Source organism: Papaver somniferum, chromosome 2, assembly GCF_003573695.1.
Source record: "Papaver somniferum cultivar HN1 chromosome 2, ASM357369v1, whole genome shotgun sequence".
Classification (NCBI taxonomy): Eukaryota; Viridiplantae; Streptophyta; class Magnoliopsida; order Ranunculales; family Papaveraceae; genus Papaver; species Papaver somniferum.
Genome location: NC_039359.1, coordinates 144,821,703 through 144,880,716, shown reverse-complemented (window position 1 = coordinate 144,880,716; position 59,014 = coordinate 144,821,703). Strand labels below are relative to the sequence as shown.

Sequence of the window (59,014 nt, the reverse complement as noted above, 5' to 3'; positions counted from 1 at the left end):
AAAAGTTCTAGAAATTTGAACACAAGACACCAAGTAGATATATAAGAGATACTTTATTTCGTGTTGCACAACCTCAGTATTCTTGTTGTGCTGAAAAACTCTTGTATTTCGTTAAATCAATAGTGTTGATATGACAAGATAAAATATACGTTGCCCTAGAGTAGATGACTTGACCTGCTCGGTGCTCAGAATGAAGACGACCTTCAAAAATCTTGCTAGATTCGTATTTTCATATTTTAAGGGTTTGTGGTTCTCGATCTGATCTCACAAGCCTTTTCCTGAATAAATCAACATGACGTGCTCCATGCCGGTTTCATGTTTCATCAGGTTTGGACTTTTTCTTTTTTTTTTTATACGCGAAAGCCGGATCCAAGTCCCTATCCGAACCCAATCAGTTGGACTGGCCCCACTGTCAGACCCAACACCGCTAAATCCACTATACTACTAATCTACTACAAACCTTTACGGCGGCGGGGATTGAACTCCTGATTTCCTTTTTACTGAATTTGATGGGATACCACTGAGCTATGCTCTTGGACCCCATGTTTGGATTTTCTAATGACGTACGATACTTCTAGTTCAAGCTGCAACCCTTTTCATTGATCCTTTTTATGATAAAAATGAAAAGAAAAAAGTTGGGCAACTAGACCTGACTTGGCCAAGGGCGGACAAGGCCTTCAAATTATATTTAGGCACCCATTACTGAATTTGTTTCTCAAGTTGGAACTATGGAGAGGGATATCCCTTCCCTATCCTCTCCATCCCTCAAAATCCCAAAAACTCAAATACTATGGTCTCCTAAATCCCTACTCATGTAAGGATACTCACCTCTTTCTCTACTTGCCTGATCAGATCTGATCAGCCTTGTAGAGAAGGGAAATCACACGGGTACTCAGTACCCGTATTATTTTACGCTTTACGCGTACTGAGTACCCGTAAATCCGTTGATACGAGTACTCAGTACGCGTAGCTTTTTACACAGGTACTGAGTACGTGTTTCCGAAATTTTATTTGTTTGACCTTTTTTCGTTTACACCTCTCTCAATCCGATCCTAACCATCCATCATTAATAACGGCTATATTTTCTACACCGTCGGATCTCAACGGTCATTTTTTCAAAATCCTGTATAAATACCACTCTAATTCTCTACTCAAACCATACCAAATCAATTGATTTCTTATTTTCTCCTTCTTACAGCAATTGATTTCTTCTTGCTCTTCATCTTACTATACGTATTTGGTATTTAGATTTATAAAACCACCCATTTTTTTTTATCTTAGTAGCTTTCAAAATGGTACTTAATTTTGTCACACAAGAAGAGGTTGATCTTACTACTGCTTTTATTTATGTGAGTATGGACGAAATAGTGGGTTCGGCGCGAAAAACCGCTCTGTTTTGGAAACGTATTCTTGAAATTTTTGAGCAACCAGCCTTTAAACCAATAGGCGACCCTATAGGACGAGTTATTTCTCGTGAGGTTTTACAGAGAGATATACCCACAAAACCTATCTTTATTTAAATTCTTTACTCTTCATCTGATGATTCGAAGGCTGAATCTTCAAAGGGGGAAGGGTTATACTCTGAGAAACTGTTTTTCAAAATCACATAGCAGTTAAAAATCTAAAAGGTTTCCCTTCCTTGTTTTTGTAACTATCCATAGCAAATTTCTCCTACGACAAAAAAAAGCAATATCAATTTACAATTAAATTACTAAACAGTTCAGTACACATACACAAAAAAATGTTGGATAGGTAACCGGTAAAGTTTCTTACGATTTCAGCAGGTACTGCAGCCCTCCATAAATATAACGATCTCTGTGTCGATACATATACTTTCACGTCTGAAGTTATAACGTTTAACCTTGTTTTCAGATACTTAACCGTGCGTTCGTTCGGATTCCCGTTGTGTATAGTCAACTTTTGCAGCAAGTGCTCCAAAAGGATTTTGTTATTTAGTTGTTCATCTTGTTCTTCATTCTCTACATGAATTTCAACCCATAAACTAACTATCAATTCGTCTTCTTCCGGAATATAACCTACCATAATTAAGAAAGATAAATGTTGTGGATAATAACTTAGACAAAAATAAGTGTTTATTTTTGAAGACAGGGAACAAAATTCGTTTGAGACCATTAACCCCATTACTCCATCTCAGATCACAGCTCACTACTCTTCCTTGCTGCTCAATAACAGCTTCAGATCCCATGGAAGCACACAAACCCTGAACTGCAATCTGAATCCATTTCAGTTGACCTTCACAGTTCAATCCATCCAACCTCAGTTACCACACCTTCTTCCTAATTCAAACCCTTAATCCTAATACTGTAAAACACCAAGTCTTTATCAATTACAGCTTCTTCATCTGCAAATATAAGTTGCAGCTCAACATCTTCTTCTCAGATTCTCGACTTACTCGAACAGCAATCCTAACGTCTTCATCTATAGCAAAATCACCATTTTTGTCTAATTAACCACAGACATACCACCAGATTCAAAACCCTTCTTCTTGCTTTTGGTAATGAGATCTAAATCCCTAAAATTACCCATGATAGTCACCAACAAATTCCTTATTCTCGAATCATCACCATTAACAACATCAGCTGCTCCTTCCCATAAAACAAACACAAGCATAATTCATACTCAACCCATGTTGCTGCTGCCAGATTTAAGCTTAAACCCACAATTTCATTTCTCAATTCTCCATTGTTTCTTCATCCTCAATAACACCACAGATCCCAAGAGCGGCAACCTCTCTATGTTGATTTCTCGGCCAACAATACACCACAACGACCATTTATTCGATTCAATTGCAGCAGGACACACAAACCCCTTTGAATCTCCTTCATTTCTTCAATCAAAAATTACCCCTATCTCTTCTTACACAGCTCCGGCAGAAATGGAGAAAGAACTGATTTCTTCTCGACCTATCTAAGTCAAAATGAATTGGACTGCTATCAACACCCAAGGGTGCTTTTAGAAATTCTCACTAAACTCCAACAGTTGTCTCTTATCCTTGAGTGGGCTCTAGGTATCTCTCGCCTGTAATTGTATCAACTTGGCTAGTATCTCCTTCTTTTGCTCCAGATGACTCCAAAGCACCTAAAAGCTCAAAACAAACATAAGATACATATTTTACAAGAGAAATAGCAAAGAAAGCATAAATAATATATATAAAATTAAGGTGTTTTATACACCTATCACATACTACATACCCAACCAACCTAATATCAAGAATTTCATCAAAATTAAAAGTGGTAATACGCGTACTCACTAAATATATGTTTCAATAACGTTATTGAATTGCATACTACATACCCAACCAACCTAATATCAAGAATTCCATCAAAATTAAAATAAAAATCAAATTCATTTGAAACCCTAACATTAGAATCACTTACCTTTAGATGATTTTTTGGATAAAATTCGAAATTGAAGAATGGATTTGTTTCACCTTGTAGTAACCATCAAACCCTTTTAATCTAAGAAATCGAATCGCAATGAATCAACATGAAAACCGAAAGGGGGTGAGAGGGGTTTTGAGAGGATGAAGGAAGAGAAGAAGAAGAAATAGTCCCTGATCCAAGTTCTGTGTTCTTAAACCTATGAAACGTGTAATCAGTACTCGTTTTTTGGTCAAGTCAACGAGTTGACTTATACGGGTACTGAGTACGCGTTTGGCACTATTCATATGGGTACTGAGTACGCGTCTCGTGTAGGGAAGGGATGAGAGGACACCATAGCAAGATTTCCTTTCATGTGCCATCCCTTCCCTACATTTGAGGGATAGGGAAGGGATAGCTAGCACCATAGTGCTAGCTCTTATGCTCTATCCAACTAAAGACACTTCAGCACATTCTTTCTGTTTCTTGTTTCAATTATTGTTTGTTTGCCTGAAAACACATCATCCAGCTAGATAAGTACTGCTTATACAGTATGCGACACAGCCATAAGAAATAGGTTCAAGAGAAACTATTAACAAAATAGAGGATAGTTCCTAATTATAACACGAGTTTTTAAGATTTATTTGTGTGTACGTACACAAACCAACAAATGTAAAGGAGGAATAGTTGACCTACAAGCATAGAGGAGTTCTCCCTTCCAAAGCCGCCCCATGGGATAAACCAAACGTTCAAAAGCATAACATTGAAACTCGGATGGATTTGAACCATCAATCTCCCAAACCTTTTGCAGGCTTGGGTGCTCTACCATTTTGAGCTTATGAGTCCCTAAATTTAATACATGAAAAACTAATTATGTTGACATTAACAATTAACAAGTGTATAACTACGTACACATAAATAATCGGTATTATGTTTAACTATGTGCACCTAAATAATCAACATGTATACAACTATGTATACCCAAAACATGATTTCAACAATCTTAAAATCAAATAAACGTATAATAAATCATTAGAGAGCATACTTGTACACCTTTACATAAACCTAACAAAATTTAGCATCTATACCCAAGGGACATGTCATCCATATCAGAGAGATTACTAGTGTACAAATATGTACACCTCTACAAGAACTAACAAAATCTAGTTTCTATACCCACATGACAAGACATATATTCATCACAAAGTATTTCAGTATACAAAAACGTACACATCTACAGAAAAATAACAAAATCTAGCTAGCATACATACCCATAAACAGACCATGCATACATCGCAAGGAATACTGGTATACAAGTATGTACACATCAACATAGAAAATAACAAAATATAGCATTCATTTTTAAAAAACAACTCATACATTCATCACAGAGAATATCATAGTACAAATATGTGCACATCTACCAAATAGAGCATCGATTCAAACAAAAAAAACCCATACATTCATCATAAAGCATTTTAGTATACAAACATGTACACATCTACAGAAAAATAGCAAAATTTTAATATCCATACACACAAAACAGGCCATGCATTCATCACAGAGCGTACTAGTGTACAAGTATGTGCACCAGTTTGTACACGCTAATTATTTACGCAAGCATAAGTTTATGGAGTCATTTTCTTCACATGTGCACTAGTTTGTACACCTTAATTATAGCTTATGTAGTTATTCTTCTCTCACTTTATCACCATGAACCAAAAATACAGTGCACAATAAAGTGCAATTGAAAACCAAAAAAAAGGAAAAAATAATAAAATTAGTCGTCGATCATGTATACAGATACACAAAAATAGAAACAAAGAAGATCTAAAAAATCAACCAATACCATTCGCTAATCTTTAAATTAAACTTAAAATCAAAAATAAACAAGTTCCATCAATAACTAAAACCCAAAAATAACATAAAATATAATCAAAGATTAAAACTCGATCAAAGATAAAATAAAAATTAAATCAAATCGAGAAAAATAAAAGTTGAATCTTCAAAAAAATAGAGAGAAAAGTGATCTAAAAGATCAAACAAAAAGTGTTGAATCTTCGAAAAAAGAGAGATAAATTGATCTAAAAGATCAAAAAAAGCAAGTATCCATAAAAAAAAAATTTAAAAATCGAAGAAAAATCAATGTAAAAAAAAGATTAAATACTAACATGATTCACCAATGAAAATGAAGAACGGAAACCTTCAAAATTGAAATCTCCTCTCTCTCTGTCTCCTCGTTTCTCTCTCTTTCTTGATAATCTAGAATCTCAAAAATAAAGAAGTGACCCGTTATTTTTCGACTTTTATATAAAGGATTCTTTTATCTTCAGAAAAAGTGTGTTTGGACTGAATCGTTTATAAAAGGATCGACTCGTTCCTACATAGTGAAATTTGGACAACTAAGTATGTAAATTTGAAAGATAAGACTAGAAAGTCTAAACTACGGTGATTTTTGGACTAAACGTTCTTTTGTGAAGTTTCTTCTCTATGTAACACACAAGAATAACTAGCAGCCGTAAAACACCATATATATCACAACAATTCTAAATTTACCAGGAGGAGAATCTTGGAAAAAAAAATTGTGACTCACAGTCATGTGGGACCCACAGGTGGGTATCACCCCTACAAAACTTTTGAGTGGGCCCCCGAAATTGTGAGACTCGGGAAATCCCACGGGATAATATATGAGAAAAAATATTTATCACCTCGAAAATTAAAGTAAATAAAATTAAAGTAAACATTTATATGCACCTAGGCGACCGCACTGACTTATAATTTAACAACTTTTTGGCTATTTCAGTCATATTAATATTGTGTATGTAGGTTCGCCAATAAAGTTGAGGTCTAGAAAGTAAAGTTGTAAGCCTGTTGATTTTAGATTTGGAAAATTTCTTGTTTGATCCTAAGCCCATAAGTTTATTTATAGTAGGGTCCAACCGGAATTTTTTTTTATCTTGAGGTCCAAAATTAATTAAAACATGCAAATGACGATAATACCCATTGTTACCAAACGTGTGTGTTTACGCGTTCACTATATCGAGTACATATCTATTACACTGATTATAAATTCGAGTACATATCTGCTACACTTCTTATTAATTCGAGTACATATCTGCTACACTACTTATAAATCTGAGTACATATATGCCGCGCTGCTTACAAATAGAACACGTATCCGCTAAACTGCTTACAAATTCGAGTATATATTTGTTGCTTACAAATTCGAGTATGTATCTGCTACACTGCTTACAGGAAAAGTACATGTTTGTTAGAATCAATGATAAATAAATTAGAAAATGTTTTACATGACATATATTGTAGGATCATACCAATTAATCTCTAATATTTCTTTAATACAGTATTAAATCATAGGAAAAATAAAGGAAAACCTTTATATGCACTGTAAACACATAAAAACTTATACAAAATTAGCACATATTTCAGTATTTCACATACGTACTCATGGATCAAAGAAATAAAAAAGTGCAAAACTGAATAAAACAGAAATCAGAAGAAATTTCTATCAGTACACCATATACGTACTGCGTATTCATGAACTGAAAATCAACTGCATGTAAAGAAGAATTGATGAATTCATGAATATAACATAATCAAAGCACATATTTCAGTATTACACATACGTTCTCGTGGATCGAACCCAAAAACAATGGAAAAACTATGAATAAAACAAAATCAGAAGAAGTTTCTATCAGTGCGTCATATACGTATTGCGTATTCATGAACTAAAAAATCAAACCACATGTAAAGAATAAGTGATGAATCCATGAATATAACTGAATCAAAGAACATATTTCAGTATTACACATACGTACTCATGGATCGAACCTAAAAACAGTGGCAAAACTCTGAATATTACCGAATCAAAGAACATATTTCAGTATTACACATACATACTCATGGATCGAATCCAAAAACAATGACAAAACTATGAATATAACCGAATCAAAGAAGATATTTCAGTATTACACATACGTACTCATGGATCGAACCCAAAAACAATGACAAAACTCTGAATATAACCGAATCAAAGAAGATATTTCAGTATTACATATACATACTCATGGATCGAACCCAAATATCAATTAAAAACACGGTGCAACACAAATATACTCATGGATCGAATCCAAAAATAATGACAAACTCTGAATATAATCGAATCAAAGCAGGTATTTCAGTATTACACATACGTACTCATGGATCGAACCCAAAAACAATGACAAAACTCTGAATATAACCGAATCAAAGCAGATATTTCGGTATTACACATACGTACTCATGGATCGAACCCAAAAACAATGACAAAACTCTGAATATAACCGAATCAAAGTAGATATTTCAGTATTACAAATACGTACTCATGGATCGAACCCACAAATCAATTAAAAAACGCGGTGCAACACAAATACCCTCATGGATTGAATCCAAAAACAATGACAAAACTCTGAATATTACCAAATCAAAGCAGATATTTCAGTATTACACATACGTACTCATGGATCGAACCCAAAAACAGTGACAAAACTCTGAATATAACCGAATCAAAACAGATATTTCAGTATTACATATACGTACTCATGGATCGAACCCAAAAATCAGTTAAAAAACGTGGTGCAACACAAATACACTTAGAGATCATACCAAATCGACGAATGTAGACTCTTCCAGTTTACTATCAACATCACATCTAATACCTAAACATTAAATTTTGTTATAAACATGAAAATTTCTCTAATCCGAGGAAAAAAAAACTAAATTAAATAAGCTTTTGAAGAAGAAAGGAAATATAAAAACCTAAACTATACCAACAGTAAGGAAGTGAACCTACCGATTAATCTTAGTTTGAATTCACGAATTGATCAACACCTCATAAGATCTTCATAGCCGGAGTTGTTCACGGAACCACAGAGGAGAAAATGAACAAGAAGAAGAAGAATAGATCGAGAAAATGAAGAAGAAATGGATTTGGTTACTGCTTTTATATACTTGAGGGTGTTTTCGGTATTTAAAAATACGTCCTCATATATTCCACACGTGTGCAGGACCAGGGCTTAAAAATTTGGGTCCATTTTTCTATTTTCTTTTTATCATGGACCTCAGGTTACGGGGCTTTAGTGGGTGGACCTGCCACTAACTAAGAACACTATAATAGGATCTATAGGTAATTCCTACTTTAGATTTAGACCTTAGCTATGTAATGGCTATTTGACAATAAAAAAGAACGATTTTTTGGAGATGATGGATTTTTTGGGGGACCATGGTTTTATTTTTGGTAAGACATTTAGAAGTAAACCAAAGCCACTCCTTATATAATACCAAAATTATCCTTTATATTAATTTAATTATTTCTTTTTTTTTAATTATTTTTTTAAAATTTTAGTTCTTTTTTTTTAATTTAATTTTTTTCTTCAATATTTTAATTTTTTTATACATATATTTTTTAAATTTTTTTTTCTTTTCTTTTATTAGGTTTGAGTATTAATCATAAAAATGGATTTGAGTATTAATCATCAAAATTGAGTAGTAAACGTCCCACATTACTCTTAATTCGTTTTTGATTGGAAAAACTGAATAGTAATCATCAAAATAGGGTGAAGATGGAAATTACAGTAGCAAGTTCGGTTAGTAGAAATTAAAAAAAATATATAGTTTGGTAACCGAACTTTCTGAACATGAAGAACACTTCGGCTAATACAACTTTTTTTTTGTAACCGAACTTTTGTATAGAATACCAAATGCAGAGTTCGGTTAGTTCGCCAAAAAAAAAAAATTCTTAACCGAAATTTTCTCTGTAAACCCATATGTTTAGTTTGGTTAGTTCGCAAAAAAAATATTTGGTGCAGAACTCTTCTCTGTAAACCCATATGTTTAGTTCGGTTAGTTCGCAAAAAAAAAAAAAAATCCTTAACCGAACTATTCTATGTTTAGCTCGGTTAGCTTGCAATTTTTTTCCATAACCGAACTTTTTTGTTCATGTAGTTCGACTACTTTTTATTTATTTTCTCCTAGCAAAACCAAACGCAAAAAAAATAATAATAATAATTAAAATTAAACAAAAAAATAATTATAAAAAAATTTATTATTTTAAAATAAGTTGAAAAATTGAATAAAAATATATTTATTTAATTAAAGGGTAGCTAAGTCATTTTACAACTTTCGGACACCCCTTATAACTATGGGGTAGATAGGCTAAGTAAACCATATTCCCCTAAAAAATCCATGGTCCCCAAAAAAATCGTTGATAAAAAATCGCTCCCTTTAGAGGATGAACAACGGATGAGAGATCTAATGAATTTCATTCTACCTATCTCCATTTTTCTATGGGCGGATTTTAAATTGGTCATCCATATCAAATCCATCGCCCGATGATGGACAGACTGATTGGAAGGTGGATTCAGTGATTTTTTTTTTTTTTTGGTTATTTACTCTTTCTTTAATCGGTAAAAGGATTTTGTAGATCAATAAAGGAGATGGTACAAAAGGGTTTGTACCACCCTCAAAGGTCACAAAAGAAGTAAGAAGCACCATACTGCTCCGACTCTTAAAGATAATCAAAATACATCTTAGGCCAACTAGTCATTACAATCACGAAACTAGGAGATTCAAAAAATTTGAACACAAGACCAACATTTCGTTCCAGCGAGACACTCCAAATTATGGCCACAGAGATCATGCATCAAGTCTGCGGCTGTTGCTGTGATGGCATATGTATGTTCCAAGAAAACAACATAGTGATCAAGTCCTCTGGCATTGCAAATTCTCATTTCAGTTTCTCTTTAAAGTGAGACTAAATCTCGACTGCAAAATCACAGTGAAGAAAAATACACAAAACAAAAAGGCAAAAAAAAAAGAAAAAAAAGTGAATAGTTTTTCTTCCTATTTTTCTTTTTGTTTTTGTTTTTGCAACACCAACATCAGCTATACAGAAAGAAAGCAAAAGGAATGCTTAAAAAAAAAAAAAAAAGAAAAGAAAAGAAGGAATGCTTCAAAAACAAAAAAACTAATGATTTCAATGCTCGACCTGCCGCCCATAGTCTAGTATGTAAAAAGAAGGTAGAGACTAGAGAGTGGACTTCCTAAAAAGTAAGGTAAGAGTGTTTGATTTATGAGACACTTATCAATCAAATATGTACGTAAACACATGCATAGCAATGACACCATTGTCTCATTTCAATATTAGTACGTGATTAATCAATATGTATGACGTTAAATCAATAGTGGTTATAGATTAAGACAAGATTAAATATACGTTGCTCTATGACTTGACCTGCTCAATGCTTAGAATGAAGACGACTTTCAAAAATCCTGCTAGATTCTAGTGTTTGGTGTTCTCGATCTGATCTGACAAGCCTTTTCTTGAATAAATCAAACATGAATACGTGCTCCATATCGGTTTCATGTTTCATCAGGTTTGGACTTTCTTATGACGATGGTCTATTTCAAGTTGCAATGCTCATTGATATCCTTTTTACGATAAAAAATGAAAAGAAAAAAGTTGGGCAATTAGACCTGACTTGGCAAAGGGCGGACAAGGCCTTCAAATTATATTTGAAGGCAGCCACTACTGAATTTGATGTTTCTCAAGTTGGAACTTTGACCGGACGTCCAGTTGGTGGCTCACTAGTAGAAGAAGGTTTCAAAGCCAATTCAACACATTCTTTGTATTTCTTGTTTCAGTTATTGTTTGTTTGCCTGAAAACACATCACCCAGCTAGATAAGTACTTCTTATATACAGTATGCGACACGGCCATAAGCGATAGGATCAAGAGAAATTATGAACAAAATAAAGGATAGTTCCTAATTTATAACATGTGTGTTTAAGATTTAAAGGTTGACAAATGTAAAGGAGGAAAGGTTGACCTACAAGCATAGAAGAGTTCTCCCTTCCAAAGCCGCCCCATGGGGTAAACCAAACGTTTAAAACTTCAAATTTTAATGCAACAAGAGGGGTACTTGGCATGCTCCCATACTCCATCCCTGATAACTAAGTCGATCTATAAATAGATCATTAAGAAGAAGACAAGACTCACAAGTGTGTTCATCTCTAGCTAGCTAATTCAGCCAGAAGTATTTTCTACCTCAGGCAACTCTAAACAACAACAATGGCTTTTAAGGATGATCGATCATCAGAACTACCGTTAAAAGAGATCCCCGGAGATTTAGGTCTCCCGGTTCTTGGTCCAATATCAGATCGTTACCATTACAACTACTTCCAAGGTCATGCCGAGTTCATCAAGTCTCATATGGAAGAATACAATTCAACTGTTTTTCGAATGAACCTTCTTTTGGCAGAGTTTATCAATGTTCCAGACCCTGAAGTCATTGTTCTAGCTGATGCAGTTAGTTTTCCTATTCTTTTCGATCACTCAAAAGTCGACAAGAAAGACGTTCTTATAGGTAATTATGTGCCCTCAACTTCTTTCACTGGTGGGTATAAAGTCAGTGCTTATTTGGATCCTTCAGATGAAAAACATGGAAAACTTAAAAATCTTTATCTTGACCTATTTGCATCTATACACCATAAAACCATTCAGGTATCTCAAACATGTTTCGCTGCTCTTTTTGATAACCTCGAGTCAGATGTAGCCGTAAAAGGCGAAGCTAATTTCAATACTTACAGTGATGACATGGCTTTCGATTTACTTCTTCGTGTTTTCTTCGATATCGACCCTACAAATCTTGGTAACAAAGGTCCGGCAATGATGAGAAAATGGTTGACTATACAATTTCATTCGATATTGACTCTGGGGTTACCCAAGTGGTTGAGCTGGGTTGAAGATACTCTCTTCCATAGCTTTCCATGTCCCTCATTTCTTGTGAAATCTGATTATCAAAAGATTTATGATGTTGTTTACGCTTCATCTACACCGGTTTTTGATGAAGCCAAGAAGCTTGGTTTATCAAAAGAGGAAACTTGTCATAATCTTGTTTTTATGTCTGGTGCCAATGCTTACGCTGGTTTGAGACCCCTTTTTCGTGTTGTGATGAAATGGTTGTATCTAGGAGGGGAGAAATTACATAAAGATCTTGCTAACGAAATTAGAGCAGTTGTTAAATCTGAAGGCGGAATTGTAACTCTGGCAGCACTTGAGAAAATGCCACTTACCAAATCAGTGGTATTTGAAATTCTTAGGATGGAACCGTCTGCCCCGCATCAGTACGCGAGAGCCAAGGAAGATATGGTAATAAGCAGTCACGATGCCAGTTATCAGGTCAAGAAAGGTGAGGTTCTATTTGGATATCTACCTTTGGCTATTCGGGATCCTAAGGTATTTGAGAATCCAAATGAGTTTATAGGGACTAGATTTATGGGTGAAGAAGGTGAAAAAATGCTCAAGTATGGTTATTGGTTTAACGATCGTCAGACAGTTGATCCCATCCCCGACAATAAACAATGCGCAGGGAAGAACATCGCCCTATTGTTAGCCAGACTTGCGGTGGTAGAGTTTTTCCTACGGTATGACACATTCACGGCAGAGATCGGGAAGAATTATACTGGATCTGCTGTCACTGTTAAGACATTGATTAAAGCAACTAGTAGTAATTGATTTGGGTATACATAATTTACAACACTATGATTGAACGATTTTTTTGGGACCATGGTTTTTTTTGGGGACCATGGTTTTATTTTGGGTAAAGACATTAGAAGTAAATCTAGGTCACCCCTTATCTGGATATTTATATTAACACCTAAATTACCCTCATGATTAATTTTGGGTGATGATTAGTTAGTGTTATGATTAGTGAGATGATTAAGTTAAAGATAATTAGTGAGATTAAAAAATCAGATGATTTTTTTTTAAAGAAGTAGAATTATTGAGAGAGTAAAGTTAGAGAAGATGAAGAAGGAAAACATGAAAAACGATGGATTTTACCAACCACCACCGGAGGAAGGGTATTTGGGTACCCAGGTGTGCTTCAAACTTAGATAATGTTGGTTGAATTGCTCCAAACTTTCAAAAAAAATGAAAATTTTTATGTAGATTTGGGTCAGTTCGGTTACCATATGTCAAGAACATGTAACCGAACACACCTGATAGTGTAGTTCGGTTACGTTTTCCAAACACGCAGGTTACCAAACTCGCTCGTTAATGGAGATTTTGGTCGTACATTGTAATGTTCGGTTACCTAGGATAAAATGGTAGGTAACTGAACTTTGAACTTAACAATTTATTTGGGTACATCTTGTGTGTTCGGTTAGTTCGCAAACTTCAACGCAACCAAGTTCCCAACCGAACTGCAGGTTAAAAGTAACCTAGTGTTAGAAGTTCAGTTGGTTCGCAAACTTCAACATATTTTGCGAATCAACCGAACTGGGCTTATATATGCATATATGCGATTAGGAAAACGTTCGGTTACTACGAAATTTATTTCTTGGCGAATTAGGTAGAGTTCGGTTACGAAGTTTCAAAGGTAGAGTTCGGTTACAAAGAAAACTTAACATTTTTGCGAACAAACCGAACTTGTGGACTTCTCATTATTTTCGTAAACTAAAGTTCGGTGATATCCTTATTTTGCGAAGAAACCGAACTTATGGACTTCTGTTGTTCTAATACAAGGAGTTCGGTTAAAAGTATTTTTTGCGAATCAACCGAACTCTATTGGCTAAGTTCGGTTACTTTGTAGTTTTAAAATTTTTTGCGAAAAAACCGAACTATATTAGCTAAGTTCGGTTATTTTGGAACTCAAGATAGTGGCCACAACAACACAGTTCGGTTAGACTGGATTTGTTTTTTTTTCGGTTCTAACGGTGGAGTTCGGTTACTTTGTAGTTTTAAAAAATTTTGCGAACAGTTCTTCGTGTTCTTCATTTTCAAGAAGTTCGGTTAGTAAACTAGGGTTTTTTGGAAAATCGGCCTAACCGAACATGGTTCTGTAACTCCTACTAAAACCCTATTTTGATGATTTATATTCGATTGAAGCAATCAAAATCAAATTAAAGTGAAGTGAAGGGTTTGTTGGAAAATACCTCCGGAGTGGTCCCATGGCAGAATCAGACTGCGGCTGACGTCTTTTATACTCGATAAAATTATCATGTAACAGAACTTAATTGTGATTGCATTGATGTTGTTACATTTCTTAAATAGGCGGTGGTGGTGGTGGGCGGTGGTGGTGGTAATCGGTGGTTGGTGGTGGTGATAATCGGAGGTGGTGGTGGTGGTAACCGGGGTGGTGGGAGGAGGTGGTGGTTATATATATATATAGATGGTTATTAGGTTGGTTTTAAATTAAATTAGGTTAAGAGTAGGTTAGTCATTTCAACGTTTTAGGACACCCCTTATCACTATAGGGAAGGTGACCTAATAAAAACATGGTCCCCTCAAAAATACCATGGTCCCTAAAAAATCATTCTTATGATTGTTAGTTGTTGGGAGATAAATAATGGCATTAAATGTAATTTTGGGTGTGGCTGTGGGCGTGGGCTTGGTCTTGTTTGCTTAGATTCTCTTTGGATATTGTATTTATTGTTGAATTTTTTATTTGTTTTCTTTATTATGTTTTGATTTTTTAATCCAAAATTACTAGTGTTATCATATTTGCTTAATTGATCGTGCCAATATGTCACAAGTTTGTTGATTAGCCAATGGAAACTGCAAATTCTGGAGTGATCTTTCGTCCCTTCAAAAAGTGGTACTTAACAAAATCCACAAGTCCATAAAAAATGAACACATTTCAAACTGTATAACTCGGCCATTTCCTATTTTGAAAATCAACCGTCGCAAATCAACTAATTTTTAATCGTTAAAGTTAAGATTGGTAGATGGTGAGGTTTGAATGTGTTTATTTTTTTTATGGGTATGTAGAGCCTTGTAATACGAGCATATCTCCAAAATATTACCTTCAAATACGTTACCATATAAGTTTTATTAAGCGAAAAATCACCAAAAGTGTGAGATAGTGTAAAAATAAAAGTGTGAGAAGATCCTCCCACTTTATGGTTTGAGTGTGAAAAAAAAAACATCAAAATATGAAACATCTTACCATTTAGTCTCTAAACCTCCATCTTGATGCTGCTAGGTTCATGATCATTAAGAATTTAGCAATTGGTTATTAACTAGATAGGGAGGTTTCTTTCTCGTAGCCCAAAATAAAATATAGGTTCAAAAAAGAAAATTTTAACTTGGCCCATTTTTGTTAAATATCCATGGATATTAAACCTTTCCAACTTCTTTAGGTTAAAAATGAGGTCTTTGATTAGTAAAATTGATGCAGGGACAAAATCAAAAGGAAAATTTGTTGGTTGGTCCTGGGCCCATATAATTATTTATAGTAGGGTCCAACCGGAATTTTCTTTTATCTGGAGGTCCAAAATTAATTGAAAACATTGAAATGACCATAATACCCTCTACTACCAAATGTGTGCGTGTCTACACCCTTATTATATTGAGTACATATTCACTGCACTACTTACAAATTTGAGTACACATATCTTATATACTTATAAATTCGAGTACATATCTTATGCACTGTTAACTATCAAAATCAACGGCAAGAAGCTTCACTCTCTTAACTGGTTTTTCGTCCAAGTTTTACAAACCCAATCTTTGAATATTCGACCAATGTTTCCATGTTTATCTCAAGTTCTAAATCAAGCTTTTGCCTTTGCCAGACAGCCCTTGTGCACAGCCTCGATCCAAGACTAGCAGCTACACAATACTTGGGCAGAACTTTTGCCCTCTTCACTGATTACTCGCCTCAAACTCTTGTCGAAAGTCTGGTCGAACCCTTGTACAACCAATGTAACCATGGCTGATAACTGCAAAAGACTTACTTGGATTTGTGAATACTGGTTGCACAATCCCTTGTCTGCATTTTTAACATCTCCTACATCTGACATACTAAGCTGGTCGCAGCTGATCTTGAAACTGTGAAGAAATGCTCTTTCCGGCCTTTCTACAAACAACCTGTGTGCAGTTTGCTTATATACAGTTCTGAGCTTGATGTTGAATCCTAAGCTCTTTCAATATCCTTCCCTGCGACAATAATTAAATTACACAAGCATCCACATTTCTAATTCATTCAAAACTCAGAAACATTCATCATCACTTATCATCATAACGGCAGCAACTTGTCTTCTCTTCACTGCCTTCTCTTGGCAGCAAAACGACTTCAAAATCAAACCAAACTCTCCAAAATTGAATACCCAATCTTTATTTCCTTCTCAGCTTCGAGATCCCAGTCCTGATGTCCCTTGATCTTCATTCCAATCAATGACAGACAACAACTCTTTCCCAACTGGTTTCTCGGTATTAATATCTCACTCTGTCGTGTTGTTCTGAGCTTCTGGATCACGCCTTTCCTCCTCAAACACGACCACAAGAACCGTGACTAGTTGCTGGTCGACTTTGTTGGACAACGGTAAACTCTTGGCAGCAGCTCTTCGTATTTTGGTTGTAGACTGATATGAAATGAGCGGAACTGGTCTGAGTGTATTAGGACATAGCTTTGTTGTTGCTGCGTATAAGACTGGACCTTATCACAGCAGGTGACTACCCCGATTAATAAGTGTGACTGCCTTGGCTTCAAATCCATTAGCACCTAGCGTACCCAAAATGATGAATTATGCCTCTTCTCCTCTTCTTTCATGTAACATGACTCCAAAATGCCTGCAAAATAAAACAAACGTAATATACAAAAATACAAGAGAAATAACTAAGAAAAGCATAAAAATTTGACATTCAAAAGATGTATTTAAGGCACTTATCACCCATTACCAATGAAAACTCTTAAGACGTGTAGGCGTTTAGCAAACCATACCAACGAAGAGTAATAATCCTGCAAAATGTTTTCCAGTCTATAAATGATGTACTCAATTTCTTGACAGTACATCTGCACTCAATTTATTCGGTCCTTTCTTTTTCGAAGGCAACAAATAACTATTTCTTGACAGTACTTATACACCCAATTTATTGACAGTATATCTACACTCAGTTCATGTTTTACATCTACAAAAATCATCCTTGAATAAACTCAATTCATACTGTATAATCCAAAAAAAAATCGTTCACGAACCGACACATGAACTGCTTAATAAGCCAATTCCATTACCAACCCAAAAAGATCATATAACCAATGGATAATGCTAAGAAACAAAATTCTTGCTTACCATGACAGTGATTGTGTTACAAAACACAACTAATTCTATCTAAACCTATGTGTAATGCTAAGAAAGGCAAGTCTTCGTTTCACAACTATCAGTACATATTGGATGCACTCATATTTTCAGTGGATTTTAAACATAATAACACGGATTTAATGTTAAGAAAAATATGTACAGGATCCTATCAATGTCCCCATAATGAACAATACTTCACTTAGTCCAACTTGGGTAATTATAGAGTGAATATACTTTAAAAAATGAAACTAAAATCGTTATGGGTTGTCCAGCGGATAGACGACGGTGCTGGTATACTAAGAGAAAAAGGTATCGCAAGGAGATAAACTGTTTATTAGTTGTTTTTTTTTTGGTATTCCTCTATGCGAAAAAAGAAACTTAAGCAAGAGTCTTACGTAGTTGTGTTGATAAGGTGTACCAATCTCTGCTTGTAAGAATGACTTTATGCAACCATATCAACTAGCACGTCTTGTTGAGCCCCCTGCTAAGTGACCAACTGAGATGATCAAAAATTGTATAAGAACTCCAAGCGGATTACTTGGTTATGCTTAGTGCAAAATAATAGTTATGGAGCAAAAAACCAACAGCTACTGTAATGTTCTATGAAGTGTAGACTGTGATTTTTACATAGTGCAACATTTATACACTGATTTCTCGTCAATGTAGCGTGTATAAACTGAATTTTCAGCAGTGCAGCATATACGCACTGCCAAATTATACCAAATGAAGCTGCAAAAACCTTCTACAATACTTATCTGGGAATAATACAGTACATTCATTATGGACTCCATCAAACTCACTAAAAATGCATGAGAATGCAATACATGCATTACACACTCTCATCAAAACACACTAAAAATGCATGAGAATGCAGTACATACATTATGCACACCCATTAAAACACACTTCATAGTAAACAAGATTACATAAACAAGAATATCGAAACACTTACATGTTTGCATTATATCGTCCCAAGAATTTCACCGGAGTTTGATCCTTCAGTGACCATCAGGAAATTCAGGAAATCCCATTATACGCCACGGCCACCACGATCCATTCCTACACCTAACCCGAACTAAAATACCAACAGACAAATCGTTCTCCTTCGACCTATATCCACTAGATGGATTCAAAAACTAAAAATCAATTGCATATCAAAACAAGTAATGAATATAACAAAAGCAAAACAATTCTTTTTCAGTACGCCATATATGCACTGCTGGATTCTTTTGCAGCACTACATATATAGCATACTGATATAAACAGTACATCATATATGCACTGCTGTATCACACCCAAAATCAACTGAAAATAGAATCAACTATAAAAGAATAATCAGAATAAAAAACTTAAGAGCTACCTACCTGAATTATGTTAGTCTCTAGATCCGAATAAGAACAAAGCATGAATCCAACGACAAAGTCCTGCACCAAATTAAAAGAAAGACATATACCAATGCTGATTCATTAGATTATCAAACTGATACTTTTTTTTTACACAAAGCACACACATATACACAAAATTTAGATGTTACACATTTTATAGACATACAACGACCGTATTATATTAAGTACATCACATATGTACTCCTGATTATGAAATTAAAACAACAAGAAAAAGTATGATTTTAACTGGGAAAAAAATAATCTACCAAAAACGGAAAATTATCTCAAATTGACAATCCACCCAATCAAAATAATATCAATTACAAAAACAGATTCATATACAAGAAAAATTCAAAACAAAGAGATGGATTTTACACATCTTAAACATATACAACAATTATAATACCATCAGTACGACATATATGTACTATCGGATCCTGCAACCACGGATCTACAATCAAACATCAACAACTCAGATCTATACAACCAATCTTTAGCTAAAATCACCGAGAAAGGAAATGAGATTACAAATCTAAAAACTTATTGTGAATCGAGTTAGGAATTCAAAGTGCATTTAGTGCTATTAGGGTTTTTGAAACCATAGATTTTTCTGTAAATTCTTATCCAAACTGATAAATCAAGGATTACGACCGAATTAAACAATCAAAATAGATGAACCTTATCTTGTTTGTTGGATTTTATTGATGATTCATTCAATAAAACTCGTCGGTGATGCTTTCAAATGGAGTTTCTTCGATCTTCAACGCAGAGCTGGAGTCGTGGTAAGAGAAAATGAAAATAAAAATGAAAATCTCTTCTTCTAATTTAGTCTTATCATTATTATATACGAAAAGTAATCCAGACATTTATCGAAAATATTTTCCTAGTTTCGCACGTGTACAGGACCAAGTGATAAAAAATTGGGTCCATTTTTCTTCTTTCTTTTAATCATGGACCTCTGGTTATTGGGCTTTAGTGGGTGGACCTGCCACTAACTAATAACACTATAATAGGATCTATAGGTAATTCCTACTTTTAATAACGGATGAGTTTCCTCCCATACCGGGAACTTTCAGATTTTCAAGTCTTTGTTGGGCAGCAAATGTCTATTTATGACCTGAAATTCTGAGTGGGCTTACCCGTAAACTTGCACAAATTGGGTTTCTCTTGCTATCCATAGTGCATGTTCTAACCAAGGTTTTGTGAAAGACTCTGCGTCTATATTTTGTATGTGTTGACTGCTCAAGGATGCAACGTAAATTTTATTTATATGACAAACTGCAAACCAGGCAGCACCTGCAATGGCTCTCAGACCCAATGCACCAAAAAACCTGTCCTGCAGTCAGCCTGTTGCATTTGTTTCTGTACATGGCAATATACATACAAAAGTAAGGAAGCGAGGATGAGCAAAATGTAATGATAGAAGACTTAAAAAGGTATATTACTTCCTTTTGCCTTTACCCTTCTTATCCTTTTCTAATCTTGATTTTTCCTTCTTCTTGCTGTATTTAGCCTTCGATGATACACTGGCCGGAAAAGATCTGATAACAGTATTTGGAGCTATAAGCGTTGCGAAAAAAGGAGCTGACAGTTGTCTCAATCTTGTCTCCATCGTTGGACACTTTCTAATAAGTTCGCCGAATCTTGAAAGGATGGGCTGGATATTCTCCTCTCTGAGACATAACATCAAATGAAAAAAGGTTAGGCTGCTTGGTTTTATACTACAATTGCATATGATCAAGTTTTTCGGACTAAAAATTTCATCTTAAATGTCGACAAACACACACTCAGCATGCATCAAAACTGACCTCGGACAAGAAACTCTGAAGGCAATTAAGAGTTCATTTAATTCAGCAAGCATGATTTCTGTTTCAGTAACGAAGCTACGATCTTCGGCATCAGAAGATGCATTCAGATTCAATTTGGCAATTGCAGCATCAAGAACACGGTTAAGCAACTCTACATTAAACTGCACAGAAGATACTAAACCATTAGAGACACTCTTTTGTTAAACTGCACAGAAGATACTAAACCATTAGAGACACTCTTTTGATACTAGATATCAAAATAAAACGAACAAAAACATTTACGGACCTTCAATGCAAATGGATCCATTGCTAAACTGCCATATGCGCGCCAAACCATCCTGTAACCCCCTTGCAAATCACTAACATGTTCATGCTCATTCTCCATGAACTGTTCCTCTTCAATAAATGAACTGGAAGGTTGAGAACAGTGAATAACATTCTCAATATTGCATGAAGGAACCTTTAGGTGTTCAATCTCCAATTCAACGGCATCTTGCTGTAAACATTCTATTCTCTCAGGGTAAAGTATATTCAATACATCTTGTCTGCACAGAATCAACTCCATGTCTATGAATACAGCATTAACACAGGAAAAGGTTGGGCGATTTTTACCTATATACAGAATCACCAGAGGATTCTCAATGATCTTAAGCACCTCCGCAAATAATTTAGATAATTTGCTGTAATCGACCTCCTTGGATACTCCCCCAAAGGAAAATTTCGATGGTGTTGCAAGGCTCAGGATCTTACGAAATTCCATTGGGAGCAAAGAACATATGTCATCTTTGATGAGTAGATCACAGAGAAGATCAAAATGATTTTCAGCATTGATACAAACTAGACAAACATGGGTAAATAACCTTAAAACAAGAGAAGGATAGTTTTTCTTGGCAGCACCATCAGTTTTCTCAAGCCATTCCAAAGAAAACCTCGTAAGCATATCATGACCAAAGCCCAACAGAAAACCTTCCAAAGATCGTAGTTCTTCCTTTAATCTACTATCTGTTTCTAACTCGGATTTTGAGTTCACTTTCCATCCCTCACATGCAAGTGTTTCCAGGAGAGAAGACTTTGTCGTGAAAAATACAGATTTCCAAGAACTTGCCAAATAAAGGAAGCGCTCCAGAAGATACGAAAAGTGGAAAGGTGACATATAACTTGTTATCTTTCTCAAATTGGGAAAAAAGGTCTTCCCCAAGGAGTTTTTAATTTGCAAGAGAAATGAAGACCTCACAACACTTGAATCAATGTAATCTTTAAACTGCTCAAAGAAGGATCTCCAATGTGGGCTCAAGTCGGAACGATTTACAATCGCCCGATACAGTTCAGCAGGTAGACTCCCAGACACAAATATGAGCATCACCACTTTCCAAATTCGCCCAAGTGACAACCTTCTTTCTGAGGTGATTATTTCCATAATTATGTTTCTGGTAATTTCCGTACAAAGCTCCGTTTTTCTTAGTTTAGTCACATCTTCTGAAAAGATCATTTTTGAGTCTGCAGGACATATAATTTCGAAAAACCGCTGCTTAGAAGACGCCGAGTACTCTAGCAGTGTCTTAGGGGCATCCCAGTTTAAGACCTTCGGTTCCATGAGCCCCTTTGTGACTTCAAACATGTGAAGAGAAGTCGTTACCTGATTAAACATTGAGGAAGACTTTCCAACATAAAACTCATAGAGGCTGTTGAGCTTTTCAACCACATTCATACCAAGACAAGTGACTTCAGAACCCCAGAAACTTTGAGCAGCAGCTACAAACTGGTGAACATCCATTGTAAGCAATTCACCATTTCGGCTAACAGATCTATGACAGATGTCGTTCATCCAAAAGGCATCTGATTTTAGCAATATGTAGATGGAACTGCTATTTTGTACTGTTTTGCAGACACCCAAGTAACTCAGACAAAACTCCTCACAGCCCTTGTAGTCTTTTTCATGTACTGTTCCAATCGAACCAAGGTATGCCAATATGCTTAGAATCTTCTCCCTCCATATATTCCAGAAGTGAATTAAAGTCTGAATTGAGACTCTCTTACGCGAAGTCATAAATGCTGCATGTTCCATAGAACTCAACACAACCATTTCATCATGTTCATAGTTAGCAAGCCTTGCCTTAAGATGGGAATCGAGAATCTTCCGAAGGTATATAATTTCTGCTCCAAAATGACCGAGTCTCTGGGAAGTAGCCAAAAAATCTCCCATCTCTGCTAAGCTGCTATCTTTCTCTGACAATGAGCTAGCCTCCACGCAGATTAACTCATAAAAGTGATCATTTCCTGTCTTTGCCATCAATTTTGATTTTGTCAGAAGCTCCTCTTTGTTTGAGAATTTCTTCAAGGGCCAACCTTTGCTTCCTTTTATCCAAAGAGAGTTGACAAGAACATACAGAAGAATGATCTTTGATGCTTCTACAAAGTGCCCACCCTTTTCCAGTATTTCTGCCCCAAGAAGAAGATCTCCTCTCAGTTTAGCAGAATTGGCAGCCTCCATACTGTTTCCAAACTCGACCTCCAAAACCACGCGCTCATCGAGATAACTATGAGTTTCCAAACAAGTTCGCATTAAGTCCAATGAGTTGAAGGCTCGAACAAACTTCATCATACTGTGTGTATCTTTCACTTGATGGTAGTGAAATGCACATCTCTCCAAAAATTCTTGTTGCAATTCTTCCGGACTTTGGGTTGCATCAGCATCAAATATTCCATCTGCTTTCCATTTCTCTATGAACTGAAGCCCCATTTCCATAAGATTCCCTTTGGCGCAAACAGTAAGGCACTTCATCAAGCAATTGGCCCTAGAATACACTTCGGCCGCAATAGACCAGCATCCAGCAAGAGAAAAACAATCAGCTGCATCCTCTAGCCTTGATTCCTCACATTTGTTGAGATAAATTATACCTAAAAAGACAAGAGAAAATATTTCAGACCTAGTGTGAATTTGATAACTTCAAAAGGAGTTTACGTGTAACTAGGCTTCTGCACTAAATTCTTGGAGATGAATCCCTTTACAGCATCTTCTTTCAGTGTCTAAGTAGTACATAAAATTAGGTTAATATCTTATCAAACTTCGGCTTTTGCTCAAGTAGTGTACATCATTTAACTTACTGGAGGACTAAAAATAAAGATGCACATATAAGAGTACTTGCTCTCTCAAACAATGCTTGCCTACTCTGTGCACAAACACAATCTAATGAAATTTCAACTTGAATGCAACACATCCATCACTCATATGTTAACTGAACACATAAGAATTCTTTTCTTTATCAAAAGTCATAGCGCTTAATAATCAGACATATATCCTACACGATCTAGGGGGGGAGGGTTTGGAGTGTGCCAGCTAGCACCTGCTCCCTGTGGTCAATTGTACTGCGCAAGGCACTGATCCTTTTCTGACGAGTTTGTGGAAATTGGTTAGGCATTGTACAGAATCAAATTCATTTGCTAGAATGTGCTACTTCCTGAGTTCGTTAGAATTTAGGTGGCTGTACGAAAAGCTCACTTGGCATCTCAAGAATTGGTTCACTTTTTTCATAATCTAAAGATAGCAAAGCCTAAGTTCCTCTCTATGTACTTTGATTTATGTAGCTTTTTATTAAGATTTTCTTAAATAACAATAATATAGATAGCCCAAACCTGCCCTTTCGAATTCCTTTAACTGAATAAAGCATTTTGCAGCAATCTCAAACTTTCCAATTGCTTCAAAAATTTCAGCAGCCTCTGTCAGAAACAAGCGAGCCAGTTCAGAGTTTGAACCACTCATTTGGTTAGCAGCAGATCTAAGTCCAGCAGCTTTTGCCCATTTTTCTTTGTATGAATCTCCAGCTCTTTCGAAACACATTGTCACCATATCAAAATTACCCTCATTAAAAAGCTGCAGAGCAGTTGTATAACAAAACATATGACGATCAAATTCATACCCGGAATATTGCTACACAATAGGAACTTTGGGGAAAAATACTCGGGGGCACATGAATGCATGTATGTATAGAATAAATCGCAAGGGATCCAGTTTAGACCTTGATACCGCGAGAACACCACTCTTCTGTGCTGCTTCCAACTCGCATTGTCTGTGCAAGAGATTCATCCAGCTGTCTAACCTGTACGACTCCTAACTTCTTCCAGTAATCAAATATAGGCTTCGAGAATATGTCTATATTTTCATACACCCACAATCTCTGTTTAGCACGAGTAAGAGCCACATACAGTTGCTTTAATTCAGAGCAAAGAATCTTGTGCTTAGCAGAGCAGAAACTTGGAAATGATTTGTGTTCAGTACATTGAAACAAAGCTAGTTCCTCCATGTATCCATAAATGACACGCCACTGATTCTTTAAAGGAGATGTTCCAAAAAAGTTGTACAACAGAACATCCTACATATATGGCAAAATATTAAAACACCGCCTTCTAAGAGGAGAAACAATAAAAGAAACTTCATTTAGATGCAGATTCGGAGCTACTTTGCAAAATGCCCTTATCTGAATTTGAAGACAGGAAATATTTGCAGCTGAATTTAACTATGTTTATTAGTCAGGGATACTATCACTCTTTCACGGTCATACTAAGCAGACGTAACTTCTTATCATATATCATTGCAAATAATGGTAAAAACCATGTTGCCAGCGATACTGCAAAAGGTTCATTAAGATCATCATTTGAAATAAAACCAGAAAGCCTGCGCAATTTTATAAACATGACTGGGCTGCAATGCTGATTTATACCATACATGGATGAACAGGTTACATATCTTCATTTAAAGAGTAAAAATAGCCGACCACTCACCTGAAACTCGAGGCCTTTGCACTCAACTAATGTCAACACAAGGGCTTGCTTTCCAATTTGGTCAGAGACTTCTTTCTTCACAGAATCATCGCGTACTAAAATAACTTGCTCTGCTCCAAACCCAATCAAACTCCTACCAGAACTCCCACTATTTCCAAAAATAGTTACAATTGCATTTTCGGCATTCACGGATTCAAGTAAAACTGGTGCTTCACCATAAATAAGGCTTTTCTCGGGGGTTAAAGAATCAATAGAGAGGGGAAAGAAGTGGTAAAGAAGCTCAATTACGCTCTGGGACAGCTTGAGAATACCTGCATGAGTCCGGAAATTCTGACTCAATTGAAAATAATCAGAAACTGAACAATGTACCTTCTCCTTTGCTTTCCCTTTGATATCACTTCTTGGTTCTGAGATGAATTCATTGTAAAACAAAGATCTTATGTCTTGGAATCGGAATTCAATACCCCTAGCAATAGTTTGAGCTGTATCACCCGAGAAAACAAATCCTTCCTCGAAATTTTGGCAAATATATTTAAACAGAGCAGCCTGTCTCATGGTTAAATCTTGGACCTCATCAACATACACAAAATCCATTTGATCAACCTGATAGCTCCCTTTTCTCAGCCGTCGATGAAGGTCCATGACTAAATCAGCCAAATCAAACTCACCATTCAGCAGCTTCATCTTCTCATAATCAAGAAAAATATCATAAATCATCTCTCTTAAATCCTTGCTTAAGGTAGAAACCCGTCCCTCAGATAGTAACAAATAATTTCCCCGGCCGAGTTTTCCATTAGGAACTGTACCAGCAACCAGCCCACCTTTGATGTGAGACATTATCTCAACAAAAACAGTTGAACAATCCAGTTTCTTGGTCAATTGACAATTGAAATGGGGCCAGTAAACTGTATTGAACCTGTCGTAATTAACCTCCTTTGATCTAATAAAAGCATTTAAGGCAAACGTCCTAGTTGTTCCAGTATTTCCCGCACAAAACTCCCTTACGTCATTAAACTTGTCATAATACGAATTCTCCAGACTTCCATCAAGCATCAGTAAGAATTTCTGGAACGTGATCACAAGTGGGTAGCAATCAAGCGGTAGATTCATGAAAGAATTAGGGATGCTACTGAACTCAGTCATATCATCAATGTCATGCATATCAGTTGACTTATCTTCAACTGAAGATTTCCCGCCGCAGATAAAACTGTAAAAAAAAAAATGATGAAGAAAATAAGCATACACAGATTAGTCTATGTATTAATTATATTAAGTTAACTTGGTTTCCTCAATTATTACCAAAAAAGTCAATCTTCTCCAATATGCAGATAGCAACATATAAATTATTTGATTTGAATCATCTACTATACACACTACGCACCATAAGGTGAAATATTATGAGCAAGCAACTGTTAGTAGGTAAAAGGTTTTGCAAGAAACGTGTTTTTCTATCAATATAAGCTCCACATCCATGTGCACTTTTAGATGTCACATAACGTGCATCGATACCTCTAAAGAATTTGAAGGCGGAACTGAGGAGAGTATAGGATTGGAATAAATGGTTCACCAATAAGCAAACAACAAAATACCCATAAGACAACACCAGGAAATAAACTTACCTTTTCAAATTAGAAATTTGATTCTTGATAGCAGAACACAGTTGAGGGCTGACAGTCACAAACATTTGCCGTAGGACGGGTCCCTTTGTCTCTCCGAGACCCTTTCCCATCCAATACTTTGGGGAAGCAGGGATAGAATTTGCACCCTCGGATAGTCCTTCCGAAGAGAAATAATGTTGCTGCTCCTTTTGAAATAATTTCATGGTTAAGATAGTTGTTTTCCCAGTTCCAGATCTTCCAAGAATAAAACTACTTCTGGGAAAAAGAGTTATTTCCAACTCTTGATCAGTCATTTCAAAAGGAAGATCAAGTTCTCTGCCATCACTTCCTGATAACAAATGGCTCACAACACCAGATGATAAAGAGTAGAATTTTATCAGTAATAGGCTCTCATTCACTTTTGAGTTTTCTAGATAGCTTCTTCCGTCAAATTCTGCAACACTCGACTCACTAGACGACTCAGTTCTTGTGTTATATCGAACAACTTCATTACATGGTTCCCAGATCACTGGCACTTCCATATCCCTACAAAGAGAGGAAGAAATTTAATGACAAGTGAAGAGAATGGAGCCATCAGTTGACTATCACCATACTGGTAATACTAAGAGCAATGTTACCATACATACCCATCAGCATTTTTCTCTTTACAGCGGTTGATGAAATCGTCTGTATACATACTAAAAATGCCATCAAGACGCTTAACAAGTTTCGGCATCTCCTCCAGAGGTAAGATATCCCATATCTTTAACACTTGGACATAGCTTGAATACTTCACAATGTCGACAGCAGAAATAACATATAGTCGTCCAACCTTAAACTGTTTCACGAGCTGCAAGGAGTTTCCACCAATAGAGTCTACCTTTTTGGGGCTCCAGCCATTGGAAAGCTTAAGCAACAAACTGATAACAGACTTTTGGGTCTGAAATGATTTCAATCTCATGAACGATTTTCTAAAGTTATCACTGAACAAAACCTGCAGAAATCAAGACAACGAAATGCCAAAGCAAATGAAGGTTCAGTATTCCAAACAAAACTCTTCGAATAAAGAATAACCGAACATTCAGGAATCTACCTTCCACTTTGCAGTTTTGAAGAGTATGCTATCTCCATTCAACAAGTCATCCAACTGATCAAGTTCTTTCTTGGCTTTCACTGCTGCTTTAGCTAGGTCTTTATCTTCACCAGCATTGAATAAACAATGCCGATCTTTGGCATCAGAAACTAACGCGCTCCAGCAAGATCCACTTCGAAGCAGAGTTTTCCCATCACCCAAAACCCAAAGACAACGCCTGCAGTGACAACATACAACAAGAAAACAAAGTCACAACTTCACATACCCTTGCAAATACTAATTATTCTTGAGCAAAGCCCACAAGTTTACCGTGCCCTGGTCAAAGCAACATTAGATCGCTGAAGATTAGATAGGAATCCAATAGATCCTTCCTTGTTAGATCTGACAGTAGAGATTATTATGATATCCTCTTCGCCACCTTGGAAGCCATCTACAGACTTCACCCTCACGGCGAAGTATTTGAGCTTCTCATATTTGTGACCAAGTTTCTCTTGAATTGCAGCAACTTGAGCAGCATATGGGGATATTATTCCAATCGTTAGCTTCTCTTTTGTGCCATCCCATGCTGGAATAGCAAAACCTTCATTACGATTACTTTAAAGAAAAGAAATCATGGGAAACAGACATTCGGTATACGGAAATGTAATGCAATTATAAACTCACAGTAACCGTACCTCTAAAAAGCTTGCTTACAATCTTCAGAATAATTGCAACTTCCACCATATTTTTCCTGCTATGTGCAACATTGTCTTGTTCATCTCTTCCATCAGAAGTGCTTATAAACGAGTATGGACCAAACATTGGTCCTTGAAGATAGTGTCTTTCGTAACTTTTACAGAGGACATTGGGAGCATCTAAAATCTGGTTCCGATAAAAGTTGGCGTTTGAGAAAGCACTTATTTTAGGATGCATTCTGTACTGAATGTTTAGAAGGTGCTTTGAATGTCCCAATGAACTCAGCCTCTCAAATAGACTTCTCCCAAATCCAGCTTCATCAGAAACCTAAACAATGCTTGAAGAGAGTTAATACATCATACATATGCAATTCCTACGAGGAGCAATTTTTGAAGGCTAATTTTACAGAACCAAGCAGTGTACAAATATTTACCTTGCTAGCAACCATGGCTGGTAGCTGACACTCGTCACCAATTAGAATAGCATGCTGTACGCCTTTAAGTTGCATGGGTATCGCTGACTCACACTCTCTTAACTGTGCAGCTTCGTCAATAACCAACAAGTTCAGTGGATCCATTTCTACTCTATGCAGAGTATATGAGCTAGACACTGTGCAGAAGATGAGCGAGGCAGATTGAAAGCAAAACTGCCATACCAAATTTCTGTTCATACTCTCTGGAAGGACATGAGCAAGAGACTGACAAACAGATCTTAGAGCATCAATGCATTCATTTCTGATCTTGTACAGCTGAGCAGAAGTACAAGACGTATATGCTTCACTCTTATGCTTATGGGAAGAATCAACAACTTCTCCATGTGTAAAGAGCATCTCTATTTCTTTACCATTAGAATCATTCCGAGACAGAAGACTTCCAAGAGAATCAAGCAAATTAAGAAGGTGTACCATGCCCTCAAAATTATGCTGCAACAGAAGTCTTTATGGAAGATGGGTGCATAAATCACTAACACATCAGAGAAACTACGGCTGTGTATCTATCTTTTATGAACACAAGAAATGAACTAGGAACAGAGGCTGAATCACTGCTGGCACTAGGTTTAGCCTCGCTAACTGATTCACTCTCCAATAAACGATATTGAGCCACACAATCTTCAAGGAATTTTATCATGGAATTAAAGCACTTCTTCCAATTGTTTTGTGGCGCAAAACATTCTACAAGCCTGTCCACACGATGATCCAAATAAATTTCCTCAAGATCATCAAAAACTTCCAATCGATTCCTACTGCCAAATAAGAGCAAATCTCCCAGTGAACATAACAGCTCTTCCTGTCCTGGATTCATGTGGTAAGGATCTTTAACAAGCCTTAGGACGCGCAAGGCCACTTCCTTAACTGCAACATTTGTTGGAGCACATGCAAGTGTTCTACAGCTCTTACTTAAGAGGGAATACAACAAGACACTGAGAGTTTTAGTTTTCCCAGTCCCAGGTGGACCCCAAATAAGTTTAATAGAAGACTTATGATTGCACAACGCTGCCGAAATAGAACTAAGTACTGCAGCTGTCTGGGACTCATCAAGCACTAATGATAATCTGCGGCCAAGTTGTTCATCCCCAGCGCTGTCATCTTTTAACGAACAAACATTGCAGATTTCTTCGACCTGCAATACAAAAACAAAACAAACAGTTATGTTGTGCACCAAGTTATCACAGGCATCGCACTCATTCAAACTGCATTCTCTTTCTTTCAATGGCCGCAGAAGTTATAACAGTAACAATAGATATAGGAAAGCGAAGAAACAACACGAACCCTAAATACCCATCAATTTAACAGTTTTGAGTCTGCACCATATACCGTTCTTGGAAAGAAACAAGTGGGATCTAATAAGAAAAATTCACATTTCTTACCATGGAGTTGGAGCACAAAACTTCCTTGATGATCTGTAAGTTCCCAGACATGTGTAATGCTCTCCACATTCTAATTTTTGTTGTCATATTAACCAGAAACACAGCAAAAATGGAGTTCCGCATGCCTTCGTTAGCCTCTACCAACTTTGAAGTCCGGAATCCCAAATAACCAGATATTTTATCATCTTCTGTAGCATTAGATTCCTTATCGTTCATGACTAGAGCAAAAGTACATGTCCTTACACACTGCTCCAAATCCGAGGCAACTTCAGGTACCACATCAGACAACACAAAGAGATCACCACATTTGGGAGAGTATGGCTCTTTGCCACTACCACTATTTATGTTCCTCCAAGAATCAAATTTAAGCTCATACAGAAATGAACCATGTGGCGCAGACTCCTTCACTGAGATTACTTCAGCATACGGTGCATCAAGTAACACTTCCATACTCGAAAACAATTCAGCACGAGTTTCCTCTATTAACGGTAAGGTGTAAGAACCAAGGTAGTCCTCCACTGACTGGAAACGTTCAGGGATCTTTTCCACCTAAGATCATGAGAAGTATCTAAATCAGATTCCGGAACGAAAAGATCAAAAAAGTTCAGCTTAACACCAAACCGGTAGAGGATTGATTCTTTTAATTAACAAAGATCTTCAACAAGGGTATATATTTATACTAAGATGGACAAGGACAGAGACAGACCTGATCTTTATATAACTCGTCGTTGGATATATCCTCAAGAGTCCAAGAGAACACCAAATCAATCAAATCTTTCTCGGGAGGTTTATGTTTGTAATAACCAGAATGTGCCATTTCAACCACTTGACCACCACCTTCTATCTCATCTCCAAGCTTATCTCTACATAAGAATTCAAACAACATAACTAAATATTTGACATAAGAATATAACAGTCTAACTTCCATAGAATGTAAAAACAAATGCATAGACTCATACATATGGGAAGAATGTCACTCGAGTACACATTTCAGACTTGAGGAACATGGTTTGGCCACATATGCAGGACTCTTGAACCTTTCAGACCCACATGCTAGATTATGTATGAATAAACAATCTATTGGCACGGAATTATAACATGACAATTACAAACACGTAACTTAGTGACATTCTGAGTTTATCCTGTTTTTGTATCAAATTTCAGATAATCTCGTAAGCTCGCTCAAACAAGTGAACGCAATCCATCCGTACTTATAATATGCCTTGTCATACAAAGCACCCAAAATATATTGCACAATACGAACACTACTAAAAGATGAAGTGCATGTTCCAAGAACAAATTAAAGTATAATTGTATAAACAAAGTTGAGATTTATCTCAGATTTCTCTAAAACATAAGAGAGTAAGACAAAAACAAAAACAAAAACAAAAACAAAAAAATCTTTCTACCAAATAATTCCAATAAAAACAACAACAGATAGGAAATTAAACAACAGAAATTTCTAGGGTTAAATTTAGTAGTCACTTAAATGAACTCCACTTTTGAATCCTGCTATATAAACTAAGATGTGTGAATAATTACAAACAATTAGTTTTTCAAATCTTCAATTGACAAGTTATAACTATTTTTAGCACTAATTAAATTTAACAACTAATTACTTTTCAAGTCTGTTATATCTTTAAGAGATGTTATTACTAGTAATGCTAAACAAATAAATAAATTGAAGGGTACTAGAAAGTTCTACACCTTTGTACTAAGATCATATTGAAATGATCCTTCTAAATTGAACCCTAATTCAAATCCTAAAGAATAATTCTCATTTACAAAACCTACAAGAAGAAGAAGAGAGTGATACAGACCTGCTAATGATCACCATAACTTCTTTTTTGAGGTTGAACTCATCAATTCTCCTGTGAACTTCCTTTTTGATGACGGATTGAGTTTTGTATAGAGATAGTAATATTTACGTTTAGAGATTTTGGTGTGAGAAATGTTTGGTTTCTGAGTTGAAGTTATCATCATGACTGATTAGACAAGACTAGACTAGACTACTCTGCACACCGCCGAATGAACTATACTCAAACGCCACGCCAAGTGACGGGATTACATTGAGAATAGCGGGAAACTAATTTAATAAGGTGACTTGTGATCAGAGATAAAGGAAATGACACGGGACACGATATTTCAGGGTCTTTCGGATAAACTACAATACTGACATAAAGTGAAAAGCAGACCAACTTTTCCTATTCAATAAATACATACACGTATGAAATACAAAATTTTGTTAGAATTTATCCATAAGGTGCGGTCTCTTCACACTTTTATTATCACACTATCTCACACGTTGAACGTCATTATTGCGAGTTACAACCAAATCGTAAAGGATTTGAAACTAATACTTTGGGGATATGTTACCATTACATAGCTCTACTTTCCTACAGAAAATGAGCCTATTTCGAGACGTATAACACCATCATCTACTACTTTGAAAATGAGCCGTTGAAAATCTGTGGATTTCTGGCCGTTGAAATTAAGACCGGTAGACTGTAAGGTTTTATATTTCGGAATGAGCTTATTTTTGGTAGGCATGTACAGCTTGGTAAAAGGAACATATCCTCAAAATATTGGCTTCAAATCCGTTACAGTTTGGTTTTTATTCACGAAAATAACGTCAAACGTGTGAGATAGTGTGATAATAAAAGTGTGAAGGGATCCTTCCTCTTTATCCATGGGTGGTGCATTTGTACTAAGTGGATCGTGAAGCTTTGATGTATATTTCAGCCGGTTCGGAATGTGTTTCTTCAGCTCTCCCTGCACAAACAAAAGCGCTATTGAAGGTTATAAAATAGTTAGACCAGACCGTAAGTGTCTCCATAGCAAGACCTGACCGTAAATTCCTAGCAGATACAATCAACAACTAATTAGAAGCGGATACATCCTGGTTAGCGGAAAATAATGTTGAAGAAATTATCTTCATTATAGGAAAACTTCAACGGGCACAGGTTAAAATATATAAGAAAAGATCGATCACAATGCAGCGATGAACTCAGTTACAAAAGAAGCGAGGATCAGATATCTTCAACACATGTCAACTCACTTGCAACAACGGGGTCAAAAAGCGAGCATATTTCTAATGTTTTTTATAAAAAAAAATTGTAAACTTATTGTACGGTATTGCTTAGTTAACATATTTAACCTTTACATCAAAAAAATAAGAATTTTCACATAATCTTAAAGGAAAATGATTCGTAGAACCCATTTTTTGTACCGAATGTACCTAAATTTAGGTGACACACACATAGAGGTGTAAATTTTGCCCGGCAGCCCAAGGCCCAGTACCGATCGTCCTGTCCCATGACAACCCATGGTGCCCGTGGCCCATTACGGGTTGGTCCGACCTAGCCCATTTAAATAAGAGGGTGGGCACAGGCCACAAGTCAAATTTTCTTTCCCTGCCCAATACCCTCCCTATTAGCTCATCAATATTACCCGCCCTATTAGCCCGTCAATGGTATCCATTTACTTAGCCTAAATGACTGTTTTCATTTTCCTCATCGTTCTCATATGTGTTTCTTAATTTTTACTCCGTAGGAATCTAAATTTGTTAACCATATAGAGAAAATATTGAGCAAAATCTAAGGCAGACTCCTTATGTGATGATTCAATTCAAAAAAAATTATAGGAAGTTTGATTTATCTTGTTCTCATCTCAATCTTGTATTTAATTATTAATTTTAAGTAATACTTGTGTGTTATTATATTACTTTCTTTTTAGTTTTAATAATACACTAAGATATGACGGCACGGGATTGCGGATTGCTACCGCTTTCTGCAATCTTACGTTTTTTTATATGAGCCATTTGATGCACAAAATAAGCTTCCTTGGTTTTTCTCCCGTCACTCCATTAACATGTCCTAAGTAAAGAGCGACTAATTATGTGCAGTGCTTCGAAGAAAATGAATCGGCATCTCATTGTCCAAAAACCTGTCCAAGAAGTTGTGTTTTTTCTTCCACATTGCATATTTAACAACTACTCCCTCCGTTCTTTTTTAATAGGCCAGTTTTGTTTTTAGCGAAATTTAAGGAAATTAAGAGAACTAATCATTGAAAGTGGTCCTCATGACACTTGTCAATAAAAGAAGTGAAGTGAAATGGTCCCCATAACACTTGTTAGCAAAAGAAGTAAAGTGAAGTGGTCCACATGACACTTGTCATCAAAAGAAGTTAAGAAAAAAGTGGTCCCAAAAAATTAAAATAACATTTGACTTTCCCAATAAGGAAACTGGCCTATTTTTTTGAAACTTTTATTTATAGAAACTGGCCTATTAAAAAAGAACGGAGGTAATATATAAATGACAGAATGATCATGTTTGGTAGTTGTTATATATGGTATCCAGATATAATATGCGAGGCCTTGTAATGAGAATGAGGATCACCATGTCACCATCCATAGGGGAAAAGAATAGAATATCCCAATCCATGTTTTCTTTCAATATATACAATGATCATTTGAAAATAAAATGAAAATTACACATCCATATCCTGTTCTATTATTATACATCACTACACTCGCGGGAACCAAATGCGATGACACAACTGAGATAAAATATATAGGGAATGAAGTTGAACTTTAGATGCAAAGCATACACATTAACCTACTATACATACTGCACAGTAATTCCATGTATAACTTAGGTTGAGAATCCACACACTGGACAGCTAAAAATATAAACTTAGAATCCAGTGCCTACATCCACAACACTGAAGGGGACATCATGTAGATAAATAATATCCACATCTTGTAGAAGTGTCATTGTCACCACTTAACAATTGCATCTCTGCTGTATGGCCAGCACCGTTGAACTGCATCCAACTTCATAACATCAGTGTACCACCACCGGTGGGGAAATAATGGGCACCCCTTAATGCCAACTCCAAATCATGTAAAAAGACAATAAATAAAGTAAACCTTCAATATATGGCTATATATCTTAAGCTACCAAATCTCTATATTTCCACTCCAATTTATGATAAATCGGAATAAACACATATGTTGCTCAAGGAAAATGTTATAGAATCCATATCCATCTACGTAAAGCATATACCTATGACGTCTTCAATGCTACAGAAAGTATCTTGGGGTTTAAGGAGAGTACTTGCTCAGATGCACCACGCTGGCATTATTGAATATCAAAAATTCCAATAGAAGCCTCCTTAACGATCTTAACGAATGGGATAGTAGTTAGAATCAACATTAGGCAGAAACGGGAACAACTGACAAAGCATCGGAAAGGCTCCACGACCACGATATCCCTAATATGATATTTATTAGGCAAGGGTTTCATTTCAATACCGATTGCATGATGTCTACACGGTTTAATATTTTTCAATCAAGAGATACTACATTTTTGTCATTGATGCAGTTGTGTTTTTGTCAAGGATAGTAATATAAATGGATCATATAGGTCAAGCGTTAAGGCTAATTATTCAAATTTAGCTATCTAAGAATATGCAGATTCAAGTTAAGGATACAGGAATGTTGGTAGGACTAGAAACCTATCTACAATGTAAAACACAATAAGCACGGATCGTTCCCACAGAGACAAGGTTGTGTGAAGCTGAAATCAAAGTACTGATACTAATTTAAACGAGTGAATTTGTCGATACGACGAGAAGCTTCGTAATGAGAATTGACGGAAGAACAAAAAGTAATTTAAATGAAACGTTAAACACTTGATAAGAGGGCACTAGAGTTATCAATTCCACCACTTAACCTACACTAGATTATTAAACTAATGAACTTTTCTTGTTCCTTATAATGGACGGCAATTAAGATTCAAGTCTGTTGCTAGCCTAAGGTGATCTCAAATGGATAGTTTAGTCACAACTAAGATATCAATTCCTAGCATCAGTTGTCTTATTACAGCACAACTAATCACAAATTGAAAACAGTCAATGAAGCATGAGTTGATGCAACAACAGATAATGGTTCTAACAGCCTAGGATGCAAGACATACTAGGTGAAAGTTATAAGTTGCAACTTTAAGATTAAACTGATCCCTACTCAACTAAGCTCTTACAAGAACATTTTCATTATCATAAACAACTAGAATTAAGCTAAGGGCTTCATCTAAGCCCTAGCTTAAGAAATTAGAACATGATGAAAACAGATAACATATGAGATTCACAAATTGAGATATTCATTCATGAAACTTCTTAATGTTTACTGATTTCTACCAAGATGACTTTTTGAGAACATAGGCTACAAGATGACTTTCTACTTCTGATCCTTCTTTTTTCCCTCTCCAATTACACAACAACCCCCCCTATTTATACACACATTTCTTCCCCTTTTCAGTCCCTATTCTCAACAAAAACATTATAAAATTTGGGGGTTTTGTTCTCGAAACTCACCAGTATGTAAGATTCTTCATTCATGTACCGCCACTGTACCAATTTGACTGATGTTGTACAGAAATTAGGTTCAGACCTAAATTGATAACGAATGTAGCTTGTGTCCACCACGTCCACCTTTTTATTGTCAATTTCTTGCTGCAGTTGTTGGAGTTCGCAAGGAGCAACAAATTCAAACCAATAGCTTGTTATCCTGTCACTTTTGAAGAGAAAATTATCCGACTTAATCTTGCACTCCACAGTCTAGGGCTAGGTTGAATTAGGTAGAGATAAGTATAGAAAATAAGCAAGTAGCCTGACAGGGGAAAGATGGTGATGGAGGTAAGGGCGATGAGTACTGAAATTGACAGGGAGCTGGCTTTCGATGAGATTGGTAGAGTTAGGGTTTGACAAATGAGGGGATGTTGTCGGGAGAAAAGGAGAGAATGGGGGTTGTTTCTGATGATAGAGAAATGAAAGAAGGGTTAAGGGTCTGTTTGGGTGTAAACCATGAATATCTTGTTTTTGGTATATGGGTGAAACTTGGACCTGGCTTGTATTGTTTCCCAAATTGTTTTTAGTATTTGAACTTCGGCCCATTAAATCGCAATGCTCACAACTCATCTTTAATCCCTTACTGTGCATGCCTTCTTTTGACCATTCATCATCGCGCAACACCCGCTTTGCTCCACGTTTATACCGATCCCATGTTCAAACCATTCTCTTCATTCCCCTAGCATTACAAAACCAAAATAATCAGGAACAATTGCCACACATTTTACTTGAAACGAACAAGAACTACAAAATACATAATTTGGCATAAATACAAGCAATTAGTGAACAAAGTACCATAAACACCTACAAAATGATAAGAATATATACAGTATTAGATGCCTATCAAATACCCCCAAACCTGCCTTTCGCTCGTCCTCGAGTAAAACACAAAACCAAAAGAAAAGTCCTTCCTACACCACTGTCTCTGTCAGGATATACCCAAAAAGTTCTTAGGACAAAATATATGCTCAGATTCCATGAAATGTGACATGTGCAATTCAGTTTTAGCTCACAACAATTGGATATGTTAATATAGCTTTCAAAGGCACAATTCTAGCACTGAAACAACTAAGGACATGTGATAAGAGTGTAAAGTGTATCTACACATGTTTAGAGAATGATCAGAAGTTATGACTGTCAATTGCTAAGAGATAGTTTTTAGGCTAAGAACTGAAATCAAAGCCATGCTAGCTGTCCGGCTTTACGAGAATTGTGAATGTTCACCTAAGAGTTGGTGATATTTCAGCTTACCCGCGTTGTACATCGATGGCTACGCCCTCCTTGCATATTACAAGACCATTTACAACACATAACAACAAAGAACATTTTACATTGACTATTCTCATTTTGAGGCAAGAGAGACACTTTAACATTTTTACTGAAATAGAACATAATAACAGATAATGATTACTTTTTTTTTTGAACTGAATTTTCTTTTTTTTGAACTGAATTTTTCTGATTTTCTTTCTCAACTGATTTTTCACTGATTATGGAATAACAAGATATACAAACACAAGATGACGCAACAGCTTTACACAAAAACAGAACAATATATTACATGACACTTTTGGCAAGAGGCAACCCTTTTTCGATGCACCCGGTCAAATTCAATGGTTGTTTTTATTAACGTATCCTCCAACTTCTATCCCAGCCAACCAAAGAACAAGCTAGTCAAGTCTCATTCAGTATTCTAGATGATTGGCAGTCTACTTAACCGATAAAACACCTGCGACCGAGGCTATACATGTATTGGTAGATCGTGCATGTGCAAATTTCTTATCAACATGTGAATTGTGCTAGAATCAGGGGTGCCTCATCATCTAGACTAAGAATCCTAAGATATTATATCATGCACAGGTATCACAGATCAAGGTGAATGAGCTCCATTTTTTCATTTTTCATTTTTTTTTCTAAGGTGTTATCCATTCACAAGATTCAAACATACCAAATCGCTACAAAGTTCATGTGATATCTACTTGTACCCCCAAACCTATGTTAAACAGTGTCCTCAATGTTTCTAAGGATTCACAAATTATAACATGCCATGAAGTTCATGAAGAAAAAGAAAGCTTAGAGAGTATCAGGTCCAAAAAGTGCTGCCAAACCAGATAGTTGAGCAGAAAAGTGGATATCAAACTGAAACCAAAAGAAAGCAAGGAGGGATAATGGAATTCTAAACCTGTGGTATGTACAAGGGGTTATCAGTTCAATCCAGATAGACGGGGTCTTCCAGATCGGTTGTTTCAATTTCAGGTGGAATTGGTTCAAGGAACAGCTTCAATCTCTGTCCATTGACCTTGAAGACGTTCTTAGTTGCTACATCTTCGATTTCTACAGCTCCATGAGGGAATATTGTTCGTACCATGAACGGGCCTGTCCATCTAGAACGCAATTTACCTGGAAAAAGATGCAAGCGAGAGTTGTACAATAAGACTTTCTGACCATGTGTGAAAGACTTGCGCAAAATGCGCTTGTCATGAAACACTTTCATTCGATTTTTGTACAACTTAGCACTATCATAAGCATCATTTCTCAGCTCTTCCAACTCGTTGAGCTGAAGCTTCCGTTGAGTACATGCCTTATCAAGAGAAAAGTTAAGTTTCTTGATAGCCCAATATGCTCGATGTTCTAGTTCAACAGGTAAATGACAAGGTTTGCCATACACAAGTCTGTACGGAGACATGCCAATAGGGGTTTTATATGTTGTTCTATAAGCCCATAAAGCATCATTCAATCTCAAAGACCAATCTTTTCTAGACGGGTTAACCGTCTTTTCAAGAATATGCTTAATCTCCCTATTAGAAACCTTTACTTGGCCACTGGTCTGTGGATGGTACGGGGTCGCAACCTTATGAGTTATGCCATACTTGCGTACTAATGACTCAAAAGATCTATTTCAAAAATGTGAACCATCGTCACTGATTATAGATCTAGGTGTGCCAAAACGAGAAAATATGCTTTCTTTTAAGAACGAAAGTACCACCTTGTGGTCATTTGTTTTGGTTGCAATTGCTTCTACCCATTTAGAAACATAGTCAACAGCAACAAGGATGTATAGCTTACCTTCAGAATTGGGAAACAGACTCATGAAATCAATTCCCCAAACATCAAATAGTTCAACAATCAAAATAGGGTGCAATGGCATCATGTTTCTCTTGGAAATACTTCCTAGTTTCTGACAACGTTCACAAGCAATATAATAATCATGACAATCTTTGAACAACGATGGCCAATAAAACCCACTCTACAAGACTTTTGCAGCAGTTTTCTTTTCATTGAAATGGCCTCCACATGCTTGGTCGTGACAAAAAGATATCACATCTTTTTGTTCACTGTTGGGGACACATTTCCTAATGATTTGGTCCGGGCAGTACTTAAACAGGTACGGGTCATCCCAAAAGAAGTGTTTAACTTCAGCCAAGAACTTACAACGGTCTTGTCTAGACCAATGCAAAGGCATCCTTCCCGTGGAAAGATAGTTCACAATGTCAGCAAACCAAGGATACTCAGACACAAGCATTAATTGTTCATCAGGAAAAGACTCTCTAATCAGCAAGGAATCATCAAAAGACTCAACATTTAATCTAGACAAATGATCAGCAACAACATTTTCCGAACCTTTCTTATCTCGAACTTCGAGATCAAATTCCTGCAATAACAATATCCATCGGATGAGACGAGCTTTAGCACCCTTCTTAGAAAGAATAAATTTCAGAGCAGCATGATCAGTGTAAATAATGACCTTAGACCCTATCAAGTATGACCTAAACTTGTCCAATGCAAAAACAACAACAAGCAATTCCTTCTCAATAGTTGAGTAGTTAAGTTGAGCATCATTAAGAGTCTTGCTAGCATAGTATATCACATATGGAAGTCTATCGACGCGCTTTCCTAAAACAGCACCAACAGCAAAATCAGACGCGTCACACATGATTTCAAATGGAAATTTCCAGTCAGGTGGTCGGACTATATGGGCTGAAATTAGAAGAGTTTTGAGTTCTTCCCATGCACGCACACAAGCATCATCAAATACAAAAGCAACATCTTTACCAAGTAGATTACACAGTGGTCTTGAGATCTTACTGAAACCTTTAATGAATCTATGGTAGAAACCAGCATGGCCTAAAAATTATCTAACCTCCCTCACAGAGCGAGGTTGCGGCAAGTGTTGGATGAGGTCAACTTTAGCTTTGTCTACTTCAATTCCTTTTTCAGAGATGATATGTCCTAGAACTATGCCTGAGTTCACCATAAAATGACACTTTTCCTAATTCAAAACCATTTTTTTTTCTTTACATCTAATCAGCACAAGAGTGAGATGGTTCAAACACTCATCAAAAGAAGATCCAAACACAGAGAAATCATCCATAAAGATCTCAAGGAAATTATCTATCATGTCAGAAAAAATGCTCATCATACAACGTTGAAATGTGGCAGGTGCATTACACAACCCAAAGGGCATGCGACGATAAGCAAATGTACCATAAGGACATGTAAATTTTAGTCTTTTCCTGGTCCTCGGGTGCTATGTGAATCTGGTTGTAACCAGAATAGCCGTCTAAGAAACGGTAATGACTATGTCCAGATAATCTTTCTAACATTTGATCTATGAAAGGGAGAGGGAAGTGATCTTTCCTTGTAACTGCATTCAACTTCCTGTAATCAATGCAAACTCGCCACCCTGTGGTTACGCGAGTAGGAACTAACTCATCTTTATTGTTTTGAACTTCAGTAACACCTGAATTTTTCGGCACAACCTGAATGGGACTAACCCATTTGTTATCTGAAATCGGATATATGATACCCGCATCAAGAAGCTTAAGGATCTCACCTCTAACAACTTCTTTCATGTTAGGATATAGTCGCTTCTGCATTTCCCTAGATGTTTTAGCATTATCTTCAAGATTTATGTGATGCGTACAAACTGTGGGACTGATACCTTTAATATCTGAGATTGTCCATCCTAAGGCTTCTTTATGGTCTTTAAGTACTTCTAAAAGCTTACTCTCATGTTCTATATCTAAAGCAGACGAAATGATTACATGAAAAGTATTATAAGAACCCAAAAATGCATATTTAAGAGTGTCAGACAATGGTTTCAGTTGAAGCTTTGGTGGCTCAACAAGAGACGGGACAGACTTGGATTCCAAGAGTGGAAGTGGCTCCACTCTATATTTCCACTTAGTCGTGTCCATGAGGGGTGCAGATTCAAGCAAAGAATTCACTTCAATTATGTATTCATCATCAAACAGATCCAAGTTAAAATTATTTAATCAAGCATGTAAAAGATCAACAGACATGTTACTAGACAAGGAATCCTGAACCAAACTTTCAATCATGTTAATTTCATGCATATCATCATCATCATCAAGATCTAAATGTTGCTGGCTAGCATTAAAAACATTCAACTCCACAGTCATGTTACCGAATGACAACTTCAACACTCCATTACGACAATTAATAATTGCATTGGACGTCGCTAAGAAAGGACGTCCCAAAATGACATGAATGTGACATTCTGGGTTCTGCACAGGCTGAGTATCTAATACAATGAAGTCCACGGGAAAATAGAACTTATCAACCTTGATTAGAACATCTTCTACCACACCACGTGGCACTTTGACGGATCTGCCCGCCAATTGCAGAGTTATAGGTGTTGATTTTAACTCTCCGAGACCTAACTGCACATATACCGAATATGGCAGTAGGTTCACACTAACCCCTAAGTCTAGTGACACCTTATTGACCGTATGGTGACCTATCTTGCATGTGATTGTGGGACCACCAGGGTCTCTAAACTTAGGTGGAGTCTTTTTTTGAATGATGGAACTTACCTGTTCAGCGAGAAAGGCGCGCTTGTGCACATTAAGCTTGCGCTTTTGTGTACACAAATCCTTGAGGAATTTAGCATATGCAGGGATTTGCTTAATTTCCTCAAGAAATGGGATGTTGATGTTGACTCTTTTGAACATCTCTAACATCTCATTATAATGGGTGACTTTCTTCTGCTGCACCAACCTTTGAGTAAATGGAGCAACAAGAACATTAGTTGGCAAAGAAACATTAACATCAGTAGAATTTTTAGATTTACAAACATGCTCAGATTCATTTTCTACAATGGATGTTTTCTGTGGCGTTGTATGCAATGATGAGTCTGACTCCGACTCACTCTTTTCAGGCATGCTTACATTGTTATCGACTACTTTAGCACTACGAAGAGTAGTAACAGCATGTGCAATCTCATTACAAGAAGACGTACCTGCCTGAAATGTGCCTTTTGGGTTTTGTTCAGGCTGACTTGGAAACTTACGCTTTTCCCTGTCATTAAGCGCATCACAGATCTGACATATCTTAAGTTCTAAACTTGTAAAATGTTGGTCAACGATCGTATGATTTTTCAAAAGATTTTGGGCCAACAGACCGACACTTTCTTCAATGCTAGACAATTTTTCTCAGAAGGGTGTTGTGTGTACGATTGTACCTGGGGGTTTCTAGGATATGAATATCCTTGTGCGTTTCCTGATGCACCCCCTTGTATAGGGACCTTGGACCATGAAACATTAGGGTGGTTTCTCCACCCTGGGTTGTAGGTCTGTGAATAAGGGTTATGTTCTTGCTTTTGATACAAAACATGGGCCTGTTCAAGTCTAGATTCCTGAAATGCAAGTATTTCTGGGCAACTATCCACTAGATGGTCAGAACTATTACATGCAGCACAAACAAAAACCTCAACTTGGTTACAAGAAGTAGAAGCGGCAGATTTTATATTTTTCTCCAGTTCTACAGCCTCAACTCTCCTAGCTAGAGATGCAATTTTCGCATTACCCTCAAAGTCAGACTATATCTTATGAACACTACCCCTGTGGGTCAACTTCCTAGGTTCTCTAACAGACTCTCATCGCTGAGTTTTCTCAGCAAATTCATGTAAGAATGTTCACGACTCATCGGCACTTTTGCCAATAAATAAACCATTGCACATTGACTCAACTGTTGTCCGGGTGGCAACATCTAGACCTTCATATAAAATTTGCACAAGTCTCCATTTTTCAAAACCATGGTGAGGACATTGAAGAAATAAGTCATTGAATCTCTCCAGGTATTTAGCTAAGGTCTCACCCTCTAACTGCACAAATCTATTCAGACTTTGATGAATGGTCGCAGTCTTGTGATTTGGGAAGAACTTTTTGAAAAATTCTTTCGTAAGATCATCTCATGTCCTAATTGACTGTGGCTGCAGGGCATATAGCCAAGACTTAGACTTTTCCTTCAATGAGAAAGGAAATAATCTCAATTTCAGCAACTTTTCCGGCATTTGAGTGAAACGCAGAGTCCCACAAATCTCTTCAAACTCTCTCACATGGTGGTAAAGGTTTTCAGCTTCAACCCCTCGAAACACAGGGAGCATATGTATCGTGCTCGCTTTCAATTCAAACTGACCAGCAGTTTCTGGTAAAACAATGCAAGAGGGCTGGCTTGCCCTCATGGGGTACATGTAGTCCTTGAGACTGCGGGGTTGGATTAACTCCTCTTTCATAGTCTCTGGTTGGTCAGGTCTTTCTTCGACAGACACAAGAATTTCAACTACGTCCTCTCGCTGAATTCTAACTAGAGGATTAGTTTGGTCTCTAAAAGTCACAATCATAGCCCAACAGACATACCATTCAACATGTTATACACCCAGTTAACCAGGAAAATCACAAATCAGGGAGACATGGATTATGTGAATGAGTATCAAGATTATGAAAGCACAAAAACACAGATATCAAAAGTTCAGAGATTGCTACTTGAACAAAAAGGGTGAACGTTTCAGCAAGCAAACGTGTTATTCAGATCAATCACAGAATCATGTTATGGGTATCATGTATTGCAAGTGTTTTGACGGTGTTATGGAAAGCAACTAGTTCAGTTCGCATGCAAAGATAGTATATCATTCAAGACAAGAATATTAAATTTGAGGCACGATACCGCCGGTATAAGACTGGGTTTAGGCACAACCAACATGTTATCTCGCTCCTCTTTCCTTTTCCTCCTTGGGTTTGTAATGCAGTATCCCAGGTACCTGTTCAGCTCAAAAGAGAGAATTGCAGTTCTCAGAAATTTGCAGGTGAAACACAGAAACACAAAGAGTAATTGTCGATCACTGAGAGTTAACAACTATAATTGTAGGACAAGTGTTGTGTACTGCAGTAATGAATTACCGAAAGACCGAGCTATATGCAATTAAAAACTTCGAACAGGACAGAGTGGAGCAAAAATATGGACAAGCTTTGGAAAAAGAAAAGTAAGAATGCAGGGTGCTTACTGGTATATTATAGGATGATGGAAATTCTAGAGTGAAGTTTACTAACAGAACTAGATGGTTATTTTTACAGATGCTTAACCTACAGATGCGATTATGAAAGAAAATTACAAAATCTGAGTTAGCACAGCAATAAGAAATTTCAAACAAAAGTTAATGACCGCTTCGCAACACCTAGTACTACTCAGGAATGGCTAGCACAGATAAGGGTTTTAGCAATCTAACATGGTTGTTGCAGTGCAGCTGAGATTTTACAACTCAGGCTTGCAGATTCGAGTTCAGGTTAAGACAGATGCTGAATGAAATAACAGGTGTTAACAAAATGCCAATGAACAGCTAAACACTACAATCCTACAGAATCCCATATTACTGACTTACTGAAGGGGATATATTACAAACTCAAGTTCGCAGAACTAGCATGTCACAGTTACAAACGATGATAACAACAAGATTGATATGGAACAAGATATGCTAAGTTACACTACCAGATCATGATGTAAAGTTGCTTATCTTAACAAAAAGACTGAGACAATGCAGAAATGCGAATGAAAACCTACAGCTAAATCGCTACAGAACTAAGATATGAATGCAACAGCAGGCCACAAATTGTAGTAATCCAATGAACTGAGAAAGAAAAACAAGAAGAAAAGCTAACAAATATGCTAAAGAAACTTACAGAACTATGATGCAGGTACTTAAATGAAACAATATTGAAAAAGAGGGGGTCTAACAACACCACCCAATATTTCGATTAGCAAGTTGTATGGACTAACTCCGAAATACTTTTCTAGAAAATCAACTAGACAGTCAGACTCAATCTAGATAAAAGTATCTCAAGGAGTTAATATCTCTCTCTTGATTTGATTTGTACTCAAGCTAAAAACAACAGCGAGTCTTTATCAAATACAAGGAATACTTGGACGGTACCAAAGACCAATGTCCAAGGATCAATCAATATCAATCAACAACCAAAGGTTGGATTTCCAATTGATGATCACGAACACACAACCTGTATTATTTCAATTATATAAAATATAATACGGAAAAGAAATAACACAGACACCAGAAATTTTGTTAACGAGGAAACTGCAAATGCAGAAAAACCCCGGGACCTAGTCCAGATTGAATACACATTGTATTAAGCCGCTACAGACACTAGCCTACTACAAACTAACTACGGACTGGACTATAGTTGAAACCCAATCAGTCTCCCACCGATCCAAGGTACATTTGTACTCCTACGCCTCTGATCCCAGCAGGATACTACGCACTTGATTCCCTTAGCTGATCTCACCCACAACCAAGAGTTGTTGTAACCCAAAATCACATACTTGATAATAAACAGATCTGTCTCACACAGAAAAGTCTATAAGAGGATAAATCTGTCTCCCACAGATAAACCCTAGGTTTTGTTCCGTCTTTAAATATAAAATCAAAGCAACAGGAACCAATTGATAATCCGGTCTTATATTCCCGAAGAACATCCTAGATTAATCAATCCCCTTTCTACAATCCTTCCTGACTACACAAGCGGATTGTCAAGGAATCACAAACAGTGAGACGAAGATGTTTGTGACTTCTTTATCTTGCCTATCGGAGAACTCTCACGATCTCAAGTCAATCAATCGATCGTACTCGTACGATAGAAGATGCAAGATCAGATCACACAACTACGATAAAGTAGTATCGGTCTGGCTTCACAATCCCAATGAAGTCTTTAAGTCGTTAACCTGATTTTAGAGAAGAAAATCAAAGATTAATGGAGATCGACTCTAGCGAGCGCACTAGTAGCACACAGACGTGTGGGGATTAGTTTTGCACAATGCTGGATGTCTCCTTTATATAACCTTCAAATCAGGGTTTTGCCTTAGTTACAAAGCAATCCATATTCACCGTTAGATGAAAACCTGATTTAGATTCAAGCTAATATTTCTCAACCGTTAGATCGAAAACTTAGCTTGTCACACACACTCGGGTAGACGTTTACTAGGTTCGTGAAAACCATGACCAAACGTGTACGTGTATCTTGGTTCAACATAGTAACCCAAAAAGGTTAACTATATGAGCATTTTATATTAACCTTGTTCTTCTTCACCATAACTAGTTCAATTGACTCAAATGAACTAGCTAAAGAGTTGTTCAATTGCTATGAGATCTTATGTAACTACACAAGACACAATTGAAACAAAGATGATTTGATTCGACTGAATTGGCTCATGAACATTATAGCCACGGTTTGCATAAAGCATTCCTTAGTAATTTAATGTTTCATGTTCAGAGCACATCTTTAGATCATAACCTCTTAAGTTCACAAACAAGTTCGCGGACTTAAGTTAATCGGTTGAGTTTTCCAAACTCAGCAGAAATTTTCGGGATGAGAACTTCCGCCAGTTCGCGGACTGGGTGCGCGGACTGAGTTCGCAGATTTAGCACACAAACGAATTTTGGAAAATCCCAGCAGAAATTCTCGGTCGAGAACTTCCGACAGTTCGCGGACATGGCAAGCCAATTCCACAATCCTCCCGATTTCTCTTGATCAACAAAGTTCGAAGACTTCGGTTCAAGGAATACATGGTTATGTAATCTAAACTCTCATTTCAATCATGAGGCATTCTCAGAGGACGCTATGTAGCCTTTATTCACAGACCGATTCACGTCAGACCAATTCTCAAAGTGATTGAAACTTTTAATGACTTTCGTCACTAGGTGAAGATAAACTTGATCAAAGCGAAACGCTTTACAAACACACGACTTCGAGATAAAATATAAGCAATGAATGATCAGCCCGAAATGTCAAATGTATATGATCTAGTCTATATAACATACGACTTTTGTCTCATAAGAAGTAGGAGATATAAGAGATAGACTTTTGAGTGATAGATAAGTTCAAGTCTCCACATACCTTTTTGTTAATAAAGTTCCACGGTTCCTTGTATAGATATTCGTCGTTGTATGATGAATCTCCATGAAGTCCTTGAGCTCAACTACAGTTTTCTATCCTAGTCCGAGACTTAGCTATGTAGGCTAGAAATCAAGACTTATAGTTTTTATCACTAACATTTACAAACATGCTTGAGATAGCAACGCATGCGAGGTTGACCAAGCTATGCTCTAACAATCTCCCCCTTTGTCAATTTTAGTGACAAAACTATTAATACATATGGAATACAAAAAAGATAAACTTTAGTGGCTCCTATTGCATAGTCTAATCTTCAACGTTCCTTGAAATCTTCGTCCTTCCAAGTACTCCAATGATCCCAAAGGTTGTAAGTTTAGCACCATCGTTGTTGAAGATTCGTAGCTATAAAAATGAGAGAAATCGAGATTCTCAATCATTATTATACAGTGTCATAGTATTATTATATAACATCAAAGTCCAATTGTATCACGACTTTTACAATAATACTACGGTGATATGTATCACTCCCCCTTAGTCAATACTCCATCTCGATCATGGAAACCACTCCCCCTTACACAATGATCTGAAAACCATATGTATTTGTAGTGTGAACTACAATATTTCTCCCCTTTTTTGTCAATAAAATTGGCAAAGTTACAAGAATGGGATCATAATGAAATTTCCACAAGAGACATTTCATGACCAAAAGAAAAATACATACCAACTTAATTTAGATGCTATCTAATAGCCGAAGATAACAACATTCATCAAGGAGTTTTAAGATACAAGATAACCCCTATAAAATTCCACAGCCGCACTCCCCGCAAGATATTACCATTAAGCACAAGTTCAAAAGAACTCTCCCCCATTTGATGTCATTCCCGAGAGAACAACAAGAGCGACCTTAATTTCGAAAGAAAATAAGGATTTTTTATTGGACACCAAAAACCATGAGAATGATTTTCTATATCCAAAACTCAACTAAATTAACCACAAGTAAACCCATGATTAATTCAATTGGAATAGCAACTAAATCAAAACCACAAAAGTGATCAATTTAATTGAAAGTGCTCAACATAAGTAAACTCACGGAGCTACGACTAAGTCAATCACACGGAGATGACTAACTTAACCGTTCAAATACTCAACATAAGTAAAACCTTATGGAATATATAACTACATTAACCAAAGAACATGATAGTGTAGCCTTTCATATACTCAACACAAGAACTTGTGGAATATATGAAAACTCAACTACATTAATCACAAGAGAACCTATAATTAATCTAATTGGAATACAAATAACCAAACTAATCTCCGAAGTAATCAATTTAATTATCAAATGATTTTTCTCGACAAAAGAAGACTTTCGGAGCAAATAACTAAATAACCAATCAAGATGATTAATTTAGTTCAAGAATGCTCAACATATAGCACCTCATGGAATAACCAACAAGGCCAATATTAGTCGATATAGTTGTACGGTGCTCAACATAAGATACACAATGGAGCCTTCACGGTAAAACATAAATAATGGATCAATGAAGATCAATACCTTGGATAACATACAAGGATCTATTCTATTTTCCATCACTATTTGCATAACGACATAATAGACTTTATCCTCAAACAAAAGATTTCATCCTATTTTCCATCAAATAAATGACTGCATAGGCATAACTTTTGTATTTGTCAAAAGTCCATTCGTCTTTTCATCAATACGAATACCAAATTTATGAACGACTTTACTTTTGACAACATATGGGACCTTCAAGTTCACGGATGCACACAATACATATCCCATATACAATTGCAATATCACAAAATCATAAAGATTAATACTGCAATAACAATCTTTGCCCTTAGAAGGTAGAATCAATCTTTTTTCGCACGGATTTATACCAAGAGTGGTTACCAAAAGCGTATAAAAGGATTTCCTTAACAAAGAAGAACATACAAAGTCATTGACGACTATGCACCATAGTTTACATGAGATGATTGTGAACACTCAAGAATATATAGCAATCTGAACTACTACCCATTATCGAACTTCATTCTTTGTGATTCACCAACATCACTCTTGTAACAGCCACAAAATAGCTTAGAATAGGATTTCTCCAAGAATCCCAGTGCCCAAGTCCAAGGTAATAGAACAAGTGCAACGAAACGGAGCAAACACTAAAAAACAAGAGACAGGACAAAGACCAATATTAACTCATCCAAATTCAACAATTATCATCTCTATTTTGAAGGGAATTCAATAAGGAAGAGAATGCAAAAATAATGAGGTAAATCCGAGTTCGGACGAAGAATTTACGGCCAAAACAAGTTTACCGAATATTGACGTCAAGTATGCATACGGGTTTGTGAACTTAAACCCCTGGATTTTGAATTTGAATGCTGTTATGCATACTTGGTATGTGTACCATGTAGTCCAAACATCCCGAACTATTATTTTCAAACCTAAACATTTAAGAACCTTAAACACATATCAAGTTAGGTAGAAATGAACGATAAACAAGATTATTATAAGTATTCTAACTAAATAAAAGTACAAATCTTGCTCAAGTTTATAGACATACCTTTTTTAGATGAATCCAATAGAATTCTACCGCCTTACCGAACATAATATGTGTGCCCCAATTCTTGTGCTTCCCTCACCGTATACAAAGCAGGGCAATCCTTGGTGAGGATGCACTTCCAACACAATCAAGTTGCGTTGGGGTGAACAAAGTCTTGCTCACCATAAGTGACCTTTGGATTATCATGAAAGAGATCACTTTTAGAACCTTTCACATCCAAATCCATCTTCCCAAAGAACTCTTTAAGTTCCAGCATCATGGATACTGCTTTCTCCATAGTCATGGAACTTTCTGGGAGATCATTCCTTTTCACACTCAAACCATCATTGACTTTATTTGGTATCCACTTTTGAGTGCGTTTAGGAATGACCTAAACCTTCTTCTCATTACTCTCTTCAAGATTTTCCGTAAGAGAATTGGATCGACTATTCTTTTGCAAGTTAGTCTTTCTCCAATTGGGAACATCGGATCTTGTCTTCGTCTTTACGAAGTTATCCTTTTGATAACCATTACGATTGTGAAAAGGGTTCGTATGACGTTTATAGGAAAATATTGGATTATCAGAGCACTGATTCCTTTGCCTAAAGGTTGGACGTTTACAACCCGTAGTGTCAAGCGTGTTAGCCTTAACATATGATCCTGGTTTAACAACTTATTTTGACACCCAAACAAGAATATCATGAAGTTTTTCATTCCTTATACGAAAACGACATCTCCTTTCCAGGTGACCTTTGTTTCCACAACAATGACAAATATAAGGAACGTTCTTACCCGGATTCATGTGTGCTGGTTTTGGAGGTTGATATACTTTGCTCTTTTGAACCTTAACTGTCGGAGAAGGTATTTCACTTTTTCCATCAGTGGAAACCTTTTGTTGAGAAGAATCACTAGCCTTGACAAATTTTACCTCTTTGCTAGTACTTGGAGCACCTATTCCCTTATAGACCAATCCTCGTGTATCACGATGATTTTTACTTGCTCCTAGCATAGTGGTTAATTTGCTTGAACTAGTATTGAACTTTTTCAAGTCATCTTCCAACATCTTGATTTTATCAAGAGCAGCAGGTAAATCAGCCTCAAGGCGTTTTTCTCGAGCGCTTTCTCTGTCGTCAAAACTTGTTTGCTGGGAGTTAAACCTTGCTTCAGACTCTGCAAATTTCTCTTCCAACAAAAAGTACTTTTGATAAAGATTATCACATTCAAGTGACTTCATACGTAGATTTTCCTCAGAATCCTTGAGGATCGATTCGCAAGAACGATTCGAAAAGTAAACACCTGCGTAACATCTTCTCAATTTCTTGTTTTCTCGACAGAGAGGAATCAGAAGAGGTGAGACATGAGAAGTTGTAATCTTCTTCATTTTCCATGAATCCAAAAACTAAACATACTCTGAGACTTCCTCATCAACATCTCTATCAATATCTGAATCACCTTCATTAGAAAGTTCATCCAACGGTTCTTCTAGGAGAGTTTCCCAATCAACAATTTTTACATCAAGAGAATGTTCAGATATTGACTTAGATGTGACAGTTCTCTCAGGTGAATCCAAGCTTTTAGAATCATCTGGTAATTTCTGAACTGGTACGTTATTAGAGATAGACTCGTCCATAATCAGATCGCTACAAACACAAACTTATAAGGTCTTTAACGTGTTTGCCTGCTCTGATACCAATTGAAAAAGCGGGGTTCTAACAACACCACCCAATATTTCGATTAGCAATTTGTATGGACTAACTCCGAAATACTTTGCTAGAGAATCAACTAGACAGTCCGACTCAATCTAGATAAAAGTATCTCAAGGAGTTAATATCTCTCTCTTGATTTGATTTTTACTCAAGATAAAAACAATAGCGAGTCTTTATCAAATACAAGGAAAACTTGGACGGTACCAAAGACCAATGTCCAAGGATCAATCAATATCAATCATCAACCAAAGGTTGGATTTTCAATTCATGATCACGAACGCACAACCCGTATTATTTCAATTATATAAAATATAATGCGGAAAAGAAATAACACAGACACCAGAAATTTTGTTAACGAGGAAACCGCAAATGCAGAAAAACCCCGGGACCTAGTCCAGATTGAATACACACTGTATTAAGCTGCTACAGACACTATCCTACTGCAAACTAACTTCGGACTGGACTATAGTTGAATCCCAATCAGTCTACCGATCCAAGGTACAGTTGTACTCCTACACCTATGATCCCAGCAGGATACTGCGCACTTGATTCCCTTAGCTGATCTCACCCACAACCAAGAGTTGCTGTAACCCAAAATCACAGACTTGATAATAAACAAATATATCTCACACATAAAAGTCTATAAGAGGATAAATATGTCTGCCACAGATAAACCCTAGGTTTTGTTCCGTCTTTAGATATAAAATTAAGGTAATAGGAACCAATTGATAATACGGTCTTATATTCCCAAAGAACAGCCTAGATTAATCAATCACCTCTCTACAATCCTTCCTGACTACACAAGCGGATTGTCGAGGAATCACAAACAGTGTGACGAAGATGTTTGTGACTTCTTTATCTTGCCTATCGGAGAACTCTCACGATATCAATTCAATCAATCGATTGTACTCGTACGGTAGAAGATGCAAGATCAGATCACACAACTACGATAAAGTAGTATCGGTCTGGCTTCACAATCCCAATGAAGTCTTTAAGTCGTTAACCTGATTTTAGAGAAGAAAATCAAAGGTTAATGGAGATCGACTCTAGAGGGCTGATAGCAAAAGGAATATGTCCTAAAACTATGTTTTAACCTAAACCTGCAAGTATACAGGATCTAAAGTAGTGAGTGAGAAAATAAGGGGAAGTCCACAGGGACAAGGAGGGAGCTGGTGTTGTTTTCTAAATCTTTCTAGTGACTAAAAGCACTAGGGCATTTGAATCCACCCAATAATCCTAAGCTAAGGCAATACCTATTCAAATTATGTTCTTGTTCCTTTCCAGATAAAACTACAATGAATGATTTATCAGTTAGTCTCCCTAACTCACCCCTAGTATAAGCTGTCTTCTTACAGCATAACCTATCACAGGCTCATTTGGTTCAATTAGCTAACTGTCATTCCTTTATCAATTAAGCACATTTCTTCCTCCAGAGAGGTCTCAAATGGATGACTTATCAACCAACTTCACTAACTCACCCCTAGTATCAACTGTCTTCTTACAGTACAATTGATCACAGGCTAATTTGATCCATTAGCTAACTATCATTCCTAAAGCAATGAAGCACAACAAGAACAACAACATGAACATGAATTATCTTAACATATGATTATGGGTTTCATCAAAACCCTAGTTATTAAATTATAACATGATGAACACAATACTGAAAATAATCTAAACTTGAGACTAACAGTGGAGAGCACTGGTTAGTCCAGGCCTCCTGAGATGTGCTATGGCTAATCCAGGCATGCCTCAATTTCACACCCAACACCTTCTATTTATACAAGCAAGCAAAAACCCAAAAATTCCCAAATTATCAGAAAATTAGGGTTTCACCAAAAAGTGAAATTGACTCACCTAACTCTCTGATTTCATCTCAATAGTCTCGACCCATGCTTCCTTCTCTTCTTCTTCTGCTTTTCCCATGCTCTAATTGCAACACTATTCCAACCTAATCTACCAATTTCACCTCTAGGGTTTCTGATATCGGTGAGGCGTGAAATTGATAGATTAAAAGGCTATAAAGTAGGTGAAAGTGGTAGTAATGATGGGGTTTAGGGTTGGTAGGATCCATGATGGCTTTGGTGGTGGATGTGGTGGTGGCAGACGGAGCAGGTGGTGGTGATGGCGTCACTGTGCACAGAAGGGGGGAGAAGAGGATGGGTTCGATATTTTTGGAGTAGGGGGTGTTTGGTTGGGATGGTATAGGGTTAGGTTGTTCGAGTGTGAGGCGGGTACAGCAAATCTTGATGTGTTGCGAAGCTGAGCCGTGGGATAATATCTTCTGGGACGGATCTAACGGCGATATGGAGACAGATCATGAGCGACCGTTGGATGCCTGATACAACGAAACTGACGGCTCAAGATGGAGTTAGGTGCTGTAGTGTTAGACAGGAGCTTCAGACTTTGATGTAATGGCGATGCTGCGACCGTAGGATGCTGAGATGATCCAATCTGACGGCTAGAAAGGGAAACAGGTATGGATATAGGAAATGGACTTGGGTGAGGGTTTTGGGCATTGGGTATGCCAAGCCCATATCTTCTTTAAGAACAATTCTTCCTCTTCAAGCCCACTTCTAGCCTTTTGGTCTTGTGCACAACATTCTTCGCGGCTTCCTTGTGTAATTCCTCCCGGCTTTTCACCGCTTTTCTGCTCTTTTCCGCTCCGCTATTCATCCAAACTTTATTTATTACCTAAAAATGCAAAATTAATTAATAAAAATATTTATTCTTGAAAACAAGAAAATACAGAATATGGGATAAAATGTAGAATTAATGCACAAAAGATGAGTTAAATGCCAAGAAAAATATATAGAAATATGCACTTTTTAGCACTCATCAAATACCCCCAAACCTGAATTTTACTTGTCCTCAAGTAAAACAAAACTAAGGAAATCCTACCTATACCACTGTCGCTGGTCTCTCGAATGCATTTAGCGTATGCACTAAGCCTTTTAAACCACTAAGTGTCCCTAGTGGACGAGTGAAGTCTCGTGAAGGTTTGCTTAGAACGTACCTACAAAGTTCTAGGTCAAAATATAAGCTCAGATTCCATCAAATGTGACATGTGCAAGACAGTAAAAGCTCACAGCAAAATGGAGATGTCAATATAGCTATCAAAGGCACAATCCTAGCACTGATAACAAATAAAGACATGTGATAAGAGTGTAAAGTGTATCTACACATGTGTAAAGAAAGATCGGATGTTATGACTACTAATCACCAAGAGATAGTTTCTCAGGCTAAGAACCGAGGTCGAAATCTAGCTAGATGTCCGGACTTTACGAGAATTGTGAATGAGTTGGAGGTATTTCACAATTACTCGCGTTGTACATCAATGGCATACACCCTCCTTGCTTATTACAATGAAACAACAAAATGACTCTTTACATGACTCTTATTTACATTGACTACTCTCTTTTATTTTTGGAACAAGAGAGGATGGAATTGATAAATACTTGATTTTTTTTATTTTTTTATTTTTTGATTTTTTTGATTTTTTTTTTTCTGAATATACATCATTTTTTTTTTTTTTTTAACAAGCAAAAGGAATATGTCCTAAAACTATGCTAAGGCTAGATGTGTGGGGATTAGTTTTGCACAATGCTAGATTTCTCATTTATATAGCCTTCAAATTAGGGTTTTGCCTTAGTTACAAAGCAATCCATATTCACCGTTAGATGAAAACCTGATTTAGATTCAAGCTAATATTTCTCAACCGTTAGATCGAAAACTTAGCTTGTCACACACACTCAGGTAGACGTTTATTGGGTTCGTGAAAACCATGACCAAACGTGTACGTGTATGTTGGTTCAACATAGTAACCCAAAAAGGTTAACCATATGAGCATTTCATATTAACCTTGTTCTTCTTCACCATAACTAGTTCAATTGACTCAAATGAACTAGTTAAAGAGTTGTTCAATTGCTATGAGATCTTATGTAACTACACAAGACACAATTGAAACAAAGATGATTCGATTGAATCGTCTCATGAACATTATAGCCACGGTTTGCATAAAGCATTCCTTAGTAATTTAATGTTTCATGTTCAGAGCACATCTTTAGATCATAACCTCTTAAGTTCACAAACAAGTTCGCGGACTTAAGTTAATCGGTTGAGTTTTCCAAACTCAGCAAAAATTCTCGGGATGAGAACTTCCGCCAGTTCGCGGACTGAGTTTGCGGACTTAGCACACAAACGAGTTTTGGAAAATCCCAACAGAAATTCTCGGTCGAGAACTTCCGACAGTTCGCGGACTTGGCAAGCCAATTCCACAATCATCCCGATTTCTCTTGATCAACAAAGTTCGAAGACTTCGGTTCAAGGAATACATGGTTATGTAATCTAAACTCTCATTTCAATCATTGAGACATTCTCAGAGGACGTTATGTAACCGTTATTCACAAATCGATTCACGTCAGAGCAATTCTCAAAGTGATTGAAACTTTTCATGACTTCACTAGGTGAAGATAAACTTGATCAAAGCGAAACGCTTTACCAACACACGATTTCGAGATAAAAGATAAGCAATGAATGCTCAGCTTGAAATGTCAAATGTGTATGATCTAGTCTATATAGCATACGACTTTTGTCTCATAAGAAGTAGGAGATAGAAGAGATAGACTTTTGAGTGATAGATAAGTTCAAGTCTCTACATACCTTTTTGTTGATGAAGTTTCACGGTTCCTTGTATAGATCTTCGTCGTTGTATGATGAATCGCCATGAAGTCCTTGAGCTCAACTACACTTTTCTATCCTGGTCCGAGACTTATCTATGTAGGCTAGACATCAAGACTTATAGTTTTGATTACTAACATTGACAGACATGCTTGAGATAGCAACACATGCGAGGTTGACCGAGCTATGATCTAACAAATATTAACAACTACAGGAAATTATAAAGATCTGAGATGAAAATTATATATACAGATGAGTGAAATTAAAAGAGAAACTACAACTACTAGTGAAGCTAAAAGGTTACAGGGTTATACTGTAGTTACAGAAGATTGATGAGACGCTACAGGCTATAATGATCGAATGGTTATAACTAGAAAAAGATGCAAGACAAACAGGGATGCAAGTGATGAATTATACTAACAAGACAATGCAGACGCTACAGGCTAAGTTACACTACAATAGTAAAATCTAAACAAGTACATGTACAGCCTGCAGATGCAGCTATGCAAGTAGCAATGGAGTGATGGAAACTACTGTTACCACTACGACTAAGACGCTACAGTAGAAACTACAAAATTATAGCAGGCTGATGAGAAGCTACATGCGGTGATGACAGACTAGTCGAAGTTAAAAGAAAGACTACAACTACTACGACAGCTATTATGCTATAGAAATTCTAACCTAAAATCAAAGTTATGCTAATGCAGTGCATAGAACAACTAATACTACTCAGGGATTAACACAATGGAGAGTTTTAGTAATCTCAGAATGGTACCACAATGCAGGTGACAGGAAACAACAAGTATTAACAGACTGACAAGGAAGAGCAAAACAGCTAAAACGACTACTGAGATGCAGATTATGAGAACAAATGGATGTTCGGTGCTTATCTTACAGATGCAACATGTTACTAGAAACTGAGAAATTCAAGAACAAAAGAGAATTTCACAGATTCACAACCTAAACTACAGGATGCAATTTAACAATGATGCAAAGAGAATAAAACAGATTAAACACAACTAAAAGCAAAAGTTTTAACTTACAGCAGACTAAAAAGCTACAGAAAGCAAAGATTAATCTTCTAAGTTACTAATAGCAAGTGAAAAAAAAACAGAATTCAAACAAGTATGAACAAGACTAAAAAAATCAGTAAAGTAATGAACAAACTTCAGCTACACCGCTACCGAGTCCCCGACAGTGGCGCCAAAAACTTGGTAGGACTAGAAACCTACAATATTAAACCGCAAGTATACGGTGTCTACAATGTAAAACACAGTAAACACGGATCGTTCCCACAGAGATAAGGTTGTGTGAAGCTGAAATCAAAGTACTGATACTAATTTAAACGAGTGAATTTGTCGATACGACGAGAAGCTTCGCAATGAGAATTGACTGAAGAACAGAAAGTAATTTAAATGAAAGGTTAAACACTTGATAAGAGGGCACTAGAGCTATCAATTCCACCACTTAACCTACACTAGATTATTAAGCTAATGAACTGTTCTTGCTCCTTATAATGGACAACAATTAAGATTCAAGTCTGTTGCTAGCCTAAGGTGATCTCAAATGGATAGTTTAGTCACAACTAAGATATCAATTCCTAGCATCAGTTGTCTTATTACAGCACAACTAATCACAAATTGAAAACAATCAATGAAGCATGAGTTGATGCAATAACAGATAATGGTTCTAACAACCTAGGATGCAAGAATACTAGGTGAAAGTTATAAGTTGCAACT

The 59,014-nt window shown here is 36.6% G+C and overlaps 3 protein-coding genes across 5 annotated transcripts; 1 reads left to right on the top strand and 2 right to left on the bottom strand.

The window, feature by feature from the left end:
• The first annotated feature begins 11,758 nt into the window (after positions 1-11,758).
• LOC113354071 (allene oxide synthase 2, chloroplastic-like) lies at positions 11,759-12,952 on the top strand. Its single transcript, XM_026597513.1, has one exon. The coding sequence runs from the start codon at positions 12,030-12,032 to the stop codon at positions 12,948-12,950; it is 921 nt and encodes a 306-aa protein (XP_026453298.1). The 5' UTR covers positions 11,759-12,029; the 3' UTR covers positions 12,951-12,952.
• A 2,799-nt stretch (positions 12,953-15,751) lies between these two features.
• On the bottom strand, positions 15,752-29,776 carry LOC113349347. Of its 3 annotated transcripts, XM_026593319.1 has the most exons (17): positions 29,290-29,776; positions 28,856-29,183; positions 28,491-28,746; positions 28,182-28,398; positions 27,736-28,082; positions 27,110-27,634; positions 25,491-26,697; positions 24,728-25,081; positions 24,345-24,582; positions 20,998-23,609; positions 20,712-20,872; positions 20,365-20,576; positions 19,582-20,265; positions 18,883-18,942; positions 18,471-18,637; positions 17,914-18,014; positions 15,752-17,009 (listed from the first exon to the last, which is right to left on the bottom strand). In XM_026593319.1, the coding sequence occupies exons 1-13, from the start codon at positions 29,761-29,763 to the stop codon at positions 20,246-20,248; spliced, it is 6,951 nt and encodes a 2,316-aa protein (XP_026449104.1). In that variant the 5' UTR covers positions 29,764-29,776; the 3' UTR covers positions 15,752-17,009; positions 17,914-18,014; positions 18,471-18,637; positions 18,883-18,942; positions 19,582-20,245. The 3 variants fall into 3 exon arrangements, with proteins under 3 accessions (XP_026449104.1, XP_026449105.1, XP_026449106.1); XM_026593320.1 differs by lacking the exons at positions 15,752-17,009; positions 17,914-18,014; positions 18,471-18,637; positions 18,883-18,942; positions 19,582-20,265 and having other exon boundaries at positions 20,418-20,576; positions 20,998-21,121; positions 21,324-23,609; XM_026593321.1 differs by lacking the exons at positions 15,752-17,009; positions 17,914-18,014; positions 18,471-18,637; ... (2 more) ...; positions 20,365-20,576; positions 20,712-20,872 and having other exon boundaries at positions 21,044-21,207; positions 21,324-23,609.
• Positions 29,777-29,782: 6 nt separating this feature from the next.
• LOC113349348 (probable helicase senataxin) lies at positions 29,783-32,812 on the bottom strand. The gene is made up of 4 exons (XM_026593322.1): positions 32,543-32,812; positions 31,429-31,585; positions 30,723-31,271; positions 29,783-30,475 (listed from the first exon to the last, which is right to left on the bottom strand). The coding sequence occupies exons 1-4, from the start codon at positions 32,557-32,559 to the stop codon at positions 29,819-29,821; spliced, it is 1,380 nt and encodes a 459-aa protein (XP_026449107.1). The 5' UTR covers positions 32,560-32,812; the 3' UTR covers positions 29,783-29,818.
• Positions 32,813-59,014: the final 26,202 nt, after the last annotated feature.

Excerpts from the sequence above, each read along its gene's own strand:
- LOC113354071 (XM_026597513.1), top strand. The coding sequence starts at position 12,030 with ATGGCTTTCGATTTACTTCTTCGTGTTTTCTTCGATATCGACCCTACA.
- LOC113349348 (XM_026593322.1), bottom strand. Across the intron at positions 31,272-31,428 it reads ACGAGTTATATAAAGATCAG|GTGGAAAAGATCCCTGAACG; the intron begins GTCTGTCTCTGT and ends TCATGATCTTAG. Across the intron at positions 30,476-30,722 it reads TTTTGTGCTCCAACTCCATG|GTCGAAGAAATCTGCAATGT; the intron begins GTAAGAAATGTG and ends TTTGTATTGCAG.
- LOC113349347 (XM_026593319.1), bottom strand. The coding sequence starts at position 29,763 with ATGGTACACCTTCTTAATTTGCTTGATTCTCTTGGAAGTCTTCTGTCT. Across the intron at positions 29,184-29,289 it reads CAGCCATGGTTGCTAGCAAG|GTTTCTGATGAAGCTGGATT; the intron begins GTAAATATTTGT and ends AGCATTGTTTAG. Across the intron at positions 25,082-25,490 it reads GCAAAGGCCTCGAGTTTCAG|GATGTTCTGTTGTACAACTT; the intron begins GTGAGTGGTCGG and ends CCATATATGTAG.